Source organism: Phacochoerus africanus, chromosome 14, assembly GCF_016906955.1.
Source record: "Phacochoerus africanus isolate WHEZ1 chromosome 14, ROS_Pafr_v1, whole genome shotgun sequence".
NCBI lineage: Eukaryota > Metazoa > Chordata > Mammalia > Artiodactyla > Suidae > Phacochoerus > Phacochoerus africanus.
In genome coordinates this window covers 22,584,033-22,634,796 of record NC_062557.1, presented here as the reverse complement: position 1 = coordinate 22,634,796, position 50,764 = coordinate 22,584,033, and the positions used below count along the sequence as shown (strand labels likewise).

The following is a 50,764-nucleotide window of genomic DNA, read 5'->3' as shown; positions in this document are numbered from 1 at the left end:
TGAAAGAGCTGTGTAAACCATAAAACACCAACAATTCTAAGGCTCTGTATTAGCGTGTAGGGCCTGTGATAGACGTAGTGATCCTACACGGGCGGGAATCCATCGCTTTTCATGGTAATTTGTATACATTCAATTAATAAGTTTTTATTTCTTGCAGGTGCTATGCTCAGTAGTCTTGGTCTCTGTCACCAGGGAGGCACAGACAGATGTCTGAGACAGATAAGATACTCTGATGAAGTGCCATTGTGACCTAGGTAGCAGCATAAGACCCTCTGTCCCTTGGGTATTTAGGTGGTAGATTTGACACAAGATTTCAGAAGGTGGGCAGAGGAAAGATTTACACCAAAAAAGCTTAAGATGAGGCAAACATCACTACTTTTTTCTTTTTTCTTTTTTTTTCACCGCTTTTATTGTGAAATATAACATACTTACAGAAAAGCACATTAACCACAAACTTACAGCTTAACAAATAATCATCACATAAACATCTGAGCAACCCACGACCCAGGTGAAGAAATAAAATATTTCTAGCATCCTAGAAATTGATTCCCTTCCCAGGTGCCTGTCCCTGATCAATATCATCCCTCCTCTAAAGAGGATGAATCACAATAATTATTTCCTCCCTTTTCTTGGAGTTTTACCACCAAAGTGCAGATCCCTAAGTCATATCCTTTGTCTCTTTTTGAACATTACGGAGAGAATCATAATGAATATATCCTTTCATGCCTTCTTCCTAAAGATTAACCTCCTGTAGATCTAGTTTGTTTGTATCCACTGCTGTACAGTATTCCATCATATGATATACACAGTTTATCCATTCTGTTGTTGGCGAACTTTCAAGTTGTTTCCAGTTTTTGACTGTAACAACATCCTACCATAAAATTCTTTAAAGGATATCCCATGTGGAGTTCCCCGATGGCCTAGCAGTTAATGATCCCCTGTGTTGTCACCACGGTGGCTCAGGTCACTGCTGTGGCATGGGTTGATCCCTGGCCTGGGAACTTCCACATGCTGTGGGTGCAGCCAAAAAATAAAAGAAAGTATATCCAATGTGATGCACATGTGCACAAGTTTCTCTAGAGTTTATGCCTAGCAGTCACATTTCTAGATCATAGGGTAGGTAGGTAAATCTCCCACTTGTAATGTCCAAATGTTATTCAAAGTGATTGTACTAATTTACCTTCCCTTCTCATTGCTCAGATACTTACCAATATTTGATATTGTCAGACTTTTAACCTGGTAATGATATCTCATATAGAGTTTGTTGTTTTTTGGGTTTTTTCCGGTCTTTTTTTTCAGGGCCGCACCAGTGGCATATGCAAGTTCCCTGGCTAGGGGTTGAACCAGAGCTGCAGCTGCCAGCCTGTGCCAAAGCCACAGCAATGCCAGATCTGAGCCACATCTGCAACCTAGGCCACAGCTCACGGCAGTGCCGGATCCTTAACCCACTGAGCGAGGCCAGGGATCAAACCTGGGTCCTCATGGATTCTAGTCAGATTTGTTTCTGCTGAGCCACGTTGGAACTCCATCATATAGGTTTTAATTTGTGTTTCTCTGATTACCAATCAGGTTAATCATCATTTCTTGTTTGTTAGCCATTAGGATTCTTCTTTTCCAAAATTTCTGTAGAAGACTTTTGTCTTTTTCTATTGAGTCATCATTTTTTTTGGTTTGGTTTATACAAGCTCCCTATACTAGATATTATTGCTGTGTTAAGTAATATGTTTTAAATATCTTCTCCTATGCTATAATTTGTCTTTTTACCTCTTTATGTCTTTTGATGAACAGAAGTTTTTCATGTTAATATAGACTTGCTTCTCACATCTAGATCTAAATTCTAATTGGAATTAATTTTGTCTATAAAGTGTGCTAGGCATCAAATATCGTATTTTATCCATGTGGTTATTCGGTTGTCCTGGCGCCATTTATTGAAGTCTAGCCTTTACCCTGTAATCTGCAGTGAGACTTCTCTCACACAGCAAGTGTTCATTTATGCATGAGAATCTTTGTCTGAGCTGCCTCTTCTATTTTTCTCTTTGTCTATCCCTGCTCTAATGCTGCACTAAGCTTTAATAATCCATCCTGATATCTGGCAAAGCAAGTTTTTCCACCTGTTCTTCAAGAGTATTATGGCTATTTTTGCCTCTGTGTACTTCTATATGTGTGTATGTATATATATATATATATTTTTTTTCTCTTTTCACAGCCACACCTTCAGCATATGTAAGTTCCTGGGCTAGGGGTCTAACTGGAGCTGCAACTGCTGGCCTACACCACAACCACAGCAACAGTTATGCCAGAGTCAGGCCTCATCTGCAGCAATACCTGATCCTTAACCCACTGAGTGAGGCCAAGGGATCAAACCTGCATCCTCATGGATACTAGTCAGGTTCTTAAACCAATGAGCCACAACAGGAACTCCCATATAAGGTTTAGAATCAGCTTATTAAGTTATATACACACAGAAATGTTAAGATTTTTGTTAGGATTGCATTGAATCCATAAATTAATTTGGGAAGATTTCATACTTTTAAAATATTGTGTCTTCTAATCCTTCAGCATAGTATTCCTTCTTTTGTTTACCTCTTCTCAGGTCTCGCAGAGATTATAATTGGATGTATTGAACTCTTTCAGACCTTTTGTTAGATATATTCCTAGGTATTTTACATTTTTGGTGCCATTACAATTGGTATTTTTTAATGTAATTTTTTGTTTGTTGCTAATGTATTCAAAAATTAGCAACACTGGTTTATATTGATTTTGGCAAATTGCTAAATTATTTTAATAATTTATCTATAGATTCTTTTACTTTCTATGTACAAATTAGATCACATACAAATAATGCAATTTTCTTTTAAAAAATATCTTTCGGAGTTCCCGTCGTGGCGCAGTGGTTAACGAATCCGACTAGGAACCATGAGGTTGCGGGTTCGGTCCCTGCCCTTGCTCAGTGGGTTAACGATCCGGCGTTGCTGTGAGCTGTGGTGTAGGTTGCAGACGCGGCTCGGATCCCGCGTTGCTGTGGCTCTGGTGTAGGCTAGTGGATACAGCTCCGATTAGACCCCTAGCCTGGGAATCTCCATATGCCGCGGAAGCGGCCCTAGAAAAGGCAAAAAGACAAAAAAAAAAATCTTTCTATATTTTGTTTCCCTTTTGGCTCACTATACTTGCTAGACCTTCTATATCATGTCAAATAGATAGAGGCAGTGACAGTAGGCATCCTTGTCTTGTTTCCGATTGAGTGAGAAAGCTTATAACATTTTACCATTTAATATGATGTTTACTATACATATTTTATATATGTATATCAGATTGAAGATGTTCTCTTTTACTCCTAGTTTTCTAGAAATTTTTTTAGCGTATTTTTTTTTTGCTTCAAAACAGTCAACTTCTTTAAAAGTATAACTGATTTACAATATTGTATTTGTTTCAGGTGTATAGCAAAGTAATTCGGTTATATACATACATATATCCTTTTTCAGATTATTTTCCACTATAGGTTATTACAAAATATTGACTATTGTTCCTTTTGCCATACAGGAGGTCCTTTTTGTTTATTTATTTTATATACAGTAATGTGTATCTGTTAATCCCAAACTCCTAATTTATCCCTCCCACACCCTCTTTCCCCTTTGGTAACAATAAGTTTGTTTTCTATGTGAGTCTATTTCTGTTTTGTAAATACATTCATTGGTATTTTTTTTTAGATTCCAGATATAAGTGATATATGAATTTTTCTTTCACTTACTTCATTTCATATGAAAATCTCTAGGAATTTTTATCATGAATGGAATTTGAATTTTATCAAGTGCACTTTCTGTATCTATTGAGATAATTGCATCATCTTTCTTCTTAAACTGTTAATGTGTTAAAATACATAAATTTATTTTTCACTTTTTTTTTTTGGTCTTTTTAGGCCTACACCCGTGGCATATGGAAGTTCCCAGGTTAGGGGTTGAATCTTTGAATCAGAGCTGTAGCCTCTGGCCTACAGCACAGCTCACGGCAACGCCAGATCCTTAACCCACTGAGCAAGGCCATGTATCGATCTGCGTCCTCATGGATGCTAGTCCGATTCATTGCCACTGCGCTACCGACAGGAACTCCAATTTTTCACTGTTAAAGCAACCTTGAAATCCTAGATAAATCTAATTTAGTCTTAATGTATTATTTTTTTGGCCACACCCACAGCATGTGGAAGTTCCCAGGCCAGGGATCCAACCCAAGCCGCTGCAATAATAACAAACTTATTCTTTACTCATTGCTTGATTTGGTTTGCTGTTTATTTTCCGGTTTTGCATCTAAGTTCATTGAGACTGGCCTGCATTTTTCTTTCTCCTGTTCTTGTTAGGTTTTGCTAGCATTATAAATGATTTAGAAAGTGTTCCCTCTTTTTCTGTTCTCTGGAAGAATTTGTATAAGGTTGGAACAAATGCTTAATTGAATTTATTGGAGAAACTATCTGGGCTTGGAGTTTTCTTTGTGGGAAGGTATTTTACTGTTGATCTAATGTCCTTTGTGGTTATAGGATTTTTTGTATTTTCTATTTTTTTCTTGATTTATTTTTAGCAAGTTATACTTTTCAAGGCAGTGCTCATTTTATCTAAAATGTTAAATTTATTGGCATAATATTGTTCTAATATCCTTTTATCTTTTTAATGCCTGTAGCATCCATAGTATCGTCCCCTTTCCATTTTTGAATTTTATTCTATGTACTCTTTCTCCCGTTTTCTTTTTCTCACTCTTCTCAGAGTTTTGTCTGTTTTATTAATCGTTTCAAAAACTGGGTATCTGTCTTTATTGGACCTCTTTTTTTTTTTTTTTTGTCTTTTTGCCTTTTCTCGGGCTGCTCCCACAGCATATGGAGGTTCCCAGGCTAGGCGTCTAATTGGAGTTATAGCTACCGGCCTACGCCAGAGCCACAGCAACGTGAGATCCGAGCCGTGTCTGCAACCTACACCACAGCTCACGGCAACACTGGATCCTTAACCCGCTTAGCAAGGCCAAGGATCGAACCCTCGACTTCATGGTTCCTAGTCAGATTCGTTAACCTCTGCGCCACGATGGGAACTCCTGGACCTCTTTATTATTTGTTTCCTATTTTATTTGCTGTGCCCTTTCTTTGTTTTATTTCCTTCCATTTATTTGGATTTATTTGGATGTGTTTGATTGTTTTTGCTCCCACGGCATGTGGAAGTTCCTGGGCCAGGGATCAAACCTATGCCGCCATTGTGATCTGTGCCACAGCTGCAGCAATGCCAGATCCTTAACCCACAGCACCATAGGGGAACCTCCTATTTGGATTTATTTTGCTAACATTTTTTTCTAGCTTCTTGACGTAGATACTTAACTTTGATTTCATTTTCTGTAGCTTTCTTCTTTTCTAACATAAACAAGCTGATACATATTTTTTCTCTAAAAAATGGCTTTAGCTTAATCCCACAAGTTTGATATATACGTTTTTATTGCTAAATTTTTGTTCTCATTTCCATTAACATTTCTCCCTTAAGTCTTAATTTACTTTAAAATGTATGCCTTATGTCCCTAACATATGGTGATATTTAGCAATGTTTTTATTTATTGATTTTTAGCCTAATTTTACTGTGGTCAGAGAAGATGCCATATATGACTTCAATCCTTTAAATATGTTGAAATTTATTTTATGTCTCAACACGTGAACAATATTTATACATGTTCTGGGAGTATAGTCTTCAGTTGCTGTGGGGTATCGCTTTCTAAATATGTACATCAGGTCAAGTTTGGTTCTTTTTTTTTTAGGATTTTTTTTTTTTTTTTTTTGGTCTTTTTGCCATTTCTTGGGCCGCTCCTGTGGCATGTGGAGGTTCCCAGGCTAGGGGTCAAATCGGAGCCGTAGCTGCCGGCCTACGCCAGAGCCACAGCAACGCAGGATCCAAGCCGCATCTGCAACCTACACCACAGCTCACGGCGACGCCGGATCCTTTAACCCACTGAGCAAGGCCAGGGATCGAACCCGCAACCTCATGGTTCCTAGTCGGATTCGCTAACCACTGAGCCACAACGGGAACTCCTCAAGTTTGTTAATCATGCTATTCAAATCATCTGTATTACTGACATGTTTTAGCTGCTTATTCTATACATTATTAAGAAGAGTGTGTTAAAACCTTCACTATGGTTTTGTATTTGATTCTTTTGTCTTCTGATCTGTCAATGTTTGCTTTCTACATTTTGAGATTACATCATGTGCATAGCGATTCAGAATTACTGTATTTTCTTGGTGAATTGAAACTTTTAGTGTTGTGAAGTGACCTTCTTTGTCACTAATAATGCTTTATGCCTCAAGTTTATTTTGCCTGATATTAATATAACTATACCAGTTTGCTTTTGGTTAGTATTTACATAGCCAATACTTTTTCATCCCTGTATTTTCAATATTTTATATCCACATATAATTTAGATTTGTCTCCTAAACCGTAATAGATAAATTTATCCACATTTCTAATACATTTGGATTTCAGTGAACCATTTTCTTTTTTTTTTTTTTGTCTTTTTGCCATTTCTTGGGCCTCTCCCACGGCACATGGAGTTTCCCAGGCTAGGGGTCGAATCGGAGCTGCGGCTGCCAGCCTACACCAGAGCCACAGCAACGCGGGATCCGAGCCGCGTCTGCAACCTACACCACAGCTCACAGCAACGCCGGATCATTAACCCACTGAGCAAGGGCAGGGATTGAACCCGCAACCTCATGGTTCCTAGTCGGATTTGTTAACCACTGCACCACGATGGGAACTCCTGAACCATTTTCTTTTGGGCTATTTGTTTCACCTGTTCTAGGTTTCTCTTTCTCTTTTTTCTTGTGTTCTTTCTGTTGATAATCTTTTTTATCACCTCATTTTTTCCCTCCACTAGTTTATTCCTACTCTTTCTGGTTACCAGGCTAGGGGTTGAATCAGAGCTGCAGCTGCCAGCCTACAGCACAGCCACAGCAACGCCGGATCCTTAACCCACTGAGCAAGGCCAGGGATTGAACCTGCATCCTCATGGGTGCTAGTTGGGTTCATTAACCGCTGAGCCACAACAGGAACTGCAGCATCACCATTCTTGAATATTCTTCAGCTATCTCATATCTAGAACTTTTTACTACCTCATCTAGTCTCAGCCTCCCTCCATCTTGCTTGTGCTTCTCTCTATGCTCCCTCCTCTCAGTGTTCTTCTCCTCCATCTTCGGAGCAAAATCAATAAATTCCTCAATTTGTTACCTGCACAGTAGTTTTCCGTCTTCTCTAAGACCTGTTAACATCCAGCCCTGTAGGATCTTATGTATCCCAGGGTAGCTAAGCTAGCTTTTCTCCAAAATGGTTTCCTTCTCAACAGGGTCTCTAACTCAGACTGGAAAGATAGAGACACTCTCCGAAGGGGGTATTGCTTGGGCTGAGAGTTCTAAAGAATGAGTAAGAGGTCGTGGAATCTCCCCCATCCCTCCACGTTCACTCAGTGGTTGTCCCAACTATCCCCATTTCAAAGCCGTCTCCATCACCAGTTTCAGCTTCTGGAGAGGGCAGTTCCTTATAGACGTATACAATTACTGTATTGAACTTCACTCTGGAATCCGAAATGTGAGATGAAAAGGGAGAAATCAGCAAATCGAATATGAGCCTCAGGTTTCCGGGTTAGTTTAATCTCCCTTTAGACAAGTAGGCCCTTGCTGGCACTCTGAGAAGACAGAAAAAAAGGCAGCCTCATGAAATTCTGGATGTGTCTCCCAAACTCTCCCCGATTCAAAGGCATCTTTGAAGCAAACAAATATGTACTGGACCCTAGTAAAGAAAAGTAAAACTTAGAGTAATCCCTCTTCTCCAGAAACTTTCACATCAATGGAACAGACATTTGCAACAATAACTTCGGTACAATATGATGAATGCCGTAACAGAAATGTATTCAACATGCGATGAGCCACTCAGAGGAAGAAGGAACCAAATTCTTTTGGAAACTGGGATAACTTCTGAGGAACTGATATTTGAGCCACAGCTTAAAAGATGGATAAGATGAGGGGGAGGCAATCCAGTCAGAGAGAGAGTGCAACCTGTTTTTAAAAAGTACGTCATTGTAAAAGTACACGACATGTTTAAATGAAAAAATAAAAAATAGCAAGTTCCCTCTGTGGCTCAGCAGTAGCAAGCCTGACTAATATCCATGAGGTTGCGGGTTTGATCCCTGGCCTCGCTCGGTGGGCTAAGGATCTGGCATTGCTGTGTGCTGTGGTGTAGGCTGCAGATGTGGCTCAGATCCCACCCACGTTCCTGTGGCTGTGGTGTAGGCCGGAAGCTGTAGTTCAGATTTGATCACTAACCTGGGAACTTCCCATATGGTGCAGGTGTGCCCCCAAAAAGCAAAATAATAATGATGATAAAGAAAATTAAAAAAAGAAAATCATTTTAATGAAAAACACAACAACAAAAGGAGGTGACGTGTTCAAATAAAAGACCAATAGTTTGGCGTGGCTGGAAGCATAGTTTAAAGAAAAGGAAAAGAGACAGTGTCGGAGGTAAAAGAGGTAATGGGCCCACCCCGTTAACTTTTATTAACCACTCTCATAGCACCCTGTATTTTTATAGCACTCTTCCCACTTTGAACTTCTTGTTCAGTGTCTTTTTTTTTTACAGTATTCATCCTTAATACCGGGGAGTCAATAAATACTATCTAAAATTAATAAATCAAGTTGTGGGAGTTCCTTTCATGGTTCAGTGGTTAACAAACCTGACTAGAATCCATGAGGATGTGGGTTCGATCCCTGGCCTTGCTCTGTGGGTTAAGGATCTGGCGTTGCCATGGGCCATGGCGTAGGTCGCAGACATGGCTCAGATCCGGCATTGCTGTGGCTGTGGTGTAGGCCAGCAGCTGTAGCTAACACTTAAGATGAGTATATTTTACAGTAAGTATATTATACATCAATAAAAAAGGTTTTTTAAAAGGTATGTTGTATATAATTTCATGTAAATGAAGTGAAAAACAAGCAAAACTAAATGATGGTGGTAGAAGGTCCCTAGCCTGGGAACTTTCATATGCCATGGGTGTGGCCCTAAAAAACAAATAAGTTGTAATAGAAACAAAAAGAGAAACTAAAACGGTTAATGTGACTCTTGAAGTGGGACTGTGTTATAAGGTTAAGGGTTTGAGAGGAAACTTTTACTTAATTTGTTCATATTTCTCTGTGCTTTTCAAATATGTTTTCATATACATGTTTTTTAATTATTTTTATTGAGGTAAAAACTCACAGTAAAGTGTGCAGATCTTAATTGTTTAGCTTAATATGTACACATGTAAACATCCAAGCAGCTATCATGCAGATCAAAATATAAAATATTTCCAGGGCCCCAGAACATTCCCTCAGGCCCCTTCCCAGGCACGACCGCCCCCACTGTGATAACCACTACTCTGACTTCTCACAGCTCAATGAATCTTTGTATATTTCCAGAAGATTCCCTCGTGCCCCTCCCTAATCAATACCGTCCCCCTAAGGTAACCACTCTTTGGACTTCCACCAGCATTGCTTAGGTTGGCCTGTTCTTGAGGCTCAGGTAGGTGGAACCATGCAGCATCCCGGTGGCCACGGAGGGTACCACCCACGTGTTCTTTAGGAGAACCTGCTGTGTGTGGGAAGCAGAATTGATGGAGAACCTCTAGCCCGCCCCCTCCCCGGTGGCTCCGCCTCCTGCGCCGCAGCGCCCCTGGGCTGTTCCCACCCAAAGACTGAGCAGGAGACACTGGAGCATGGCCATCCTGCCTGATGGGGAGGCCTCCGGCAGACCCCCTCTGCCCAGATGGGCTTAGCTGAGACCCCCCACGCCGCGCTGCCATCGGAGACTCTTCCTCCTCAGTCTTTCCCTCCTTCCCTCCTCTCACAAGTTTTAGACCTGCATTGGGATTTGAAGGTTTGTCAAGCCTATTCCTACTCCCTCTCCCTTTCATCTTCCCAGGCTTTTCCCTTAATAAGTCTCTGGCCTGTCTGGTTGCATTTTGGCACCTACTTCTCAGAGGACCCAAATTAAATACATGGTTTTGTGTTGGCTTCGTTTGCTCAGCATTATGTCTGTGAGAACGATCCATGTTAGTTTGTTACCTGTAGCAGTAATTTGCTCTCTTTTATTGCCTAAATATAACGCAATATATATGTCCATCCTAATGTTGGACATTTGAAGAGTTTTCAAGCTTGGGGCTCTTATTTTAGCATTTTTGTACATGCAAGTCTTGTGGTGAATATGCGGACTCATTTCTCTTGGGTATATGCTGAGGAAGTGGAGCTGCTGAGTCATAGGCATATGTTCAGCTTTGGAAAACCGTTTGACAGTATCCACCAAAGTGGTGGACCAATCTACCCTCCAGCCGCCCGTACGAGAGTTCCTGCTGCATATATTTCCACAGATTTAAAGGCAAAATCACCCTAATTCAAAAGTTAAAAACAAATGTTATATCATCCTGGCTTCATGTATAAATCTCCATTTTTAAAACTGCTCCATAGGAAAATGTTCACCTCCCCCCATATGTTAACAGCGTCTATATTAGAGAGAAAAGGGAGATCACAGGGTACCTTTACTTTCGACTTTGAGAAATATCTGAAATGCTTTACAAGCATTTTTTCTTTTAATTACATCGTCTTAAGATATATGCAGATTAACTAGAACTAAAAGGCTTATGATGGAAACCAGCAATCTCCTACCTCCTCCACATCCCTTCCCACACCTCCTGGCTTGCACTCCTCTCATTGCTTTCTTGCTTCCAAAGATGTGTTGAAATCCCTTATCTGCTGCCTAATTCCCTTTATCCTTGTGGGTTTCTATATGTTCCATCGCTTTACTGTCACTTGGTGAGATGGCAAGAGGGAGAGGAAACTAATATGGTCAAACTGCCACTTTTAATCAGAAGGTCATGCATACAATCCAGGCTGATTTTTGGACATGATCTCAGCAAATGGGGTGTCTCAAAAACCAGCCAGCGGCTTGTTTTAAAGACATTGTTCTGGTGACTGGGAAGCGGGATGGCGAGGATAGACCGGGGCGAAGACCACCCAGGGGCTTGTGGGGAGCATGGTTAAAGAGCTACCAGAGTGTTAGGAAGACACAGAGGTAGGCTTCTCCAGCTGCAGCAGGATGGAGACAACCACGTAGAGGGCCCAGAGAGTTCGTGCCTCGGGGTCAAAGCCCTCATCACGCAGCTTCTCACCCAGGTTCTGCTCCAGGATAGACTCCATCTGGAAGGAAATCCCCCAGACTGTAAAAGCTAGGGACAAGGAAATATGCCAGAAGCGGCAAATACCTGGCCACGCTCCTGAATCCTGAGCCCATGGCAGACGCAGTAATCCATCATGGCGCCCGTTCGTGCGGAGCCCGGAGAGCCTCATGCACCCCATGTATCAACAGGAGCTGCCAATCAGTGTTGGCCCTCTAGATGGGGGCCACTGACCTCCCAGGACTAACAATTTTCCATCCCCTCTCTTGCCCCATAGGCAAGCAACAGAACCTACAAAGCCCATCCCAAATTGTCCTGGAAACTGTATGTCCAGGGCATTGCAGCAAAGCAGCTGCATAGACCTGAGCTGACAGAGGACTATGAAGTAGGAAGGGACTGGTCCCCGGGACTTCTGGGTCCCTCGAGAGCCTGGGCCTTCAATTCTATGGGCCTTGAGACCTGGGCCCTCAGCCCAGGCTATCTTACCTTGCCCTTCAACAGAGGCAGGGTTCTGTTTTCTAGGGCCTCAGCCACAAACCGCCGCTCCTCAGACAACTCTGGGGGCAAAAAAGAGGGTGGTTGGCAGAGAGGAGGGGCACATAGTAGGACAGAGTTTCACGGTGTGATCGGACCTGGGGCAAGCATCACAGAGGGTTCTGGAGAGCCCCCGGACATGCTGGATGGGGGTTATTCCAAATGGGCTCTCTCCTTCCTTGTAGCCTGCGGGAGGTCATGGACTGAGCCGCAGGGCAGAGGAGGCAGCTGCTCAGTCCCTGGACTGGGAAAGACAGCCGGTTTCTGGGATGCGAGGGGTCTGTGCCTCAGAAGATGTAGGAGACAACGTATACCCCTTTCCTCCCAAGATTTGATTCCACACAGGCCCCTCAGCATCTCCTCCACCCCAGCCGACGTCCAGAGCCCTCCTCACCCGCCAAAGCATCCAGGACATCCCACAGGGCTTCCACGCGCGCCTCTACCAAGATCCCAGCTGTATTAAAAAGGCTGCTTATGAAAGGACCTGCTGGGCCCTCCATCCGTAGCTCTCCGGAGCGCTGGACCTCAGACACCTGGAGCCAGAAGACGAGGGAGATGAGCCCTGTCCCGCTGCAGCAGGTGATCTTCAGCGAGTCCACTGCCCTCCCCACAGGCCGCCCTCCCTCTCTGCCCTGGGTCCTCCATGGGCCTCTTACTCTTTGCTGTAGATCCTGCAGCTGTTCATCCTCAGTGAGGCACTTAGCGAGGCAGCTCAGCACCCTTTTTTGCTCCTTCTCCGTCAGATCCTGGAGGACCCTCACCAGGTCCTGCACCTTCTCCTTCATGCTTCTGGAACCCTCCAAACTCAAGGACTTCCCTGTAGAGGCAGAAATTAGGAACCCAACCTACCCAGCCCAGCAAACTCCATTACCAAGGGCCCTGGAGACCCCATCCTTTGTCGGTCTTTCTTCTAGAGACCACCTCCCCGCATCTTCTCTTCGTTAGTCTTTTCCTGTAAAATGAAGCATCCTTCTTCCCAGACCTCCCAATGACACCCTTCCACCCTCCCCCAGCCTAGCACCAACCCCCAATTCTTCTCCACCTCTAGGAAATCCAAGCTTACTTAGTCCTTGCCATTCAAAGTGCAGTCTTTGGACTGCAAAAGGAGTGGTGAGGGTTTGAAGGAAGTCAGAACAGTGGTTCACAGCCTTCACTGTGCATGCGATTCACTTGGGGAGGGATTAAAAATCCTGACGCCCACACCAGGCCACACCCTCAGATCAATTAAATCAGAAGTTTCTGGAGGTGGGATTCAGGAATCACTAATTTTAAAGTAAACCCCAGGCGATGTCTATATATGACCAGTGAGAATCACTGTGTTTAGAGAAGTCGGATGTAACCTCTAAATTTGAAATTTGCTGTGAGCGCTGCTCTATCCTCCTCCCAACACACCCCACTACCACACACACACACACACACACACACACACACACACTCTCTCTCTCTCTCTCAGCTACCCCACCCGAGCTGCACACCTTGAGGCCAGAGGGCTCGAGGGGCAAGGAGTGCAGCTACCCCGAACTCAGCTGGCTCCCATCCTTACCTAAGCAAGATGCACCACCATCTTTCTCTGCAAAGAGAGGAAGAATGATCTCAGAGAGCCTTCAGGTCCCCTCCACCCCACTGTGGACATTCTTTCCCCAATGGTGGACGTTTTCATATCTGGACCCTGAGCCCTCACTGTCTATGCCAGGGAGCCTGCCTCCTCATCATTGTGTGTAAATGACAAAGCGCTATATTTGCAGACCCCTTCCTGCATCCTCAGAAACAGGCAGCCAGAGGATTACGCCTACAGGATCGAAGGAGAAATGAAAGCCCAGAGAGGGTGCACTGAGCCCTCAGCCACTCCGCAAATTTGGATCGGGGCAGGAAGTGGAATCTATCCCCTGACTCCTCTGTTATGGCACTTTATTTTTATTTGCTTTTTTTTTTTTTTAAGGGCCGTACCCGCGGCATATGGAGGTTCCCAGGCTAGAATCAGAGCTACAGCTGCCGGCCTACACCACAGCCACAGCAATGTAGGATCCAAGCCACATCTGCAACCTACACCACAGCTCATGGCAACGCCAGATCCCCGACCCACTGAGTGAGGCCAGGGATGGAACCCGAGTCTTCATGGGTACTAGTCGAATTCGTTACCACTGCACCACAACGGGAACTCCTGTTATGGCACTTTAGAGTGACAAGGAGTCTCTTTGGAGCTAGCAAGACTTTGCCAAGACTGAACCTGCAACTTCTACGACTTCCAGAAATTTTCCTGGAATTTTCTACCCCATCTAGACCTCTCTCTACGCCTTCACAAGACCTCTTGGCAGTACAACCCTTATAGGATTCAGGGAAAGACTCTGAAATTCCAGAGGAAGCCACATTCTGAATGATAGGGATCTTCTAGACTAATCCTAATTCATTTAATTAAAAAAAAATTTTTTTTTGTCTTTTTAGGGCCGCACCAGTGGCATATGGAAGTTGCTAGTTCATTTTATTTATTTATTTTTATTTATTTATTTTTTCGCTAGTTCATTTTAAAGTTGGTATAACCATAGCTCAAGAGGCTATGGAGCTAGTGGATGGCAGGGCCAGGACTAGACCCTTAGACCACCTGAGTCCCAGTCCAGTGCTCCTTTCCCAGCTGGTGCTATTCTGTCAGAACTGGCTGAGCAGCTCCATTGTGCTTCCCAGGCCAACAAGCCTTCTTAGGGTTCTGAGCCCAGGATCCAGCACACTGACCTACATAGAGCAAGGAGCCTGGAAACCCTAGGCCAACATGCAATCCAACCCACTTCCATAGGCAGATTTTTCTCCTGCCCTTAGCATAGTTCCCACGTGGGTGAGTTCCATTACATTCTCAGCACTAACAAGTCTGTAATTCCAGGCCATTTGATATCCTCTTTTTTAAAACTAGTACCCTTGGGAGTTCCTGTTGTGGCTCAGCAGATTAAGTATCCAACTAGTATCCATGAGGATGCAGGTTCGATCCCTGGCCTCGAACAGAGAGTTACGGATCCGGTGTTGCCGTGAGCTTCGGTGTGGATCACAGATGCAACTTGGATCCCACATTGCTGTGATTGTGGCTGTGGTGTAGGCCGGCAGCTGCAGCTCCGATTCAACCCGTAACCCAGGAACTTCCATATGCCGTGGGTGCAGCCCTAGAAAGCAAAATACAATAAGTAAATAAATAAAAATAGTACCCTTGCCCATACTGGAATGAACAGAAGGCCCAGAAGCTCACTCACCTTGTGGAAAGGATTTTGTTTTTTCGGAAATAATATCTAAATCAGTTAAAGGAGAGAGGGAGAGAGAAAAAAAAAAAAAAAAGCAGTTATCAGAAAGCTCAGTTCTCTCTCTGCAAGTTCCTCTTCTAGTTTCTCCCCAATCTTCCCACTCTTCCCCCTACCAAAAAAAAAAAAAAAAAAAGTAAAAATACCGGGAGAGAGAGTTAACACCTCTAGGGAGAGTTAGTGTCAGGCTGGGGCCAATCCTGGATCGGTGGCATCTGAGCAAGGACCCTCCACCCTCCTTCCCAGGGGAACTCCCCCCAACCTTTGATTGCAACAGGGCCCCTCCTGGTTGACACAGAGCCTGGCTAAAAGGACCCCCAGCCTCCAGCCCCAGCCCCACCGCCCCACCAGGCTTCCCTTACTCATGCTCTCCTCGTTGGGGAAGACGAGCTGCTTTAGGCGATAGCCCAGGACTGTCCCAGGGGGGATGGTCACCGCCTTTTGACACTGGGAAAAAGGAGCTCACGTTGATCGATCCCTAGTTATCTCGCCTGACCCCCCAAACCATCCTGGGAAGTGCATGTTTTCATCCTCATCTTACAGATGAGAGAACCGAGGCTCCGAGAGGGTCGGTGGATGGGCCTGTTTCATAGCAGCAGGGCTGAAACTTGCACCTGAATCTAAGCCCAGAGCTCATGTCCTTTCCAATGCATTCAACAATTTTTTTTTTTTTTTTGTCTTTTGAGGGCCGCACCCACAGCCTATGGAGGGTCCCAGGTTAGAGGTCTAATCGGAGCTGTTGCTGCCAGCCTATGCCAGAGCCACAGCAATGCCAGATCCGAGCCGCGTCTGCGACCTACACCACAGCTCACAGCAACGCCGGACCCTTAACCCACTGAGCGAGGCCAGGGATCGAACCGGCAACCTCATGGTTCCTAGTCGGATTCGTTTCCGCTGTGCCACGACGGGAACTCCTCATTCAATAAATATTTATTGAGGACAAAACATGGCTGTTTTGTTCCAAGCGTTGTGGCTCCTGCCCTCCCGCCTCCTAGAAATGAAGGCAGACGAGGAACAAGCAAAAAACACCCGAGTAGTTATGAAGCATGGGAAGCGCCATGAAGCAAATGAAAACAGAACATCCCTAGAGAGTAACTAGGCAGAGAGTTAGTGATGCCACCTGCACTTTCCTTGGGGCAAGAAGAGAAGTTGTAAGAAGGCCAAGGAGCACGCAAACCGCTGGGAGAGGTGGAAAGAAAGGGCTGATGAGCCTGGCATCTGGGCTGGCATCCCCCCTATCCTGCAGCTCTGAGCCACGTGGGCTCTCCCACAGTCCCCGCCCCCCAGGACCCCGACCTTGCGTCCATATCGGAAACCCAAACGATCCACCAGGAGCTGAATAACACATCCTTGTTCGCTTTCCAGGGTTTCAGTCTTTGTCGTCGTCAGGGTTTCTGTCACCAGATACAGGTCTTCTCTCATTGCTCGGATTGATTGGAACGAATCGGGCAGTTTACGCCTCAGCTTCCTGGAGGGAGTCAAGGGGGAATGAGAAGCCCACTCGCTCCCGAGCACGCTCCTCCCTCTCCACCAGCTAGTTCCTATGTGAGATTAAGTATTTCTGAGGCTGGAAAACCGAGGAACACGGCAGCCCCAGCACAGTTCACGTCACTCACGGGGGCACAGCGGGCAGGGAAATCTGCAGGTCTGCAAGATTCCAGTGTGCCAGTTCTATGAATATGTCACCTGTCATTTCACTTAACCCTCACCCCAACCCTAGGATGTAGGCGGGACTGCATCCATTTGTCATAAGAGGCTTAGAGACAGGTCCTGAACAGTCATAGTTCACGCAGCTACTGAGTACACAGCGGGGATGCAAACCCTGGTCTGTATGAGACCAGAGCTGATGCCCTTCCCGGGGCCCTGAGATAGGCATCCGCCCGGCCCACAACACCCTCTTCTCTGAGAAGGGGCTCCAGCTCCCCGCTTGGGTCTCTGGGGCCTGGCCGCAGGATCCACCCTTGCGGTGCAGGAGGCATCTCCGATTCCATAAGGAGGTTCATGCTGCGACATAAAACAGCCTGATGCAACTTCGGTTATTAGCGACCCAAAGACCCGCAAGAAAGACCTACAGCCTTGGCAATTCTGACCTTCCTCTGCTTAGCCAGCAACCTCCCCACAACCTATAAACACCGCCACACAATGGGCATTCTAGAAAAAAATGATTTCCCTTAGAAAAACTCCAAAGGTCCCTCACCAGCTGTGCTATGGTGGGCAGGGAGAGGCCAGAGGACCGGTAAAATTTCACCGTAAGCCTTTTGGGGATTGTTTGGTTGTTTATTTGTTTGTTTTTGTCTTTTTAGGGCCGCACCCACGGCATATGGAAGTTGCCAGGCTAGGTGTCCAATCAGAGCTCCAGCTGCCGGCCTACACCACAGCCACAGCCACATCAGATCCGAACCGCATCTGCAATGCTGGATCCTTAACCCCCTGAGTGAGGCCAGGGATTGAACCTGCGTCCTCATGGAAACTAATCAGGTTCGTTACCACTGAGTCACATCAGGAACGCCAGCCTTTTGGTTTTTAATTGAAAAGGAAAAAGTGAAGGCATCCCCCCCCTCCCCCCCGCCACCCCCAGCTCAGGGAGAGCCAGCCGGGCGGGGCCCCTCACCCTGAGCCTTCCACACTGTCTAACACACCACCAGCTCAGGAAGAAAATCCAATACCAACAACAACAGGACTGGAGGGGGAAGGCTGGTGACATCCTCTAAGTCCCTTGGAAGGACCACGCCCTTCGCTAACAGAACCTCTGTGGCACTTGATTGGTGCCACCCTGGAGGGGAGAGGTGGTGGCACTTCCTGGGCAGGAAATGTTCCCTGTGCTTCACTGGAGCTCTTTTACTGAGTAGTGTGTGCTGGGAGAAACAGGTTAGTCAAGTCAGTTCCTGGGCACAAGCTGTCCTTGGTGCAGTGAGGGAGAGGGAACTGGGAAACCGCTGGCTTGCTGCAAGACAGAGTGCAAATACAGATTTGGGCAACAGTGTAGGAAAACGGGGGAGAGCGGTCTCTTGAAACCAGTCGGTTTGGGTCCAAGCCAGAGTAGCCAATCACCCTAGAGTCTAGCAGGGAGGTGAGTGAATTGGAGGCATCAGAAGAAGAGTTCCCAGAGGCTGATGCTGGAAAAATGAGAAGGCGAGGGAAGAGAGGAGGGCACCTACAATGGGCCTGAATGGCATTACCTAAACTTGTCAAAGCCATCGAAAACAAGGAAAGCGTAAGATATTGTCACAGCCAAGAGGAGCCTAAGGGGACATGACAACTAAAAGTAACATGGTGTCCTGGATGGGACCCTGGAACAGGAAAAAAAAAAAAAAAAAGACACCAGATAAAAGACCTGGGAGTTCCCGTTGTAGCTCAGTGGTAATGAACCTGTCTAGTATCCACGAGGACATGGGTTTGATCCCTGGCCTTGCTCAGTGGGTTAAGGATCCAGTGTTGCTATGAGCTGTGGTGTAGGTCACAGACATGGCTTGGATCCCATGTTGCTGGGGCTGTGGGGTAGGCCATCAGCTGTAGCTCCAATTCAACCCCTAGCCTGGGAACTTCCATATGCCTCAGGTGTGGCCTTAAAAAGAAAAAAAAAAAAAACCAAAAAAACAAAACAAAAGCTTCAAAAAAAACCCGAAGGTGGAGAGAAGAGGACATGCTTGGGTGAAAGGAATGGGCTGGGGAAGTGCTGGGTGTAGGGAGCAAGAGGCTGCACCAGCCGGGGTCCCCCCACCTCAGATGCCCTTGGGGCCCCAAATGGGCTTCTCCTTCCCTCCTTCCCCACTGCTGCCCACATCCAGCCTCACGTGTTCTCAAGGGCAGCCAGGAGTTGCCTGGGTATCCGGGTCCCCAAGACCTCGACGCTGCGCTTCCTGGACCTGTAGGTGGCCACTTCAAACATCATGTTTTCAGGTAATTTCACTGTCAAACCTCCCTCTGAATCCACGTTGTCTGTAACTCGGGACGGAGCCTTTTGGTCTAGAAGGAGAAGGGTAAACATCACACTGAGGCTGACCCAAGACCTCTCGGAAACCCTGCCTGGGGCGCCCTGTCCTGGGCTCCCCTCCGTGATCGCTGCCCCTTCTGAGGACGTCTTCCAGCTGTGGCTCCCCAGACAACACCCTTCTCACCTGGAGTCACTGTGGTTGGAACCCACTCTGCCACCTTCTTACCAAATGACCTTGAATAAGTCCCTTAACCTCTAAATCTGTTTCCTCCCCATAGGAGAATAGGAGCAGTACCTACTTCCTGTGCTTGTGGAAATTAACTAACAAGGCAGTGAAGCACTTAACAAGTGCCTGGGGAGTTCCCACTGTGGCTCAGCAGTAACAAACCCAACTGGCACCCATGAGGTTTGATCCCTGGCCTCAATCAGTGGGTTAAGGATCCAGCGTTACCATGAGCTGTGGTGTAGATCACAGATGCAGCTCGGATCCTGCGTTGCTGTGGCTGTGGTGTAGGCCAGCAGCTACAGCTCCAATTCTAGCCCAGGGAATTTCCATATGCTGTGGGTGTGGCCCTAAAAAGACAAAGACAAAAACAAAACAAAACAAACAAAAAAAGTGCCTGGTACACTTACAAAAGGCTCAAAAGATGTAAGCTCATCCTATTTAATTCTCTGAGAGGCTAGAATGAGATAAGAAGTAAAGCGAAAGACTCAGACCCCCCACCCCCACCCACCAGAAGATTGTGAAATAAAAATTATGCAGAGCTCAGTCTCTGGGTTTATGTGAACTGTGCCGGTGTAAAATGAGGCAACTCTGGAAAGTTGCCCACCCGTGTGGACTCTGCCTGGCCTTACATAAGGCCTTGCGTAAGGGCCTGGATCCCAACTCAGTTTCTGCCCTGGAGTTAGTGGAGCAGGTGTGGAGGTGCCGCCCGGCTGAGCGCCTTTCTCTCACACCTCCCAGGTCTGAACCTACAGAGGAGGGAGAGCTTCTACGGCTGGCTTTTAGAGGCAGGGATGGATTTCCAGAGGGAAAAAAAAAAAATGCATTTCCAAACTCGTGGAAACATGTCAGCCCTAGAAAGAGTGTCTGAAACCCACTGTTTCTTTTTCTTTTTCTTTTTTTATTTTTGGTCTTTTCTAGGGCCGCTCCCACGGCATATGGAGATTCCCAGGCTAGGGTTCTAATGGCAGCTGTAGCTGCCGGCCTACACCACAGCCACAGCAACTCGGGATCCGAGCTGCGTCTGCAGTCTACACCACAGCTCACGGCAATGCCGGATCCTCAACCCACTGAGCAAGGCCAGGAATCAAACCCACAACCTCATGGTTCCTAGTCGGATTCGTTAACCACTGAGCCACGATGGGAACTCCTGTGACCCACTGTTTCTTGAGCAACATACAAGTGTGTGTATATTTTATCAGAGAGAAAGAAACATCACAGCTTATGCATACGAAGACGACAGTGTGGAGAGGGGCAGGGGAAAAGAGTAACGCTACAGTGGAGGAAGCTGCCAGGCACTACCTCAGTCAGGAGACCAAGGTCAACTTCAGTAGTGATGAGTCAAGTTCATAGTACGTAGCCTTGACATGATGCGATGTGAACGGCCCTCGACCTCCGCAGTCTTCCTCCCCCAAACCCATGACCTAGGTCTAACCACGAGAGGAAAGCATCAAATTCCAGTATAGGGGCAACCTCCAACGGGCTGCCCAGTATTACCTAAAACTGTCAAAGCCATCAAAAACAAGGGTAGTCTGGAAGTTCCTGTTGTGGCTCAGCGGTAACCCAACCGACTAGTATCCATGAGGACACAGGTTTGATCCCTGGCCTCGCTCAGTGGGTCAAGGATCCGGTGTTGCCATGAGCTGTGGTGTAGGTCACAGACATGGTTCAGATCCAGCGTGGCTGGGGCTGTGGTGTAGGCCAGCAGCTGTAGCTCCAATTCGACCCCTAGCCTGGGAACCTCCATATGCCAAGGGTGCAGCCCTAAAAAAAGACAAAAACAAATACAAAACGCACACACACACACAAAGGAAAGTCTGAAATATTGTCACAGTCAAGAGGAGCCTAAGGGGACATGACAACTAAATGTAACAGGGTGTCCTGGATGGGATCCTGGAATAGAGGAAAAAAAAAAAAAAAGACACTAGATAAAAACTAAGGAAATCTGGAGTTCCCCTCGTGGCTCAGCGGAAACGAATCTGACTAGGAACCATGAGGTTGGGGGTTCAATCCCTGGCCTTGCTCAGTGGGTTAAGGATCTGGTGTTGCCATGAGCTGTGGTGTAGGCCAGCGGCTACAGCTCTGATTAAACCCCTAGCCTGGGAACCTCCATATGCTGCGGGTGCGGCCCTAAAAAGACAAAAGATAAAAAAAAAAAAAAAACTTAAGGGAATCTGAATAAAGTAAGGACTTCGGTTATAAAAAAAAAACAAAAAAACAAACAAAAAAAACCCACCTATGTAGGAGTTCCTGCTGTGGCACATCGGATAAAGGATCTGACTGTAGCAGCTCAGGTCGCTGCAGAGGTGCAGGTTGGATCCCTAGCCTGGCACAGTGGGTAAGGTTCCCGTATTGCCACAGCTGTGATGTAGGTCACAGCTGAGGCTCAGATTCAGTCCTACCCAGGGAACTTCCATATGCTGTGGGTGCAGCCAAAAAGCAAAAACAAAAAGCAAACAAAAACACCTGTGCACACCAAACTCAACATATAGTTGAAAAAATAATAATCCATTCGAAAAGAGAGCAGACCAAGTTGCTGAAAATCAATTTAAATTACCAGTTCACCTCATTCTTAAGGATTTTTTTTTTTAAGTTTTTAAGTTTCACCTTTGCCTCTGAAGTTTTTATGCAAAGAAACTTTCCCTGAAAGGAAATTAACTGACTTAATCAAATTAGTTTTTCCATACTTAAACTTTGCCCCGGCCCCTGGGGAGTAATATGATCATTGCAAAACATCCTAGTGGGTTTAGAGTTTTTCTCTGTTTTCAGTGAACTTGTTTGGCCAACTGAATTTTTTTTTTTTTTTTTTTTTTTTGAGACCTGGCATTTAGTATTTTGACTCTGGGCAATTCTCTTTTTTAGAGAATTGACTCAGAGTCTGAAAAATGCTAAGCTGAAATTTTCCTAAAGGCCCTGCCTTGCTTAATTAAACTCCACTTGTGGGGAGTTCCCACTGTGGCTCAGCAGAAACGAATCTGACTAGTAACCAGGAGGTTGCAGGTTTGATTCCTGGCCTGGCTCAGTGGGTTAAGGATCTAGCGTTACCATGACCTGTGGTGACCGCTGTAGCTCCAGTGTAACCCCCAGCCGGGGTAACTCCCTATGCCGTGGGTGCGGCCCTAAAAAGCAAAAAATAAAATAAACTCCACCTGTGGAAAAGCCCCCCCCTCTGGGTAATCCAGGCACCGCTCTTGGCCATATTAACAGCAGCGCTTGGCACATGGCAGAAGCTGTAAACCTGTACAGTGGTGGTAGAATTGTTTTCCATCTCTGGGTGAGACCCAAAAGGACTTTGCCGGGAATGTCTGAGCTATAAAACTCCTCACTGGGGGGGGGAGGGGGGGGCATGAAACGCTGAAATAAGTCTCCAAGTAAGAGTTCATCAACACCTACCCTGGGGCTTCTGAAACCACCAGAACCCCAGGAATCGCGGAGCTTGGATGCAGGGGGATGGAACAGACTCCTCTGCTAAGGAGCCCTGAGGGAGTTGTGCTCACCAGCAACTTCCCATTCAGTCATGATCTCCAGGGGACAGGAAGGAATAATAATAACCGCCAGCAACAGAGTGACTGGGGCGAGCATCTATGAAATGCTCCCTCTGTGCAGACACAGTGGTAAATGATTTACGAAATTTATATCATTTGATGTTTGCAACAGTCTTCTCCAGTTGATAGATGAGCAAACAAACTTAGATAAAGCAGCTTGTCCAGAGGTCACGCAAATGGTTAGAGGCAGAGCCAGGCTATGGAGTTCCCATTGTGGCTCTGTGGTTAACGAATCCGACTGGGAATCATGAGGTTGCAGGTTTGATCCCTGCCCTTGCTCAGTGGGTTAAGGATCTGGCGTTGCTGTGAGCTGTGGTGTAGGTAGCAGACGCGGCTCAGATCCCGTGTTGCTGTGGCTCTGGCCTAGGCCGTAGGCTGTAGCTCCGATTCAACTCCTAGCCTGGGAACCTCCATATGCCGCGGGAATGGCCCAAGAAATGGCGAAAAAAAGACAAAAAAAAAAAAAAGGTGAGATGCCCCCAGCTCTAGCCTGAGTCCTTTCTTAGTCACTAAGCAAACAACCTCCCTTTATTTACCCATTTAAATGATAAACATAAACACATGAGAAGACCTCTGCTAATTTAAAAGAGAATTAAGGAGTTCCCGCCATAGCACAGCACAAACAAATCTGACTAGCATCCATGAGGACATAGGCTCGATCCCTGGCCTTGCACAGTGGGTTAAAGATCCGGCATTGACATGAGCTGTGCTGTAGATCCCAGATGCGGCTTGGATCCCACATTGCTGTGGCCGTGGTGTAGGCCAGCAGCTATAGCTCTGATTAGACCCCTAGCCTGGGAACCTCCATATGCCGCGGGATCGGCCCTAAAAAGACAATTAATAAATTAAGGTGAACTATTCACAAAGGGGAAAAACTACTAAAGAAGACTATTTAGGAAGTGTTTCCCATAAAAATGTTTCCCACTGTTGTGGCTCAGTGGGTTAAGAATCCAACTAGTATCCATGAGGATGAGGGTTCAGTCCCTGGCCTCGCTGGGATCAAGTTTCCCGTAGTCTGGGAACGTCCATATACTGCAGGTGCAGCCCTAAAAAAGAAAAAAAAAGAAAAGAAATTTCCATGATCCCTTTTCCCTTTTCCTCATGCAGATCTTCCATACAGTTTTTTATCGTTTTTCTTTTTAGGGCTGCATCTATGGCATATGAAACTTCCCAGGCTGGGAGTCCAATTGGAGCTGCAGCTGCCCGCCGGCCACAGCCACAGCAACGCCGGATCTGAGCCGCACCTGTGACCTGCACTGTAACCTGCAGCAATGCCTGATCGAGGCCAGGGATCGAACCCACATCTTCATGGATATTTGTCAAATTCTTAAACCTTCTGAGCCACAATGGGAATTCCTCTTCTGCACATTGCTTAAATTGAGGTGTATGGACGCATACGTATGAACTCCACAGCGTCTTTTTCTTTTTTTTTTTTTGTCTTTTTATCTTTTTGCCTTTTCTAGAGCCGCTCCCTCGGCATACGGAGGTTCCCAGGCTAGGGGTCTAATCGGAGCTGTAGCCACCGGCCTACGCCAGAGCCATAGCAACACGGGAACCGAGCCATGTCTGTGACCTACACCACAGCTCACAGCAACGCCGGATCCTTAAGCCACTGAGCAAGGCCAGGGATTGAACCCGAAACCTCATGGTTCCTGGTCAGATTCATTAACTGCTGCACCACAACAGGAACTCCTCCACTGTTTCTTTGCTGACTAGTTGACTTAGTGGATCGCAGTGGGGAGTTGAGAGTCGGGTCGGGTAGGAGTTGACAACGTCTCTCAGCCACTTGGTACTGACCTTGGAGCCCAGACACCAGCTTATCAAAGAGCTTGTCACCCTCCTGCATCTCCAGGATGTCCACTAGGCTAAGGTCTGCCTTGTCGTACTGGTGGCCAAAGAACCGCTTCTTCTTCTTCACCAGGTAGAGGCAGTGGAATCTGTCAGCATCAGTGAGGCTTCTGACGGCAATCCAATCCCCCCGAGTGTCCATCTCTCGGACCACAGCTCTTGTGACTGCCTCAAACTCCTTGGGCATTGTGCCTGGGCCAACTGGGGAAAGGACGCCAATTTCTGCTGAGGGGAAGGGGATACGGGTTCAGGTTTTTTCATCTTCTATCTTTGGCAGCCTGGGGGGTCAAGCATGAGCCAGAAGTTCTAGGACCACCCGAACTTGCAATGATTTGCCTTCCCTGTTTCTGGAGGGTGTGGTGGTCCCTACCCACTCAGGTTCCCCTCTGGCCCTCGTGGAACCCTTCTGGAGGAAAGACGGAGCGCTGATGGCCCCGTAGGAAACTGAGACCTGTTTTCTGCAGCTCCCACAGCAGAGATGCCCCCTTGCTCAGAGGGGCCTGACAGGTGGGGAGGCAGGCCCAGCAACCCCAGCCAGACCCCAGCCAGTCTCTCTCCTAGGAAGAGGCAAGGGGCCTGGCTGCCAGATCTCACGTTATGGACTCCAACAGATCACTTCTCCCCTGGGTTCTGACTGCTGGGCTTCCTTCCCTTCCTTTTCTGCAAGGCAGCAGAATGGGTGCCCCCACCCACCATTTCCCAGTGACACATTGGCCTCAGAAGGAAAGAGAAAGTACAAGAGTGGCTTGGAGCTGGGCGCCCTGGAGAGTGCCCCCCACCCCCAAGTCCTGTCACCTCAGTTTCTGGTCACGTTCTGAAAGGTCTCCTCACACTTGGTAAAATAAAATGAACCCCAAAACCCCACCTGGGGCATCTCCTCCTACCCACTCACCCCTTCACCCTCTCCTGGTCTGCCTGTAGCCTCCATGGCACCTGCCCTGTGGGACCCTCTGTAGGCCCATCGCCAGTTCAATACCTCTAAGCAGCAGCTCTTTTTTTTTTTTTTTTTTTGTCTTTTTAGGGCCGCACCTGAGGCATATGGAAGTTCCTAGGCTAGGAGTTGAAGCAGAGCTGTAACTGCTGGCCTACCTACGCCACAGCAACGTGGGATCCAAGCCACGTCTGCGACCTATACCACAGCTCACGGCAATGCTGGATCCTTAACCCAAGTGGGGCCAGGGATCGAACCCCATCCTCATGGATACTAGTCCGGTTCGTTACTGCTGAGCCACGACAGGAGCTCCAGCAGCAGCTATGTCCTCACCCCGCTGGACCCTCTGGGCTCTCTTTCCTCCAGCTCCTACTCGCTCTCCTTCCATCAATCACTCTACAACTCCTTCCTTTTGAGATCTCTTTCCCTTTCTTTAGACTCCTTTGCCTCACTCCTAGGGCCAGGCCACCCCTCACAAGCTTCCTGGCCGCCTCCCCCAAGTCCTTTCTGGCCAGCCCAGGCCCTTACTCACCCATGCTCCCTTCTCTGTCCCTGCCCCCATCATGGTGGCCGACTCCCAACTCACTCCCAACCTAGGAATTCTTCTGGGTGATGGAAAGGCAGGGCCCAGGGCCCCCAGGTCCAGCTCAGGGGCCACCCAACCTCTTTTCTGTCCTCAGCAACTCACCAGAACTGGAGGTTGTCCGAATCCCCTCTGTGTCAGATCTCTCTGCTCCCTTCCTGGCCACTGTCTCAGGAAGCTATAATGTGGAAATGAAAAAAAAAAAAAAAAAAAAACTGGAAAGCTAAGTGCCCCGCCTCTCAAGGTTTTTGATAAGCCAAATAGAGGCTGGGCTGGAGGCAGAGAGACCAAAGGTAAGAAACCCAGCAGAAGGCGTTCTTGTTGTGGCTCAGCAGGTTAAGAACCCAAAAGAGTGTCCGTGAGGTTGCAGGTTCGACCCCTGGCCTTGCTCAGTGGGTTAAGAATCCAGCGTTGCCGCAAGCTCAGCGTAGGTCACAGATGCGGCTCAGATCCCATATGGCAGTGGCTGTGGTGTAGGCCAGCAGCTGCAACTCTGATTCAACCCCCTAACCTGGGAACTTGCATATGCCGCAGGTGCAGCCCTAAAAAGAAAAACAAAACCAAGGAGGGGCCCAGGGAGCCGGTGCGAGGTAGACATATTCGCACAGATGACAGTGCCCAGAACACACTGGAAGGACCCCTCCCTCTCCCAGCCATGTGAGACTCAGTAAGTCCTCTGCCCCTGGTACTCCTGCTTGGGGCGGGGAGGAGGAAGCAGGAAGATTCCTCTAAAGACACAAAGGCCAGGAGGAGATGCAGCCCTTATAGAAAGGAAGTGAGGCAGGGGAGGGATTCAGAGGAGAGGACTGGGCAGCCCTTGGGCCTCTGGCTTCTTAGTGAAGCCATTGCCGAACCGATGCCCTCCCAGGCCGTGGCACAAGCTATCCATCCCTCTGCCAGCCTGGCCTGGCTCAGCCAGCCGGTGGAGCCCAGAGACATCAGTTCTGTCTGGGGAACAGCCAGGCCAAGCCCCAAGCAGAATGCTGCTCGCTGGCTGGCTTGCTGCCTCTGCCAGTTTCCCCACAGCCCCTCCAGCTTGCTCTGCTGGGGGCAGCAGTCCCAGGTAGCCCCCTCCATCCACTGATACACCCGTGCTGCCCTCACCCTGCCCCCTCCCCCAGGGCCCTCCAGGAAGCAGAGGCCAGACTCTGGGGAAATAGGAACACACGGTCCTTTATTTGCGTTTCTCAGAATACTGTACAAAGGGAGTAAAAATCCTATTCACACTTTGCTTAGAAAGATTTTGAGGTGAAAGTTCCCTATGATACATGGGGTGGGGGTTGGGGGGACCAGGAGGCTGAAAATAGGGCCGGTGACCTCCCCCACTTCCCCCGAGGCCCTGGCACCCACACCTCAGAAGGAGCACAGACCCCAGTCAGACCCCAGCCACCTCCTCAGCCTGAGCTGGCAGCACCCTGAGGTCGCTCCCATCACTCCCTGCTCCTCCAGGGACCGTGCAGGACTCTGCAGCCCAGCAACCCTGTCTGGGATGTGGCCTGATGGCCCCCAATGTGCATGTCACACGAGAGGCCCTGCCCCTGTCTGCACCAGGAGGTTACAAACGGGCCACCATTCATCGTTTCAGTCCCAGTGTCCCCACGCCCCGCACACCACTGCAGAGACAGCGTCAAACTGGACCTGTGCTTTCATGACTCGTGGGCCCTTCCCGCCCATCTCCACCCCCTCACGCCAACCCAGGAGCTTCCAACCCACAGCAGCCTCCCTTCCTATTACCCGATCCGTGCTATAGGTACAGGACCCCTCCAGGCCTGCCCCCCTCCCGGACTGCTTCCCAAAGAATGAGGTTGGGTCTCTCCCCCCCCCTCCCACGCCAACCCCTGCTGCCATGTGGCCCCATTCCTCTAAGTCTAAATTCACCATGCCCACCCCGGCCCCAAAGCCCCTCCCCACCTCCACCAGGGCCAGGATGGCGGCAGCCCTGGCCCCCCACCCCTGGGACCACGCCAGCCACACTCAGCCCCGCCCTCCTTCTCCTCACCCTCTCCACTCGCACCCAGTACCCCGGGTGGGCTGTACGGGAGCTCTTTGACCTGGCTTAGACAATTCGCTACCCAGAGGGATGAGGCGTGTCACACACCTGCTTTCATATATATATATACATAGAAGCACGCACTGAGTGTCGTTCTAAAGACTTAAGAATTAAAGTGAAACAAACTAGAAGCTGTACCGTCCCCTCTGCCCCCGTCACGGGGGGTAAAGTGCTTTAGCAGTCTGAGGATGAGCAAGGGAGCCGGGGCGTTCCCTGGCCTCTTGCCTCAACCTTGCAAGTCTGTGTCCAGCCCAGAGGCCCAGCCCATTCCAAGACCACCCTGCAGGGTCTCTATCCAAAAGGCAAAAGGAAAAAGATCAAAAAAATCGCAGGGGTCAGAGCCCCAGCGGGGCCCGCCCCAACCCACTACAAGCTACTTCGAGTCTGCTAGCGGGGGAAGAGAGGGGGAAACTGGGGCCCCGAGGTGCCACCCCCATCCCTGGCGGTACCCAGAGGCTCCTTCCGTCATCGTCAGCCTCACAGCACAGGCTTCTGCCCCTCCCTGCCATCCCGGGCAGGGGAAGGGGCTGCACCCTCAGTACTTGTTGATTCCAAAAATCCGCACGCCGTGGAGCTGGGGCAGCTTGGGGATGAGCACGCTCATCAGGGACACAGTGTTGAGGATGAAGTGGATCTGGTCGTACTTGGTGTAGAAGCTGGTGAGGAAGTACCTGGGTGGGGAAGGGCGGGGAAAGAGGTGAGACTGTCCGGACGACCCCCTTCTCCTGCACTCCCTGGAAAAGACGCCCAGAACAGATGCAGGGTGGCCAGATCCCCCCTCCCCGGGCTCTAAAGAAGCCCCTGCTGACTCGGCCCCTGGCTCTCCCCCAGGCCTGTGGGCCCAGCGCACTGGGGGAAAGGAAGCCCCAACCAGGACTAGGGAGGCACAGGCCTGCGCCCAGCAAAGGACCCAGGGATGCTCCCCGCCTCCCCCCCCGGCCCCTGCCCTCCTGCTCCTGGCGAGGGCTTAAGCCTAGCGGGCCCCAGGGTCCCCCAGGCCATGGCCTTCCTGCTGGCATCCTCCTCTACCCAAGCTACTCACAGCACGATGGGGGTGATGGTCAGGAATTTCCGAGACGCCGTGAACTGGACCCCATAGTCCATCTGCTCCCAGTGGGTCAGCAGCCTTGCCTTGCCCTGGTCTGGGGTCTCAAAGGGTGTCCCCTTCACCGTGTGCAGGAAGATGTACATGCCCTGGAGCGAAGGGTATTGTCAGAGGACACAGAGGCCAAAGGCCCTCCAGCTCCGCTCCGCCCCCCGAGCCACACACGTAGGCTCCAGGGGATCTAGAGCCCCCTTTGCTGGGCAGGGGGTACAGGCCAGAGGTCAGGCTGGAGCAACCAGGAGCCTGGATGGAGAATAAGGGGACCCACCAGGTAGAGGGCAGGCCTGGCATGAGGAGAACTCACGGGGAGGAGGTAGGCACACAACCGGCATGGTGGTGCCACCCCTCCAGCCCAGGGCCAGCCTCCCTGTGCCAGCTGGGAGGGGGCAGGCTGACAGGAAGGAACTGGTCCCCTGCTTGCCCACCAAAAGAGCACCAGGAAGCGAGCAGGCAGTAAGGGAGCAAAGAGGGGCAAGAGGGAAAGACACTGTGAGATCCGAGCTTGGGAAAGGGGTACTTGTGCCCCGGGCTAGGCACCCGGGTCCTGCAGACTCTTTGGGGCTCTTAGTTCAGCTCTCAATGGCCCATCTTCCAGGCCCACAAGCCACCCCATCCTTGAGGTGTGGACACATCTGCAGATCTTTTTTCTTTTTAGGGCCACACCTGTGGCAAATGGAGGTTCCCAGGCCAGGGGTCAAATCAGAGCTACAGCTGCCGGCCTACACCACAGCTCACGGCAATGCTGGATCCTTAACCCCCTGAGTGGGGCCAGGGATCGAACCTGCATCCTCCTGGATACTAGTTGGGTTCATTACTGCTGAGCCACCACAGGAACTCCCAACATCTGAGTTCCAATAAGGGGGAGTGGGGCAGAGACAAGAAAGCTGGGTCTGGGGTCTAGTGATGGGTATGTTGTCACCCTGACATGTGGCCCCCGTCTGGGGGGCTCCTCCTCCTCCTCGGCACCCGAAAGCAGGCCCTCACCATGTTGTGGATGAGGTTGGTGAGGGTCCAGACGACGGGGACGCTCACAAAGGGGATGCTGAGCAGCACGACGTGCAGGAGCCCGATGGCCAGCACGTAGGACAGCCAGATGCCACGGCTGTTCATCACCCGCGTGTTGGGGTTCACCTCGCTGTGCGCCGTTCCCACATTCATCCTGCCGCCCCTCTCCTGCTGCTCTTCTGCGACACAAGCGGCACAAGTGAGACAGGTCATACCACTTTCCCTGCCCCCTCATGCCCTCGGATCCTGCGGGGAGGGAGGCTCTACCCTCCCCACAAACTCTGAGCACGTCTACTGTTTTGATTCTCAAGCAAGTAGACGTAACTCTATTCAGGTCCCACTGCCGGGTTGAGATAAACACAGGCTGCTCCACACATCATCCAATCAGGACGGTGCCTTTCCAGGGACTGGGACTGCCTGGGTGGCCAGATCATCCGAAAGCACCCAGCCCCAGCGCGGGGAAACCACTGCCCATCCCACAACCTCATCCTCCAGCGGGCCCTCTTCCCACAAAGCCCAAGGGACCGGAGAGGAGGCCTGTCCCCTGAGAATCACTCAGCATGTCCCCTGCTGGACCCATCTCGCCGCTGAGGGTCCAATGTGGGACACTGCCACCCCTGAGGCCCCCAGCCTCCCCATGAGCAGGAATCAAAGGAGGGGAGAGCAGGGAGTGATAGATGACATATTTGGGGACCACGACTTCTGCCCATCTTCCCTAACGCTCCTATCCTGGGTCTCCCCCCCGTCATGACCCAGCAGGACTGGCGGGTAGAAAGAAAGAGAAAAAGAGAAAACAGACTAGAGACAACCTTTGCCTAGACCTGGAAGCCGTCTTCTTGGTCATATGAAAACAACCCGTCCAGATGTTTTACCCATTTGGCAGCCACTCAGCTAACCCTCATGATGACACCCACTTGGCTGCCACACCAGCAGGGCGCTTTTCTCCACCAGAGGAGACACAAGGAGGGAGAACGCGGCCAATGGCTCCAGCTCCCATGGGTGGCTGGGGCCCACGTCAACACAGCTCTCCCAGGGACACAAAACCACACCTGCGGCCTCGCTCCTACCTCCTTTCCTCACTGCCCACCCGTCCTCGCCTTGGCCTCCTTGCCCAGCACCTGTTTCCAGGTGTGAGTTAGCACCATGCCTTCCCCTGCCCAGCTCCAAGGGCGGAAGCCCTGCAGCAGGAGGAATCAGGAGGGCTGCCCCTGATGCCCAGGAAACAACGCAGCCCAGCTGCATTCCTGGATGCAGGTAAGAAGGGGAACGAGCAGCCCCTTGTCCAGAGCTCAGCTGTCCCCGGATCCCTGAGGGCCCTGTGACCAGCAGGAGGTTTGAACAGGTGGCACCTTTGTACTGGCTCACCTCCCTAGCTGAGGGAAGATCCTACCCGATAAAGACCCTAAGGTCATTGCCATGGTAACAGCCTCATCTTTCCTGGGGATACAGATGGGGGGATCCTGGAAGCGCTCAGAAGGCCACCCCCCTCACCCTGCTGCAACCAACAGACCCACCCGCAGGCTCAGCTGCCCTCAATCTCTGGCTGGGATCAAAGAGCTGGAATTCTCAAGGATCGGTTCCCTACTTCCGGGATAATGGGAACAAGTGTTCTCTTCTTAGGCGGCTCCAAACTTAGAGACCCCAGTGGAAACCTGACCCACAACACACCTTGCCAGCATACAAACAGACAAACGACAGCTAGGACACACCCTAGCAGCAATGATGCTCCTGCGGCCCATCAGCTCAACCCATTAAGCTGGATAATTGGGCCCCACAGAAACCCAAGGAACTAGAAAACCAGGACTGGCTTGGTTGTTTACCTCCCCAGGGCTTAGGGCTTCAGTTACCCTAACACAGCTCTTGGGACACCTACCATGCAAATGCTTCCACCAGGTGGAATGTTGGGGGGGGGGGGGGAAGAGGGGGAAACTCGCTAAGAAGTGAGGGCTCTGAGGACTTAACTACTGACTAAGGAGAGAGAAAGAGTTCCCTGAGTCTGACCAGAAACTGCTGCCCTCCCCCACTTCTCCCTAACCTTGACCTACAAGGCTGTTAAAGTAGCCAGCAAGACCTCTAGCCTCCCTGGTATTTTGCCCAGGAGCGCCAAGAGCCTTGCTGAGTCCCAGATCATCCCATACTCCTTCCTGGCTGTAACAGGGCATCCAACAAAGCCTGATGACTCTAGGAGGGACTCAGACCTATGACTTAACCGATTCCCAGGGAAGCTTCTTTCTGCAGCCTGAAACACTAGATGCCCTGAAAGCAGAATACCCCAGGAGACGCCCCCCCCACCCCCAAAAGACAGATGAGGTCAATAAACTAAGAAAAAGACAGGCAGCAAGAAGCACTCTTGAGGCTTCTGTGTGACTAAGGCTACATATCACTTCCATTAGTGAAATAACCAACTTCCCCCAGCCCAGACGGGAGAAGTGGGGAGAAGCTGGCAAAGACAGAAAAGTGTACATACAGCAGCTGAGGCTGAAAAGTTCTACTGCCATAGTTGGCAGGTGGCTGTTCGCGTCAGTCCCTGATGTGGTTTCATAACCTGCCTCAAACCAGAGCCTGCAGCAACTCTGTTCTTTAACCACTTTCTCGCTGGTAGTTCTTTCCTACTCCTTCCCTCTCTTCCGCACTTGCTCTGAACACAAATATCCCTGCCCAGCCTGTCAGACACCTAAGCCAAGGCCACAGTGCCAGCAGCCAGGTGAGCAGTTTCGAGTCTCTCCCCCAAGTCAGGGCAGCAAATCTTTCTCTGGGTGAGGAGCACAAAGCATCCAAGCCTGCAACCTGGACCCCAGCGGGGAGTCCCTGGCAGCACGCCAGAATGCCATTCTCATTCTGCCCACCCCCTAACCCGGAGGGCTACCGTCGCTCGCTTACCTCTCAGCTCTGACCCTGCCCCTGGGACTCCGGAGGGCAGTGGGAACGGAAAGATGTCGAGTACAGCAGCGAACCCCTAACTAGCAAGGGGAGAGGGCGAAGCGAGGAGGCGGAGTCCTTACTATTGTTGGGGTTTTTCTGAGTGAGACTGCAAGCCGAAATGGGGGGCCTCCGCTCCGTTCCCCAGCCTGGGACCTCTCACTCGGAGCCTGGCCCGGCCTGGAGCCCCACCCCCCGCGTTCACCCAGCCCTGGAAGCTGCCAAACCTTTATCCCCAAAGCCCAGCTGCTCCCCGCCCCCCACCCCCAGCCCGAGCGCTCCTCCTCGACGCTCTATCCCCGGCCTCCAGTCCCCACTTGCCCTTTTCCCCATCCCTTCGAGTGATGCACCCTTCTCGGCTGATGCACCCCCTCCACCTCCGCTCAGCCCGTCCGGGACCCCTCCAGTCCCAGGCGCCTCCTTAACAGCCCCCACCTTCTTTCCCGTCCCCCCTGCTAGCCCCCGGAGGCTCCCGGTTCAGCCACTTGGAGGCCGCTCCTCCGGACTCACCGTGCGGGGCCGGACGTCTAGGGCCCGGGAGGGGTGCCCGGGGGCGGGGGCCGCTGCTGCTCCAGCAGCTGTAATAACCCGCGGCGGCAGCCACCCCGCTGGCAGCTCGGGCCGAATCAGCGCCCGGCGCCGGCCCCCATTACGTCACCGCTCAGCGCCTGCCCGCCCGACGCCTCCTGGGAGTTGTAGTTTTTCTCCCCTGCTCCAGCCCAGGCCGCTGGGGCCGCACAGAGGTTTTTAATGGTACGTGCGCGTCACAAAGTTCAGATGGTATCGCCTTGGCGCATGACAATTCCTGCCTTGGCATCCGCGCTCCTGTGGAATTCACTTTTGCCGGGTTTTGCAGATGAAGAAACTTGGAGTTTTAAGTAACTTGCCATAGGTCCCTGCTCGCCCCCAAGCTGGACCCGAACCCAGAAATTCTGACCCCAAGTCAGATATTTTCAATTCCACCTCTCTGCCTCTGCCCTGGCCCTCCGTCAAACGACTAGCCTAGCTGTTTGCCTTGCTGGGCCCTCCTGGAAGCAGGTTTTTTCACGATGTTTTTTAGGATGAGAGTCTGGCGGGTAGAGAACGCAGTCTGTGGGCAGCCTGTCTCCTGCTCAGTTGCATCTGACCCGGGCTGGCCTGGGACCGGCCACATCCTGGGCTTCACCACATTAGATGTGGGAAGAGGACATGTGACTTGGGAAGACTCCCTGCTGAATAACTACAACCCTGAGTCCCAGTCCCAAGTCAGCTGTGTGGTTTGGGGTGGGAGGGTCTCTAGTCTGTAGTTTTCACATCTGCAGGCTCTAAAGGCTAAAGCACAGGTTTCTCCTGGCACAGATTTACCAGGTAGACTTATCAGGCACTCCTCACCACCTGCATAACCCTAGGCCAATAACATCTCTTAATCTCTGATTCCACACCTGTGTAAACCTACCTCTGAGGTTGTGCAAGTTCAATGTATCTCAACGGAGTTCCTGTTGTGGCTCAGTGGCAACAAACCCAACTAGTATCCACGAGGACATGGGTTCGATCCCTGGCCTCGCTCAGTGGGTTAAGGATCCGGCATTGTGGTGAGCTGTGGTGTAGGCCGCAGACATGGCTTGGATCCCACGTTGCTGTGGTTCTGATGTAGGCCGGGCGGCTACGGCTCCTATTATACCCCGAGCCTGGGAACCTCCATATGCCCAGGGAGTGGCCCTAGAAAAGACCAAAAAAAAAAAAAAAAAAAGTCTTTCCCCCCTCCCCTAAGTGAGCCTGCTTAACTCCTTCTCCTTTTCTCTGGGATTCTTCCAGCCTCTCTGAAGTTGATCAGGGCTCTGCTCTTTGCCAGTTTCCTTACTCTCTGTGAAGTTCAGTAACCCAGACTGGATCCACCTCACAAACAAGGGTCCGACAAACGCATAGTCTAGCAGAAAGATTGCTGGATGTGCTGTGCGCTATTAATAGCTCTTGTTATCAGGTCAGTTTTTGTTTGTTTGTTTGTTTGTTTGTTTTTTCACAATGGGAATGAACAGAGTAAATGACTCACACTCTACGTTCATGGTAAATAGTGGATCACTTTCTGCTTAATTTAGCCTGAGTCTCTGTCATCATCTTTCTTCTCTAGCTCTCTGCCCTCATAATTACTACGTCTTCACCAAACATCCTTCAGCCTTTTTTTTTTTTTTGGTCTTTTTAGGGCCACACCCGAGGCACATGGAGGTTCCCAGGCTAGGGGTCGAATCAGAGCTGTAGCCACCGGCCTATGACACAGCCACAGCAACACAGGATCTGAGCTGCGTCTGCGATCTACACCATAGCTCATGGCAACGCTGGATCCTTAACCCACTGATCGAGGCCAGGGATCGAATCCTAGTCCTCATGGGTGCCAGTTGGGTTTGTTACTGCTGAGCCACAGTGGGAACTCCCCAGGCACTTGTTAAGTGCTTCACTGCCTTGTTAGTTAATTTCCACAAGCACAGGAAGTAGGTACTGCTCCTATTCTCCTATGGGGAGGAAACAGATTTAGAGGTTAAGGGACTTATTCAAGGTCATTTGGTAAGAAGGTGGCAGAGTGGGTTCCAACCACAATGACTCCAGGTGAGAAGGGTGTTGTCTGGGGAGCCACAGCTGGAAGACGTCCTCAGAAGGGGCAGCGATCACGGAGGGGAGCCCAGGACAGGGCGCCCCAGGCAGGGTTTCCGAGAGGTCTTGGGTCAGCCTCAGTGTGATGTTTACCCTTCTCCTTCTAGACCAAAAGGCTCCGTCCCGAGTTACAGACAACGTGGATTCAAAGGGAGGTTTGACAGTGAAATTACCTGAAAACATGATGTTTGAAGTGGCCACCTACAGGTCCAGGAAGCGCAGCGTCGAGGTCTTGGGGACCCGGATACCCAGGCAACTCCTGGCTGCCCTTGAGAACACGTGAGGCTGGATGTGGGCAGCAGTGGGGAAGGAGGGAAGGAGAAGCCCATTTGGGGCCCCAAGGGCATCTGAGGTGGGGGGACCCCGGCTGGTGCAGCCTCTTGCTCCCTACACCCAGCACTTCCCCAGCCCATTCCTTTCACCCAAACATGTCCTCCTCGCTCCAACTCGGGCCTCTTTTTGAAGCTTTTGTTTGTTTGTTTGTTTTGTTTTGTTTTTAGGGCTGCACCTGTGGCATATAGAGGTTCCCAAGCTAGGGGTTGAATTGGAGCTGTAGCCGCCAGCCTACCCCACAGCCACAGCAACTCTGGGTCTGAGCTGCATCTGCAACCTACACCACAGCTCACAGCAACACTGGATCCTTAACCCACTGAGCAAGGCCAGGGATTGAACCCCCATCCTCATGGATGCTAGTCGGGTTTATTAACCACTGAGCCACGATGGGAACTCCAAACATCCTTCAGCCTTGAATTGGCCTAAGAATTATTCAGAATGAGTAGGTACTCACTGACAGTACTCTTACGTGGTGTGGGGACCGCATGACCCCTTGGACAAACAACTGGTACTGTGTGCCAAGAGGCTGAAAAATTGTTCAGGCCTCAGAGCCGTGATTACATTTCTGGTAGCATGTTCTGAGGAAGTACAGCCTATATATTGAGGGTGACGTTCTAACATTATTTATAGCAATGGAAACCCGAAAGCCACCTAAATACCCCAGAAAAAAACATTACAGTACTATCCACTGGATGGCAAAATGGGAAGCCACATAGTAAATGATTATGAGTACCGTGCGGCAGTATGGGAAAATGTTTTCTAGGTTATATGAAAAGATCAGGGAGTTCCCGTCGTGGCGCAGTGGTTAACGAATCCGACTAGGAACCATGAGGTTGCGGGTTCAATCCCTGGCCTTGCTCAGTGGGTGAAGGATCTGGCGTTGCCATGAGCTGTGGTGTAGCTTGCAGATGCCGCTCAGATCCCGCGTTGCTGTGGCTCTGGCATAGGCCGGTGGCTACAGCTCCGATTGGACCCCTAGCCTGGGAACCTCCATATGCCGCGGGAGTGGCCCAAGAAATGGCAAAAAGACAAAAAAAAAAAAAAGAAAGAAAAGAAAGAAAAGGTCAGGATGGAAAAATCTCATGAGCATTCCCCAGGGATGCAGTCAACCAAACAAACACCCCATTCCCTTAATAAATAAATTGGAGAAGCGTTCCCGTTGTGGCTCAGCGATTAACGAACCCGACTAGCATCCATGAGGACATGGGTTCAACCCCTCACCTCACTCAGTGGGTTAAGGATCCGGCGTTGCTGTTAGCTGTGGTGGAAGTTGCAGACACGGCTCAGATCCCATGTTGCTGTGGCTGTGGCGTAGGCCGGTGGCTATAGCTCTGATTCGACCCCTAGCCTGGGAACGTTCGTATGCCACAATTGTGTCCTTTAAAAGACAAAAAAGGAAAAGAAAAAAAAGAAATAAACAAACTGGAGGAGTTCCCTTGTGATGTGGCGGGTTGAACATCGGGTGTTGTCGCTGCAGTGGCTTGTGTTATGCCGTGGTGTGGGTTTGATCCCTGGCCCAGGAACTTCCATATGCCTCGGGCAAAGCCAGAAAAAAAAAAATTGGAAGAAAAAAAGGAGAGGGAGAGACTTAAAAGAAATTAAGACTCAGGAGTTCCCATGTCACTCAGGGGTAACAAATCTGACTAGTATCCATGAGGATGAGGGTTCAATCCCTAGCCTTGCTCAGTGGTTAAGGATCCAGCATTGCCGCAAGCTGTGGTACAGCTCGGATTTGGCATTGCTGTGGCTGTGGTGTAAGCAAGCAGCTACACCTCCGATTCCACCCCTAGTGTGGGAACCTCCATATGCCTCGATGTGGCCCTAAAACACACACACATATACACACAAATCTTCCTTATCTTTTGGAGGTGTATGCTAAAATGTGGAGGAAATGATATGGTGACTGGATTTGCTTCAAAATAATCCGCACTAGGGATGGGGGACAGGAATAAAAGAAACAGGTCAGGCCCTGAGGTGATAATTATTGAACCTGGGAAATGGGGATATGAGATTCTTCATATCATTTTCTCTGCTTTTTTATGTTTGAACTTTTCCGTAATAAAATGTTCTTATAAACCTCTACATGCAATAAGCATTATGATGAGACAAAAGAGAGCAACACTGGTAAGATCCTGGCACCAAGGTAAACTCCCAGCTCCTAGAGTTCCCAGCTGTGTGACCTTAGGCAAGTTACCGAACCTCTCTGTGCTGCACTTCCTAGAAATGAAGGATGTTGATGCTCACGCTAATGCCTACCTCATGTTGTTGTGAAGATTAAATGGGTCATTAAGCGTGAAGCACTTAGAACGATTCCTGGCACATAATACATGCTCCATATGTCTCACCTTATATTAATCCATTCCACATTTGAATGATATCTGAGCATCTACTTTACCAGGCTGTGGAAATTCAGTAAAATAAAAACAGATCTTGTGTTAGGATGGAGGGGTTGGGGGTGATCTTTTTCATTCTCTAGTTTCAAACTTTGTGTAACGTGAGATTATTAGTTTTAAATTTTTGATGAAAAGTGTTTGTGTTTTTAAAACCGAGTGAGCCACCTTCACAGACCCTCCCTGCCCTCTGAGAACTCCTTAGTCTGCTCAAGTAGACGCGTTCCCCGCCTTGGGGTGTTTCCATCTTGCGGGGTGGCATGGCCTCTGCTTGCGGTAGATACACCCGTGTGGACTGAGATAGCAAACACGGGCGGAGTTTAAGCTGGGAACACATTCCTGGGGTGATGCCGTGGTGGGAAGGGAGGAGGTGGGGCATCGAGATTCAGAGCCCCTTCCCCTGACCACTGGGGCATGACTGGCACCCCTCTGCTCTTACCATCCCCTACTCCCCTCCAATTCATTCCTTCCACCCCCTGCTCCCTTCACCTCACCTCCCTCCTTCCCGAAGGGTTGGTATTGAGATCACACCCAGAGCAAGTGCAAGGAAGCAAAGAGCTGTTTATTTCTTTGGCAGAGCAAAGAGCTGTTTATTTCTATGTTTATTTTTTTGAGGGGGGGAGGGCATCCCAGACATGTGATGGCAGCGGAAGAGGGTGCAGTGATGCAAGCAGACAGAGCACTGGTGAGAAACAGGAGGAGGTGCCAGGCCAGGCAGCATTGCCAGTAGGCAGTCCGCTCTCCTCCCCTTGCCCAGCCCTGTGGTTCGCTATTTTGGGCTGCAGAGGGAAAGGGCTGAGCTGGCCAGGGCCTCTAGGATCAAAGCCAAGGCCAGGGAACCACAACCTCCCTCTGGGAGCCAAGAGCAGGCTCTTTCTTTGGGAACCCCTCAATCTGCACACTCTTTGATACAGACAATTGAGATTTTCTCCCATGAAAAGAAGCAGTTTAGAGAACTGTAAATATTACAGATCAAAAGGTCAATCATTGGATATAAAAACAGTAGCTTTAAGAAAATCTCCCAGAGTTCCCGTCGTGGCGCAGTGGTTAACGAATCCGGCTAGGAACCATGAGGTTGCGGGTTCGGCCCCTGCCCTTGCTCAGTGGGTTAACGATCCGGCGTTGCCGTGAGCTGTGGTGTAGGTCAAAGACGCGGCTCAGATCCCACGTTGCTGTGGCTCTGGCGTAGGCTGGCAGCTACAGCTCCGATTAGACCCCTGGCCTGGGAACCTCCGTATGCCTCGGGAGCGGTCCAAGAAATAGCAAAAAGACAAAAAAATAAAATAAAATAAAAAATAAAACTGTTATAAAAAAAGAAAGAAAATCTCCCATAAAAATTTTTTTTTAATTAAAAAAAATAATTAAAGGAGTTCCTGCTGTGGTGCCACAGGATCAGTGCCATCTCTGCAGCTCCAGGACACAGGTGCAGCCCCCTGGCCTGGCACAGAGTGTTAAAGGATCCTGTGTTGCCATATCGGTTCCTATTCAATCCCTGGCCCAGGAACTTACGTAGGTTGCAGGTGCGGCCATAATATATATATAAATAAATGATAAAAAAAATTGTTTTAACTCGATAAATTTTATTACATTGATAGTTGTACAATGATCATCACAACCCAATTTTACAGCATCTCCATCCCAAATCCCCAGCCACCACCCCCCCCAATTTTTAAAATTAAATTTGTTTTAAAAAGAAAGGAAAGTTCTCCTAGCACCCTTCCAGTTGCATTACTACCCCAGGAGGCCCCACCTCATTAGAAATTCTGGACAGCCACCTCTCCAGAGCACCTTCCTCCTTCCCCTCCTGACACCAGCTCCTCCTTCGGTAACAATCACAGCCAACATTTTTTAGCATTTGTTCCATTCCAGGCACTGAGCAAAGGATTTTACATGGATAAACTCTTTTAATCTTTAAAACAGACTGTTGTCCTATGATAAACCATAATGGAAAAACAATATTTTTTTAAAAGAGTACATACAGGAGTTCCATCGTGGCTCAGTGGTTAACGAATCCGATTAGGAACCATGAGGTTGCGGGTTCGATCCCTGGCCTTGCCCAGTGGGTTAAGGATCCAGCGTTGCCATGAGCTGTGGTGTAGGTTGCAGACGCAGCTCGGATCCTGTGTTGCTGTGGCTGTGGGGTAGGCTGGTGACTACAGCTCCTATTCAACCGCTAGCCTGGGAACCTCCATATGCCATGGGAGCGGCCCAAGAAATGGCAAAAAAACAAAAAAACAAAAAAAAAGAGTACATACGTAAATGTAAAACTGAATCATTTTGCTGTACGGCAGAAATTAACACAATATAGTCTATCAACCATACTTCATTTTAAAAAAAGGAGTGGGATAGATGGGGAGTTTGGGGTTGGTAGATGCAAACTATTCCGTTTAGAATGGATAAGCAATAAGCAATGAGGTCCTACTGTACAGCACAGGGAACTACATCCAGTCTCTTGGGATAGACCATGATGGGAGATAATAGAAGAAAGGGAATGTATATATATATACACACATATATATGTATGTATGTATGGCTGGTTCACTTTGCTGTAAAGCAGAAATTGGCATGACATTGTCATCGACTATAATGTTTTATTATTTATTTTTTTATTTTATTTTCCATGGCATATGCAAGTTCCCGGGCTAGGGTTTGGGTCACATCAGAGCTATAGCTGCCAGCCTATGCGACAGCCACAGCAATGAGGGATCCGAGCCTCGCCTGCGACCTACACCACAGCTCACGGCGACGCCAGATCCTTAACCCACTGAGCAGGGCCAGGGATCAAACCCACACCCTCCTGGATACTAGTCTAGTTTTTTACCACTGAGCCGCCATGAGAACTCCTTATACTTTAATTGTTTAAAGTGCTATAAGAAAAAGAAATAAAAAATCAAAGTGCTATAAGAAAAGGATGGATAGTTCACTAAGTAAAAGTAAATAAAATAGGCCTGAGTAGATATTTTTACTGTCTCCACTTTACAAATGAGCAAACTGCCATACAGAGAGTTTGAATAGCTTCCCAAGGTCACACAGCTAGGAAGTGGCATTTCTCCCAAAAGCCGTTCCTGGCCACACATACCCCTCCGACCATATAGCCCTCATGCTTCTACAGGTGCTTGCAAAGACTCTGACCCTGTACTGAGGGCGCTGTATGCAAGTGATTTCTCACACATCCGCTTCCCCTGTAGGCTCTTTGCTCCATATTTGTCTAACTCCTGTTTGCATTTCCTAAATATAGCGGGTTCTCAGTAAATGTTAGCTGACGGATATCACAAGACCCACACAGGCCAAACTACAGCCACACCGAACCCCTCCCACTCTTAGGAGGCACCTTGCTTTTTCTTGCTCTTGTCTCCACCTAAGATGCCTTTGTCCATCTGGGAGACCCCTATTTGTCCCACAAGGCCATCCCTCACCTGTTGCTTTCTCCAGCTGTCCAAGCAAAGTCCACTGCTTCAGCCTTTGGGCTCCTCTGACACCTGCAAACACCCAGGTAGCCTAGAGTCTGTCAGGCGGCCATATCTGTGCACATATCCACGTTCCCCTATTATCCGGGGGCTGCTCTACTTCTCTCTGCCTTCCCAACACCTGAGAGGCCCAGAAGGTGTGTGTTGAACAAATGAGCACATCTGAGGCCAGGAGCACCAGGTGTGTACACCCTTTGTCAGTTTCTATAGGAACGAGAATAGCCTTTGGTGCCCTGCCCCTCTGCCCAGAGACTGGCATTAGATGGGTCCCTGGCTGATGTGATGGGTAAAGTAGCAAGCCCTCCTCCTTTCATTTTTTTTTTTTTTTTTTTTTAGGGCCACACCGGCATATTGAAGTTCCCAGGCTAGCGGTCAAGTTGGAGCTGCACCTGCTGGCCTATGCCACAGCCACAGCAAAGCCACATTTGCGACCTACACCACAGTTCATGGCAACACTGGATCCTCACCCTGCTGAGCGAGGCCAGGGATCGAACCCATGCCCTCATGAACATTAGTCGGGTTCGTTACCACTGAGCCACCGTGGGAACTCCAGTATCAATGCTAATTTTAAAACTCTTCACTTCATTGCCCACGGAACCAAGTCCTAATTCTTCTGTGGTAGGAGTTGCCCTTGTGGCTCAGCAGGTTAAGAACCAGACTAGTATCTATGAGGATGCAGGTTCGATCCCTGGTCTTGCTCAATGGGTTAGAGATCCCATGTTGCTGGGAAATGTGGCACAGGTCAAAGATGCAGTTTGGATCTGGTGTTGCTGTGGCTGTTATGTAAGCCAGCAGCTGCAGCTCCAATTCAACTTCTAGCCTGGGAGCTTCCACATGCCACAGGTGTGGCACTATAAAGAAAAAAGAAAAGAAAAGAAAATTTCTATAGTACGCACAGGGATCTGATCCCTTTCCACTTTTTTTTTTTTTTTTTTTTGTCTTTTTAGGACCGAACTCACAGCATATGGAGGTTCGCAGGCTAGGGGTCTAATCGGAGCTACAGCTGCCAGCCTACACCACAGCCATAGCAACACCAGATCTGCAACCTAGGGGAGCTCAAAGGATTGTTTTGGGCTAAAGGCACGTATAAAAAAATAAAGAAAAAGAAAAGAAAACAACAGGAGTTCCCGTTGTGGCAGCGGCTCTGCACTGCCAGGACATAGGTTTGATCCCCCTCCACCGCCACCTGGCACAGTGGGTTAAAGGATCTGGCATTGCTGCAGCTGCAGTGTAGGATCAGATCTGATCCCTGGTCCCGGGAACTCCATATGCCGAGGAGTGACCGAAAGAGAAAAAAAGAAAATGTGTCTTATCTGATTCCTTGGACAAATGTGAGTCTGAGAAATGACTCTGTCGATGTCACCAGAATGAGTCAGTGGTGAGCACCTCCCCAGAGATGACATCATCCAGTTACCTACCCTCTGATTCTCACTTCCATCACGCTTCTGAAATTGCTTGTTCGAAAGTCACCTTCAGGGGCACGCGACCTGTGCAGTCCCCAGGCCCCCATGCCCTGCATTCAGAAGTCCCTGCGCTTGGTTTTGTGACCTGCTACTGTCGCCGTCTTGAAATTCGCAATGGTTTTGAACAAAGGAGCCCCCATTTTCATTTTACACTGGGCCCTGCAGTTGTGTCTGATCCTGGTCACCTATAGTCTCTTACAAAACCCAGCAAGGTTTTCCTTCTCAGAAATGTCTTCACGGCATGTGACCTCAGGGCCCTTTGTGCAAATCTCTGGGACATCCACTGGCCTAGCCCACCGGGTTAAAGATCTGGTGTTGCCACAACCTGCAGCATAGGTCACAGAGGCGGCTCAGATCCAGAGTTGCTGTGACTGTGGCAGAGACACAGCTCTGATTCAATCCCCAGCCCGGGAACCTCTATGTGCTGCAAAGGTGGCTGTAAAAATGAAATAAAAGAGTACCAACTTGGAGCTCAAAGCCTTGGGCAACCTAAGAGAGCCTGAGTCAACTCCAGGCCAGAACAGAATAACAGTGAGCAAACTTGTAGATGACCAGGTCAGTCGTCAGAAGCCTTGAAGAACCCCTTCCATCTCCTTAAGGGGCCATCTAGCAACAGAGCAGAGAAGTAACCACAGCTGAGCCACAGTGTCCCCCACCCCCAGGCAAGAAGGGAGCCAGGAGGCGAGATCCTCGGGAGAGATGTACGTTTTCCAAGGCGAAGTCTGAGGGAAGAAGGGGCCACGGGGCACCCTAGGAGAGCAGAGGGCAGAAGAGGATGGGGGAAGTGGGGGGGGGGCAGGTTGCTGGAGGCGGTGGATGTATGATGGGGCCGCCCCTGCACAATCTCCCCAGGCCTGCCACGCAGGGATCCTTCTGCTCAGCCAGGCTCTGGGCAAAGGGCAGAGGTTCTAGAAGGCAGCGTCTCAGCCTCAGCTGGGCGAGCCAGGAGGGAAGGTGGCAAAGTCAAGGCCTTGGAAGGGGAGCCTGGGGCAGGGAGTGGCCCTGGGGCCCATGGCCGAGTTCATCAGGGTCCGGGATCTGCCCTCTCCTGGCATCGTCTGGCCAGGCCAGGGCTCAGGTATCCGACACCTGGGGCCCAGAGTCACATGCCAGGAAACCCAATACTTGGTCCCCAGCCCCCAACTTCCAGCAGCTACGAGCGAGCAGGGCTTCTGGTGGAGGAAGCGGGTCTCCAGAGCCGAGCAGCAGGGAGGTGCTTCCGGGGAGAAGGCAGCACAGGAGAAGGCTCTCCCACCAACAGGGGTGAGAGGCTGGGAGGAAGAGGGAGAGGACGGGGGAGGAAGCGGGGGGTGGAGGGGACAAAGCTGGGACGGGCAGAGGGGCAGGCGTCCCAGGAAAAGGGGGCAGGGGGCACGGAAGGTGGGCCTGAGTCACCTAGCCTCACTGGGTGCCGTGAAGTCCAAGTGCTGATCTGTCCTCCTCGGCTCCTTCACACAAGTGCCATTCGGGCCCTCTGGGGGTACCTGGCCCACCTGGAAGCCACTCAGGGAGGCTGGCAGGAAAAGCCTTTATTCCAATGAAGGAAATCAATATGTGAGCAGAGGCAAATGCTTAGCAGCCCCCAGATCCAGAAGGACCAACAGGACCTTGGGCTGAGAGCCAATAGATCAGCCCTCCAGAATCAAAGAGACTCTAGAAGAATCTCAGGCCCAGGAGACCCTTTACCCAAAGGGCCCAGGAAGGAGTCTTAGACCCCAAAGAAGCAAAAACATCACCCAAAGGAGAAGCCCCAGCAAGAGAGAGCTGGCTATAGGGAATGGCATTCTCTCTCTCTTTTTTTCCTTCTTTTTTGTCTTTTTAGGGCTGCGCCTGCAGCATATGGACATTCCCAGGCTAAGGGTTGAATCAGAGCTGTAGACGCAGGCCTGTGCCAGAGCCACAGCCGTGCAGAATCGAGTCTGCAAGCTATACCACAGCTCACGACAACGCCAGATCCCTAACCCACTGAGCGAGGCCAGGAATCGAACCTGCATCCTCATGGTTTCTAGTAGGGTTCATTACCACTGAGACACAATGGGAACTCCTGGGAATGGCGTTCTCTTGACTCACTCTTCCTTTATGGGGCTTTATTCTTCCCCAGCTCCTGCTCCACTCCAGGACTATGCCAATCTGTGGCCATGCTCCCACCAGCTGGTCACCTCCTGTCCCTGCTGCTGGTGATAGGCACAGGGGGCAGTGTGCCCAGCCACCCAGCATCTCCCCAAGGCTGCTACGTGGCAGAGGAGGCTGGGGAGCGGACATTCCGCTGTAGCCAGGCGGGCCTGAGCGCCGTGCCCACCGGCATCCCCAACGACACCCGCAAGCTCTACCTGGATGCCAACCAGCTGGTGACAGTGCCCGCGGGCGCCTTTCAGCACCTTCCTGTCCTGGAGGAGCTGGATCTGTCCCATAACATCCTAGCCCACCTCTCGGGAGCCGCTTTCCAGGGCCTGGCAGGCACGCTGCGCCACCTTGACCTCTCTGCCAACCAGCTGGCCTCGGTGCCCGTGGAAGCCTTCGTGGGGCTGCAGATCCAAGTGAACCTGTCTGCCAACCCGTGGCGCTGTGACTGTGCCCTCCAGGAGGTGCTCAGGCAGGTGAGGCTGGCACCGGGCACTGGGACGGGCATCGTATGTGGCCCAGGAGCCCGACCAGACCTCGTGGGCCAGGAGTTCCTGCCACTGGTGGGGGAGGAAGAGCTGTGTGGGGCGGGGCGGGGTGGGGCCCAGAGGAACACCGACGTGGCCCTCCTGGTCACCATGGGGGGCTGGCTGGTGCTCGTGGTGGCTTATCTGGTCCACTACGTGTGGCAGAACCGAGATGAGAGCCGCCGTCCTCTCAAGCGGGTCCGCATGCTGCCTGTGCGCTCTGAGGACTCCTCCATCCTCAGCACAGTGGTCTGATGACCAAGACCACCCCTCTGGCCCCTCGCCCTTTGCCCTCTCCTCCCTTCGACCCCTCCCCCCTCCTCTGCAGCCCCTTCCCATCCCCCAAGGCCATCCCTCTTCCTCCTCTGTCTCCTGGAAAGGTCTGCTCTCTCTCTCACACCACCAACACCATCTTTGGTGCCTACTCTGGGCTGGGATTGTGCTAGACTCAGATACCCAGAGCCAAGTCGGGGGACAGGGGATGACAGAACAGAGAACGGCCGCAGGCAGGGTGTGTGCCAACTCAGAGGAGGAGCGGGCAGCTTGAGAGCGTAGCAGAGGTAATCTCAAAGCTCTACTGTACGGATGTTTGATCTGACTCTTCAAGAATGAGGAGACCCAGGAGCTCCTGTCATGGCTCAGTGATTAACGAATCTGACTAGAAACCATGAGGTTGCGGGTTCGATCCCCGGCCCCACTCAGTGGGTTAAGGATCTGGCGCTGCCGTGACCAGTGGTGTAGGTTGCAGATGTGGCTCGGATTTGGTGTGGCTGTGGCTGTGGTGTAGGCCGGCGGCTGCAGCTCCAATTAGACCCCTAGCCTGGGAACCTCCATATGCTGCGGGAGCGGCCCTAGAACAGGCAAAAAGACAAACAAACAAACAAACAAAAAAATAGAATGAGGAGACCTGGAGTTCCCGTCGTGGCTCAGTGGTAATGAACAAAACTGGTACCCATGAGGATGCAGGTTCAATCCCCAGTCTCTCTCAGTGGGTTAAGGATCCGGCATTGCCGTGAGCCATGGTGTAGGTCACAGACCCAGCTCAGATCTGGCGTTGCTGTGGCTGTGGTGTAGCCGGCAGCTCCAGCTCCGATTCAATCCCTAGCCTGGGAATTTCCATATGCCGCGGGAGTGGCCCTAAAAAGACCAAAAAAAGAAAAAGAACAAGGAGGACTTCGAGCAGAAGAAGGAAGAGGACAACAGTGAAGAAGGTGGAAAAGAACTTGGACTGTCCAGGCAGCGGCAAGACCCGCCTGGGAGCTGGAGCAGAGGGTGCAGAAAGAGGCGAAGGGGATGGTGGGACTGCTTCTCGCCTCTCTCGTGGCCCCAGGCTTCTCTCCCTGTACCTTCTCTTGCAGAGCCCCTGGCTCAGGGTTCTCTGCTTCCTTTTCCAGACCTGCTCTGTCTGCTCTCTCCTTTATGCGCGGAAGGGCTTTCCCTTGAGAGAAAAGCGGTCTCGGCTACGCCTGGGCTGGGGATGGGTCACTAGAAGCTGGAAGCAGGATGCAGGGGTTGGGGGGACAGGGGGCTTTCCACCCCCAGAACATCGCTGGACAATTCAATAAAGTCCCTTCATCAATACCCCTGATCTCTTTCTTGTTTTTTGTTTGTTTGTTGCTTTCTCTCTTTTTAGAGCCACACCCACAGCATATGGAGGTTCCCAGGCTAGGGGTTCAATCAGAGCTGCAGCCGCTGGCCTACGCCAGAGCCCCAGCCACACCAGATCTGAGCTGCATCTGCGACCTCCGCCACAGCTCACAGCAATGCCAGATCCTTAACCATTGAGAGAGGCCAGGGATGGACACTAGTCGGGTCCTATGGACACTAGTCGGGTTTGTTACTGCTGAGCCACAGCGGAAACTCCCCCAACCTCTTTCTTACTGTTCATTTCATTGAACACAGGTGGCCCTGCAGTGAGGAGAGGGAGGGGGCTGACACCTTCACTGTCACCTCCACCACCTCTTTGGTGAGAGAGGCTCCCGCTGGGCTGGGTGCAAACTGCTCTCTTCCCCACGACCTCCCAGCTCCTGAAACCAGAGTCTATGGCAGGGCTCATGCATTAATGATGAGAGACCAGGAAGGATGAGGGCTGGATGGAGACCTGGAGGGAGGACAACTAGGGAGGAGAGAAGGAGGGCAAAGCCCGGGCATCAGTCACTAGCCTGCCGGATGGGCCCCAGGGAGCAAAGCGAGAGGGAGCCGCTGCTCTCGTAGCCATCAGCTCCTCTGGGTGGGAGTTGGAGCAGGCAGTCCAAGCAGGCGGTAGGGAGAAACCAGAGGTGCTCAAAGTTACCAAAAGAATTCCTGGCGTTCCTGTTGTGGCGCGGCAGAAACAAATCTGACTTGTATCCAAGAGGCTGTGGGATTGATCCCTGGCCTTGCTCAGTGGGTCAGAGATCCAGTGTTGCTGTGATCTGTGGTGTAGATCACAGACGCAGCTTAGATTCCACATTGCTAGCCTGGGAATTACGTGTGCTTGCTGTGGATGCAGCCCTAATAAGCAAAAAAAAAAAAGTTCCTGGATAGAGGGGGAGGGGCCGTGTGCGAGATCCCTGTCTCCAAAGAGGTTTCTCAAGGGACCCAAAAGGGCCAAAACACCCTGTCCCTTGCCACCCCTATAGGGTGACTCACCCATGTGGCTTCTATGGAGGAAACAGCCACTTTGAGGAAGCTCATGGGAGCCCCAGTAGGCACTGAAGATACGAACCACCGAACCAGGGTTCCCCCCAACTTGTGGCAGAGCCTGGGGCAGACTAGGAAGGAGCAGCAAAGGAGCAGCAAAGCGAAGAGGCGGGTCCTTCTGACCCATCCTGACTTGCCTGTCTCCTCTCCAGCCCTGCCGCCGCCTCCCTCCTCCCATCACTCCAAGGCCGAAAAGCCCACATCATCCGGAAACCTCAGCTTGGCTTATCTCAGGAAAACCTGGGACACCCCGGCCCACACCCTTCTATCTTCTTTTCTCAGGAGACCCGGGCCTCCCTCTCCAGAACTTGGATATGAGACGTTTGGAGTTGTACCTTTGATCATCCATCCCAGCCACATCCTGCCCTGGCCTTGGAATCCTGGCCCCATCCCTACCCAACCCTGCATCAGTCCCTCCCCTGCCACTCTCAGAATCTGTCCCACCCTTTCTGGAATCAGACTGGGACACATCTCACCGGGTTCTGGGAAACAGACTGTGGCAACCTGTGGGGATGGAAGGTGGGTGACAGCTGGGGCCCCATGTCCCTTTCATTGGTGCCCATTCATGGAGCCTCACTTAGCTCCCATCATCCTGAGCAGCAGAGATAGCATCTTTAAGGCCTGCAAGGAGTGGGCTCCCCTACCCTGACCCCAACCCCGATTCTCAAAGGTGAGTTCAGGATGGGAAAAATCCAGGAGGGATGCTTTGCCTGGAGCCCAGATCAGGTTGGGCCCTGGCTCCCTGGATAACAAATGTCCCACTAGTTGTCCCCATGGCTCCCCTCTGGCTCAAATTCTGAGCTAGGACAAGAGGGAAGGGAAGAGGGAGGACAAATGGGGCAGAAGATCCAAGTTGCATCTGCAACTTACACCACAGCTCACAGCAACGCTGGATCCTTCACCCACTGAGCGGGGCCAGGGATGGAACTTATGTCCTCATGGATACTAGTTGGGTTTGTTACCACTGAGCCATGACAGGAATGCCCCCACCTGCTGCTTCTTAACTGCCTCCCTCAGCTCCCTCATACTCAGTTTGATCTCTATCCACCTTTGGTGGATAACCAGGCTTTGCAGGTGCTTGGTCTCTGGGTCTGAGGGGCATCTTGGTCTCACCAGCATCAGAGCTCCCCAAAGAGAAAGGACCTGCTTCCTTCCATTAGTCCAAGAGTTCCCTGAGAATTAGGGCCCTCACTCGCCTCTGAAGACTGAGGCTTCCCTGAGGGCAGCATCTGCTTTCTCTGCTGCTCCAGGCTTGGCTCCACAGGGCAGGAAGAAGCTGGTGGCGGAAGGGCTGAGTGAAGGGCTCTCCTCTCCTGCCTCCCCACCCCACCCCAAGCCCGCTGGCTACAGGAGCCATGCTGCCCATGGTGCCAAGGCGGGGTCAAGCCTTCCTGGGTTCTTGCTTCAGAGCTGGACTGGGCACATGGCTGGGATCTCTTGGTACCTGGCCGCTTTGCTCCTGGCTCCAGGATATGCCGCCGGGACAAGTTGGTCTTGACATGGTGTGTCCCCCTCTTCCTCAGTACCAGGCAGGAGGGCCAGGAGCAGGCAACAAAAATGAGACCACCCAGCTGCCTTGCCAGGGCCAAGGTGGCGTCTCGGAACACTATCCTATGGTCACGGGTCTCTGGCAGAAATAAGGATGGAGGTAAAACTAGGAACACCACTCCTTCCTGCCTGCCCAGTGAACAAGCACAGCCCGGATGCCAGGGTGCCAAGGGAAGGGCTCAGGAGACTGTCACTGCAGCAGGAGCTTCTCTGAGTCTGTGAGGCTCCCACTTTGTCCAGTCTCCTGTGACAAGCTGAGCTGAAGCTACAGCTTCTGACATCCCAGCCCCCAACTGAGTTCTAACTCAGTTGGCTCAGATGAAGGGGTTTCTCTGCATCCTGGTGCTGCAGAGATGCTGACGAGCCCACTGGGCCACAGCAGAAACTCCTATTTTACCCATTTTTATTTTTACTCTTTATAGCCACACCTGTAGCATATGGAAGTTCC

The 50,764-nt window shown here is 50.4% G+C and overlaps 3 protein-coding genes across 4 annotated transcripts; 1 reads left to right on the top strand and 2 right to left on the bottom strand.

Annotated features, from left to right (window-relative positions):
- Nucleotides 1–10,872: 10,872 nt before the first annotated feature.
- GSDMB (gasdermin B) lies at nucleotides 10,873–19,085 on the bottom strand. The gene is made up of 9 exons (XM_047758952.1): nucleotides 18,812–19,085; nucleotides 16,314–16,485; nucleotides 15,380–15,464; nucleotides 14,973–15,008; nucleotides 13,283–13,309; nucleotides 12,396–12,556; nucleotides 12,134–12,272; nucleotides 11,692–11,762; nucleotides 10,873–11,227 (listed from the first exon to the last, which is right to left on the bottom strand). The coding sequence occupies exons 1-9, from the start codon at nucleotides 19,003–19,005 to the stop codon at nucleotides 11,087–11,089; spliced, it is 1,026 nt and encodes a 341-aa protein (XP_047614908.1). The 5' UTR covers nucleotides 19,006–19,085; the 3' UTR covers nucleotides 10,873–11,086.
- Nucleotides 19,086–27,235: 8,150 nt separating this feature from the next.
- ORMDL3 (ORMDL sphingolipid biosynthesis regulator 3) lies at nucleotides 27,236–33,804 on the bottom strand. 2 transcript variants are annotated; one of them, XM_047758110.1, is made up of 4 exons: nucleotides 33,671–33,804; nucleotides 30,221–30,420; nucleotides 29,174–29,325; nucleotides 27,236–28,802 (listed from the first exon to the last, which is right to left on the bottom strand). In XM_047758110.1, the coding sequence occupies exons 2-4, from the start codon at nucleotides 30,392–30,394 to the stop codon at nucleotides 28,667–28,669; spliced, it is 462 nt and encodes a 153-aa protein (XP_047614066.1). In that variant the 5' UTR covers nucleotides 30,395–30,420; nucleotides 33,671–33,804; the 3' UTR covers nucleotides 27,236–28,666. The 2 variants fall into 2 exon arrangements, with proteins under 2 accessions (XP_047614066.1, XP_047614065.1); XM_047758109.1 differs by lacking the exon at nucleotides 33,671–33,804 and adding an exon at nucleotides 33,122–33,301.
- A 1,926-nt stretch (nucleotides 33,805–35,730) lies between these two features.
- LRRC3C (leucine rich repeat containing 3C) lies at nucleotides 35,731–46,341 on the top strand. Its single transcript, XM_047756793.1, has 3 exons — nucleotides 35,731–35,740; nucleotides 35,893–36,064; nucleotides 45,540–46,341. The coding sequence occupies exons 1-3, from the start codon at nucleotides 35,731–35,733 to the stop codon at nucleotides 46,339–46,341; spliced, it is 984 nt and encodes a 327-aa protein (XP_047612749.1).
- Nucleotides 46,342–50,764: the final 4,423 nt, after the last annotated feature.

What these genes read in the sequence shown, in the direction of transcription:
- GSDMB (XM_047758952.1), bottom strand. Translation starts at nt 19,005, where the DNA reads ATGTTTACCCTTCTCCTTCTAGACCAAAAGGCTCCGTCCCGAGTTACA. An exon ending in GTTTCCGATATGGACGCAAG is followed by an intron (nt 15,465 to 16,313) that starts GTCGGGGTCCTG and finishes CCTTTTTCCCAG; the next exon opens with TGTCAAAAGGCGGTGACCAT. An exon ending in TGGTGGTGCATCTTGCTTAG is followed by an intron (nt 12,557 to 13,282) that starts GTAAGGATGGGA and finishes CTGCCTCTACAG; the next exon opens with GGAAGTCCTTGAGTTTGGAG.
- ORMDL3 (XM_047758110.1), bottom strand. Translation starts at nt 30,394, where the DNA reads ATGAATGTGGGAACGGCGCACAGCGAGGTGAACCCCAACACGCGGGTG. An exon ending in CCAACCTCATCCACAACATG is followed by an intron (nt 29,326 to 30,220) that starts GTGAGGGCCTGC and finishes CCTTCGCTCCAG; the next exon opens with GGCATGTACATCTTCCTGCA. An exon ending in ACCATCACCCCCATCGTGCT is followed by an intron (nt 28,803 to 29,173) that starts GTGAGTAGCTTG and finishes TTCCCCACCCAG; the next exon opens with GTACTTCCTCACCAGCTTCT.
- LRRC3C (XM_047756793.1), top strand. An exon ending in CTGGCTGCCCTTGAGAACAC is followed by an intron (nt 36,065 to 45,539) that starts GTGAGGCTGGAT and finishes ATTCTTCCCCAG; the next exon opens with CTCCTGCTCCACTCCAGGAC.